This window comes from Phocoena phocoena, chromosome 12 (assembly GCF_963924675.1).
Source record: "Phocoena phocoena chromosome 12, mPhoPho1.1, whole genome shotgun sequence".
Classification (NCBI taxonomy): Eukaryota; Metazoa; Chordata; class Mammalia; order Artiodactyla; family Phocoenidae; genus Phocoena; species Phocoena phocoena.
The window spans coordinates 75550389-75622477 of record NC_089230.1 but is presented as its reverse complement, the minus strand read 5'-3'; the positions used below and the strand labels follow the sequence as shown (position 1 = coordinate 75622477).

The 72089-nt window shown below is 38.6% G+C and overlaps 1 non-coding gene and 1 pseudogene across 1 annotated transcript; one reads left to right on the top strand and one right to left on the bottom strand.

Annotated features, from left to right (window-relative positions):
* The first annotated feature begins 29517 nt into the window (after positions 1-29517).
* On the top strand, positions 29518-31273 carry LOC136132256 (mitochondrial ribonuclease P catalytic subunit-like; annotated as a pseudogene).
* A 7768-nt stretch (positions 31274-39041) lies between these two features.
* TRNAE-UUC (transfer RNA glutamic acid (anticodon UUC)) lies at positions 39042-39113 on the bottom strand. The gene has a single exon. It is a non-coding gene; the product is annotated as a tRNA-Glu (tRNA).
* Positions 39114-72089: the final 32976 nt, after the last annotated feature.

Sequence of the window (72089 nt, the reverse complement as noted above, 5' to 3'; positions counted from 1 at the left end):
TCACTCACTGGGGAGGATATCTGTGATTATGATATTCATCCCACTTGTGGGTCACCGATACAGGGGTGTGGGTCCTGAGCTACACCGTGTCTCCACCCCTCCTACCTATCTCGTTGTGGTTCCTTCTTTATGTCTTTAGCTGTGGAAAAGCTTTTCCGGTAGTCCTCACGTTGTTCTCATACATAGTTGCTCTGTGAGGACTTGTGATTTTGGCGTGCTCAAGGGAAGAGGTGAGTTCTGGGACTTCCTACTCTGCCCTCCTGCCCCTGGATCTGCACCAGGTTACACCTGTATTTTCTCCTTAACTGCCATGTGCTTGTCCACTCCCAGAGGAACCCCCATGCATCATCCCTCCCAAACCTCCAGCTCCTCTGGAAACAGCTGTTCAACTCTTTTCGTCTATACTACTCTGGCTAGGACATCAAGCTCATGTACAACATGCATGTTTTAAAAAGACTTAAAAGGAAGACCAGTTTGCTCTTATACTGTGCTCAGTTCCAACAAGTTTAGGTCTTCATTACACTGCAGATACACTTTCTGGTGGATATTATTATTGTTTTTAATTTTTGAATTTTATTTATTTTTTTATACAGCAGGTTCTTATTAGTCATCAGTTTTATACACGTCAGTGTATACATGTCAATCCCAGTCGCCCAATTCATCACACCCCCTCCCCACCCCACCCCCCGCCGCTTTCCCTGCTTGGTGTCCGTACATTTGTTCTCTACATCTGTGTCTCAATTTCTGCCCTGCAAACCGGTTCATCTGTACCATTTTTCTAGGTTCCACATATACGCGTTAATATACGATATTTGTTTTTCTCTTTCTGACTTACTTCACTCTGTGTGACAGTCTCTAGATCCATCCACGTCTCAACAAATGACCCCATTTTGTTCCTTTTTATGGCTGCGTAATATTCCATTGTATATATGTACCACATCTTCTTTATCCATTCGTCTGTTGATGGGCATTTAGGTTGCTTCCATGACCTGGCTATTGTAAATAGTGCTGCAGTGAATATTGGGATGCATGTGTCTTTTTGAATTAGGGTTTTTTCTGGGTATATGCCCAGTAGTGGGATTGCTGGATCATATGGTAATTCTATTTTTAGTTGTTTAAGGAACCTCCATACTGTTCTCCATCGTGGCTGTATCAATTTATATTCCCACCAGTAGTGCAAGAGGGTTCCCTTTTCTCCACACCATCTCCAGCACTTGTTTGTAGATTTTCTGCTGATGCCCATTCTAACTGGTATGAGGTGATACCTCATTGTACTTTTCATTTGCATTTCTCTAGTAATTAGTGATGTTGAGCAGCTTTTCATGTGCTTCTTGACCATCTGTATGTCTTCTTTGGAGAAATGTCTATTTAGGTCTTCTGCCCATTTTTGGATTGGGTTGTTTCTTGTTTTAATATTGAGCTGCATGAGCTGTTAATATATTTTGGAGATTAATCCTTTGTTGATTCGTTTGCAAATATTTTCTCCCATTCTGAGGGTTGTCTTTTCATCTTGTTTATGGTTTCCTTTGCTGTGCAAAAGCTTTTAAGTTTCATGAGGTCCCATTTGTTTATTTTTGTTTTTATTTCCATTACTCTAGGAGGTGGGTCAAAAAAGATCTTGCTGTTTTATGTCAAAGAGTGTTCTTCCTATGTTTTCCTTTAAGAGTTTTATAGTACCTGGTCTTACATTTAGGTCTGTAATCCATTTTGAGTTTATTTTTGTGTATGGTGTTAGGGAGTGTTCTAATTTCACTCTTTTACATGTAGCTGTCCAGTTTTCCCAGCACTGCTTATTGAAGAGACTGTGTTTTCTCCATTGTATATCCTTGCCTCCTTTGTCATAGGTTAGTTGACCATAGGTGTGTGGGTTTATCTCTGGGCTTTCTATCTTGTTCCATTGATCTATGTTTCTGTTTTTGTGCTAGTACCATATTGTCTTGATTACTATAGCTTTGTAGTATAGTCTGACGTCAGGGAGCCTGATTCCTCCAGCTGTGTTTTTCTCCCTCAAGACTGCTTTGGCTATTCTGGGTCTTATGTGTCTCCATACAAATTTTAAGACTTTTTGTTCTAGTTCCGTAAAAAATGCCATTGGTAATTTGATAGGTATTGCATTGAATCTGTAGATTGCTTTGGGTAGTATAGCCATTTTCACAATATTGATTCTTCCAGTCCAAGAACATGGTATATCTCTCCATCTGTTGGTATCATCTTTAATTTCTTTCATCAGTATCTTACAGTTTTCTGCATACAGGTCTTTTGTCTCCCTAGGTAGGTTTATTCCTAGGTATTTTATTCCTTTTGTTGCAATGGTAAGTGGAAGTGTTTCCTTAACTCCTCTTTCAGATTTTACATCATTAGTGTATAGGGATGCAAGAGATTTCTGTGCATTAATTTTGTATCCTGCAGCTTTACCAAATTCATTGATTAGCTCTAGTAGTTTTCTGGTGGCATCTTTAGGATTCTCTATGTATAGTATCATGTCATCTGCAAACAGTGACAGTTTTACTTCTTCTCTTCCAATTGGGATTCCTTTTATTTCTTTTTCTTCTATGATTGCCGTGGCTAGGACTTCCAAAACTATGTTGAATAATAGTGGTGAGAGTGGACATCCTTTTCTTGTTCCTGATCTTAGAGGAAATGCTTTCAGTTTTTCACCATTGAGAATGATGCTTGCTGTGGGTTTGTTGTATATGGCCTTTATTATGTTGAGGTAGGTTCCCTCTATGCCCAGTTTCTGGAGCGTTTTTATCATAAATGGGTGTTGAATTTTGTCAAAAGCTTTTTCTGCATCTATTGAGATGATTGTATGGTTTTTATTCTTCAGTTTGTTAATACGGTTTATCACATTGATTGATTTGCGTATATTGAAGAATCCTTGCATCCCTGGGATAAATCCCACTTGATCATGATGTATGATCCTTTTAATATGTTGTTGTATTCTGTTTGCTAGTGGTTTGTTGAGGGTTTTTGCATCTATATTCATCAACGTTATTGGTCTGTAAATTTCTCTCTTTGTAGTATCTTTGTCTGGTTTTGGTATCAGGGTGATGGTGGCCTCATAGAATGAGTTTGGGAGTATTCCTTCCTCTGCAATTTTTTGGAAGAGTTTGAGAAGGATGGGTGTTAGCTCTTCTCTAAATGTTTGGTAGAGTTTACCTGTGAAGCCATCTGGTCTTGAACTTTGGTTTGTTGGAAGATTTTTAATCACAGTTTCAATTTCATTACTTGTGATTGGTCTGTTCATATTTTCTATTTCTTCTGGTTCAGTCTTGGAAGGTTGTACCTTTCTAAATATTTGTCCATTTCTTCCAGGTTGTCCATTTTATTGGCATAGAGTGGCTTGTAGTAGTCTCTTAGGATGCTTTGTATTTCTGCAGTGTCTGTTGTAACTTCTCCTTTTACATTTCTAATTTTATTGATTTCATTCCTCTCCCTCTTTTTCTTGATGAGTCTGGCTAATGGCTTATCAATTTTGTTTATCTTCTCAAAGAAGCAGCTTTTAGTTTTAATGATCTTTACTATTGTTTTCTTTGTTTCTACTTCATTTATTTCTGGTCTGATCTTTATGATTTCTTTCCTTCTGTTATCTTTGTGTTTTGTTTGTTCTTCTTTCTCTAGTTCCTTTAGGTGTAACGTTAGATTGTTTATTTGAGATTTTTCTTGTTTCTTGAGGTAGGCTTGTATAGCTATAAACTTCCCTCTTAGAACTACTTTTGCTGCATCCCATAGGTTTTGGATCGTCGTGTTTTCATTGTCATTTTTCTCTAGGTATTTTTTGATTTACTCTTTGATTTCTTCAGTGATCCCTTGGTTATTTAATAATGTATCGTTTAGCCTCCATGTGTTTGTGTTTTTAATGTTTTTTCCCCTGTAATTCATTTCTAATCTCATAGTGTTGTGGTCAGAAAAGATGCTTGATATGATTTCAATTTTCTTAAATTTACTGAGGCTTGATTTGTGACCAATATGTGGTTTATCCTGGAGAATATTCCATGTGCACTTGAGAAGAAAGTGTAATCTGCTGTTTTGGGATGGAATGTCCTATAAATATCAATTAAATCTATCTGGTCTATTGTGTCATGTAAAGCTTCTGTTTCCTTATTAATTTTCTATTTGGATGATATGACGGTTGGTGTAAGTGAGGAGTTATAAAGTCCCCCACTATTATTGTGTTACTGTCAATTTCCTCTTTTATAGCTGTTAGCAGTTGCCTTATGTATTGAGGTGCTTCTATGTTGGGTGCATATATATTTATAATTGTTATATCTTCTTCTTGGATTGATCCCTTGATCATTATGTGGTGTCCTTCCTTGTCTCTTGTAACATTCTTTAAAGTCTGTTTTATCTGATATGAGTATTGCCACTCCAGCTTTCTTTTGATTTCCATTTGCACAGAATATCTTTTTCCATTCCCTCATTTTCAGTCTGAATGTGTCCCTAGGTCTGAAGTGGGTCTCTTGTAGACAGCATATATATGGGTCTTGTTTTTGTAGCCATTCAGCAAGCCTGTGTCTTTTGGTTGGAGCATTTAATCCATTCATGTTTAAGGTTATTATCGATATGTATGTTCCTATGACCATTTTCTTAATTGTTTTGGGTTTGTTTTTGTAGGTCCTTTTCTTCTCTTGTGTTTCCCACTTAGAGAAATTCCTTTAGCGTTTGTCGTAGAGCTGCTTTGGTGGTGCTGAATTCTCTTAGCTTTTGCTTGTCTGTAAAGCTTTTGATCTCTCCATCGAATCTGAATGAGATCCTTGCCGGGTAGCGTACTCTTGGTTGTACGTTCTTCCCTTTCATCACTTTAAGTATATCATGTGACTCCCTTCTGGCGTGTAGAGTTCCTGCTGAGAAATCAGCTGTTAACCTTATGGGAGTTCCCTTGTATGTTGTCATTTTTCCCTTGCTGCTTTCAATAATTTTTCTTTGTCCTTAATTTTCGCCAGTTTGATTACTATGTGTCTCGGCGTGTTTCTCCTTCAGTTTATCCTGTATGGGACTCTCTGTGCTCCCAGGACTTGGATAGCTATTTCCTTTCCCATGTTAGGGAAGTTTTCAACTATAATCTCTTCAGATATTTTCTCGGGTCCTTTCTCTGTCTCTTCTCCTTCTGGGACCCCTGTTATGCGAATGTTGGTACATTTAATGTTGTCCCAGAGTTCTCTTAGGCTGTCTTCATTTCTTTTCATTCTTTTTTCTTTATTCTGTTCTGCAGCAGTGAATTTCACCATTCTGTCTTCCAGGTCAGTTATCCATTTTTCTGCCTCAGTTATTCTGCTATTGATTCCTTCTAGTATAGTTTTCATTTCAGTTATTGTATTGTTCATCTCTGTTTTTTTGTTCTTTAAGTTTTCTAGGTCTCTGTTAAGCATTTCTTGCATCGTCTCGATCTTTGCCTCCATTCTTTTTCTGAGGTCCTGGATCATCTTCACTCTCATTATTCTGAATTCTTTTTCTGGATGGAAGGTTGCTTATTTCCACTTCATTTATTTGTTTTTCTTGGGCTTTATCTTGTTCCTTCATCTGGTACATAGCCCTCTGCCTTTTCATCTTGTCTATCTTTCTGTGAATGTAGTGTTTGTTCCACTGGCTGCAGGATTGTAGTTCTTCTTTCTTCTACTGTCTGATTTCTGCTGGATGGGGCTATCTAAGAGGCTTGTGCAAGTTTCCTGATGGGAGGGACTGGTGGTGGGTAGAGCTGACTGTTGCTCTGGTGGGCAGAGCTCAGTAAAACTTTAATCCACTTGACTGCTGATGGGTGGGGCTGGGTTCCCTCCCTGTTGGTTGTTTGGCCTGAGGCAACCCAACACTGGAGATTACCTGGGCTCTTTGGTGGGGCCAATGGCGGACTCTGGGAGGGCTCATGCCATGGAGTGCTTCCCAGAACTTCTGCTGCCAGTGTCCTTGTCCCCACAGTGAGCCACAGCCACCCCCCGCCTCTGCAGGAGACCCTCCAACACTAGCAGGTAGGTCTGGTTCAGTCTCCCCTGGGGTCACTGCTCCTTCCCCTTGGTCCCGATGCACACACTACTTTGTGTGTGCCCTCCAAGAGTAGAGTCTCTGTTTCCTCCAGTCCTGTCAAAGTCCTGCCGTCTAATCCCACTAGCCTTCAAAGTCTGATTCTGTAGGAATTCCTCCTCCTGTTGCTGGACCCTCAGGTTGGGAAACCTGACATGGGGCTCAGAACCTTCACTCCTGTAGGTGGACTTCTGTGGTATAAGTATTCTCCAGTCTGTGAGTCACCCACCCAGCAGTTATGGGATTTGATTTTACTGTGATTGCGCCCCTCCTACCGTCTCATTTTGGCTTTTCCTTTGTCTCTGAATGTGGGGTATCTTTTTTGGTGAGTTCCAGTGTCTTCCTGTTGATGATTGTCCAGCAGCTAGTTGTGATTCTGGTGTTCTCATAAGATCGAGTGAGAGCACATCCTTCTACTCTGCCATCTTGGTTCCTCTGGTGGATATTCTAATAGATTATACGAAAGGAGCATTGCTCACTTTTGTGCACGAATTTCATGTAATCTGTTTGAAAAGAACAAAGAAATGCAAAACGGATTATGAAAAACAATATATTTCGCGTCTTATGTTAGCAAAGTTTTATTTTCAAATAAAAAGAACCACATGTTGGATTGATAAAAATAATTTACCAAGAGATAATATATGTATGATGGCTTAATATCCCTTCCTGAATATAATTAGGTTTTAGGTCATAAAAAGATGCTAAAACAAACTGTAAACGTTTCAAAGATTCTTTGTACGAAAGTAAATTTCAGAATTGTGTAACTCAAAATGATTTCATTTAAAGTTTAGCTTGCATGTGGTATGCTTACTAAAGGGGAAGGGGATAAATAGGGGTTTGGGATTAAAATATATACACTACCATGTATAAAATAGATAACCAACAAGGACCTACTGTATAGCGCAGGGAACTATACTCAATATCTTGTAATAACCTATAATGGGAGAGAGTATTAAAAAAGAATATATAGTTTTATATATATGTATAACTGAATCACTTTGCTCTGTACCTGAAACTAATAGAACATTGTAAATCAACTATATTTCAGTAAAATTTTTTAAAACAAGAAACAAAGGTTTATTTGGCATATGTTGCTTTCAGTAAGCTAAAGTAAAAAGGATTTGATACCACAGATGTTTTATAATTGGTTTATCCAAATAAATCCCTAAAACGTTTTGCCTTATTCATATAGTACAGAACTGAAATGATTTAGCTTTTAACTTTGCAGATGTTTGGAAAGATTTTCAAAGAAATGGTGGCATCGCAATGAAATTAGGGCACGGTGAGGAAGGATCTTCAGAACTTCAAGACTTCCTTCAAAATAGAAAAAAGCACATTTAAAATTGCTCAGGTTTTCCAGTTCATTTGGCCTGGGCAGCTTCCTGCATGTCTTGTCATAACTACCATGTTAAATTTAGTTGTATGTTCAGAAAACGGAGCAAAATGTTCACCACTGGCAGGTGAAAACAGGAAATAAAAATATTGACTCGGGATGTTCCCAGGACAATTAAACAGCTAATGAAAGGATTGTAGTTCCTAAGGCCACTGTGAATAGGAATGTGGGCATAGGTACCTAATTTGGTATCCAGTTGATTCCAGTTCATGATGCGTATAATTTCTGGCTATGTAAGCAACATTGCAAAATAGTTTGTATTACGGTAAAATAAAAAAAGTGCCTCCTAAAGGACTTATATTTTTAGGATAACAGCAGAATCTTCTCTTCTTTTGGAAACACCTGGAATTTTTGGAAATGCCCAGTCTTTCATTTTTATTCCAGGTCCAAACAAAATGAGTACACACCTAATCACCAAAGGCATTGTTTACCTGGAGGACCAAGCTGCTTTGGATCTAATATGACCTCAAACTAGAATAGTTAGATGTGGTGGTTACACTCTCAGAAATTAATATATCATTTGTTCAGGTTCTGAATAGAACACCATGAGAAATTATTTGGAAGGGATTTCTTTAAGAGAAAGCTATTCATCTAGGAATCTTTTATGGAGGACATCCCATGTCTGAGGCACTATGAAAAGAGAGAAAAATAGTGTTTACATTTTTATGTAGGAAAGTTAAATTTGGTGGAATTTACTGAAGAGCTGATGACTTTAAAAAATTTATTTTATTGAAGTATAGTTGATTTACAGTGTTGTGTTAATTTCTGCTAGAGGTGATGACTTACTTTCATAAATATATAAAGGCAGTTGGCTATTTTTGGTAGCGGTTTTCAAGATTGATGGCAAAATGCATCAGATACTTGCTCAGACTGCATTTTGATTAAGGATTTAATCACTCAGACTGTGTCCATTTTCTTTGCAAGAATTGTTTGTTGAATCCCTTTCTTACGGATGACGTCAGAAAAACAACTTTCATTATAAATCACATCTAATGGGTTAGATTGGAACTCTCAGTGCCAGGAGAAGGGAACGGGAGGAGGAAGTTTCAAAAGCAAGAGTAAGCAAAAGTAAGTCTTAGAAGTTCTCAGAGGCTAGGAGTCTCAGAGGGACAATAAAATCCCCCAACCCCTTATACTCCCACCAGATAAAATGATGTTTGGGAACGTGAAAGGCTGGAAGGCTTCCCTTGCCTCTTTCTTGGGGCCTGGGAAAATGACCGTGAACTCTGCCTGATGACCTCGTCATATAATCACGATACCAGAATATTTAGCCCTTAAATGGAGAGAAGGTTTACTCAGAAGCCAGTGGTCCCTGAAGAGTTCTCTCAGTTGTGATGAGGGGATGCCAGGGAGGAAGTGGGGCGGGGGAGGTGAATGCAGAGCAGGTGAACTCAGCAGACACCTCAGAGGATGCTGGAGTGGAAGGATGATCAAGCCAAGAGGCCGACCACCAACTTAACTCCAGACACCTTCATCTCCTTGCCATGACTAGACACCCCATGTGGCATAAAGTGACTGAGTTTATGCCTCGCTTGACTAAGAAAACTCTGAAGTGGTTGAGAAAAAATCTTGGAATCGAGTTAGCCAAGTTTCAGTCATCTAGCAACTAAGCTCAGAGAGATACGTTATTTTATACATCTGAATTTTGTTAATGAAAAATATTGTACTTACAAAGATTGCCATGACTTCAGTGAATGGGCATGATTTCCTAGGTGGACCTAGAGATGATCATACTAAGTGAAGTAAGTCAGACAGGGAAAGATAAATATCATATGATATCGCATATATGGGGAATCTAAAAATATGATACAGATGAACTTATTTACAAAACAGAAACAGGCTTAGAGAAGGAATTTATGGTTACCAGTGGGGAGGGGAGGGGGGAGGGTTAGATTGGGAGTTTGGGATTGACATGCACACACTACTATATCTAAAATAGATAACCAATAAGGACCTACTCTATAGCACAGGAGGCCCTGCTGAATATTATATAGCAACCTAAATGAGGAAAGGATTTAAAAAAGAATAGATACATATATATGTATAACTGAATCACTTTGCTGTACACCAGAAACTAACACAACATTGCTAATCAACTATACTCCAATATAAAATAAAAATTGAAAAAAATAATAAAGATATTATACTTAACAAAGATTGCCGTGATTTCAGTGAATGTGCTTTATTTCCTATGTGTATGTATGAAATGATTTTGGAAGACTTACTTGACGCTAGAATCAGCTTCATAGCTAGGAATGTAAACTGTTTTTATAAAATCGCCTTAATAGATTAAATGAAGAGAAATTAGTTACCAGATGTTGATATGCTCAGAAATATAACCTATCAATTAATTGGAAATATTTAAAGTGATTAATGTTTTGAGTAAGAAATTACCAAGATCAATAATATCCATCACAGGGGCTTCCCTGGCAGCACAGTGGTTAAGAATCCACCTGCCAATGCAGGGGACACGGGTTTGAGCCCTGGTCTGGGAAGATCCCACATGCCGTGGAGCAACTAAGCCTGTGCGCCACAACTACTGAGCCTGTGCTCTGAGTCTGTGAGCCACGACTACTGAAGCCCACATGCCTAGAGCCCGTGCTGCGCAACAAGAGAAGCCACTGCAATGGGAAGCCCGTGCACCGCAACTAAGAGTAGCCCTGCTTGCCGCAGCTAGAGAAAACCCGCGTGTAGCAACGAAGACCCAACGCAGCCAAGAATAATAAATAAATAAAAAAAAATAATATCCATCACAGAATCTTCAGGACTTTGCTTGTCAATTTCTAGAAATGACCACTTAAGATAATAGATTGTGTTTTGTGGACAGTGTGTGGAGTTGGTTCTGATAGCCTAACTTCATAGGTGTAAGACCAATGAAAGAAATAAAAACTGTGCTTTTGAATTAAATTTTTTTTTTTTTGCTTTTCTGACTTTTTAAAGTAAATTCAAAAATTTTAGTAAGAATTTCATTTAAGCATGCATTTTTCCACGTACCTGGTAATTAACCTTTTCGCAGAAGGCTTTGGAGACATTGAAGTTCAGAATATGTCTAAGACTTGGGTGGTTTTCCCCAGTCACAGAATTACAATGATCACTGTAATGTACATCATAAATCTTAGAGGTTTATGTCTAGACAAGCTGTATGCTCTGAGACCTCAGTGACTCAGGGTACTTTTTGAATTTATATAACCTATAGTAACTAAGGATTATGCTGCAGAATTTTGACTAGAAATTTGCAGTGTGTCCAGTCATTATCTTTCTAACCTTAGTCCCTTTTTAATCTGAGTCAATTTTCAGATACACTTTCTCGGTAGGTGTTATATCACGCTTATTGCTAAAATTCCCAAAGATTCCTTCCTATTGGTTTAAAATTATTGTTTGTAAAGTTGCATATATTATCATAGGAAACCTAGGATGGGTGGTGTTTCTAATAGCCTGTCACTGGAGCCTGAAAGGATTGATTACGTGAATGTTTTTAAAAAAGCTTTATTTATGTACTGCTGACATATAAGTAACTGCACATATTTAAAGGGTAAAATTTGATATGTTTTGTAATATGTGCACACCTGTGAAACCATCACTACAATGAAGATAGTGAGTATATTCATCATGCCCAACGTGCCCTGTGCCCTTCGGTAATACCTCCTTCCTGACTTTCCCTGTTTTCTCTCTTCATCTCCAGGGATTGCACTGAATCTATAGATCAAGTTGGGAAGAACTGATGTCTTGACAATGTTGAGTCTTCCTTTCCATGAACATGGGACCTCTCTCCATTTATTTAGTTCTTTGATTTCTTTCATCAGAGTTTTGCAGTTTTCCACATATGGATCTTGTACATATTTTGTTAGATTTATCCCTTAGACACTACAGGTGCTACTGTAAATGACATTGTGTTTTTAATTTCAGATTCCACTTGTTCATTGCTGGTACTTGACACACTTGGTATGGTCAGTTTTTAAATATTTTAGCCAGTCTGAGAGCTATGTGGTAGTATCTCATTGTGGTGTTAATTTCACTTCCTTAATAACTGATAACATTGAACATCTTTTCCTGTGCTTATTGCCATACATATATCTTCTTTCATGCAGGGTTTGTTACATTCTTTTGCCTATTTTAAAATTTTCATGTATATAACTCAGAGGTCCCAAGACCATCCACATGTTTGGTGATTCACTACAAATACTCACAGGACTCAGAGTCAGCAGTACTCGTGAGTATATTTTATTACAGTGATCAGCAACAGAAAAGGATGCATTAGGCAGTCTGGAGGAGTCCAGTGCAGACTTCCAACATGTTCCCTCAGGAGGGATCACACCTAACACACTCCTTCCTCCAGGAGTGAGGTGCAGCAATGTGTGTGCGGTATTTTGGCCCAGGGAAGCTTGCTTGTGACTCAGAGTCTAGAGTTTCTATTTGGGGCCAGTCTTATAAGTACTCTTTGCTGACATAGCCAGCCATAGTACCAAAATTTCAAAAGGAAAGTAGGTACTCACCATTAACCACATTTTTTTTGTACAGTCCAGGCAGCCTGGTACAACAGGGTACAGTACTCCAGGTGAACAAAACAGCCTTGTTAACATAGGGAACATGCCAAAAGCCAAGTCCCCAGATACCAGCCAAAGGCCAACTGTGCAAGCAGACACTTCCAAAGGTAGCAAACTCAAATATACTGTGTTAACTCTTTCCTGATAGACACACACACACACACACACACACACACACATACACACACACACACACACTCTTTTATTTTCATCAAAACACTTTGATTACTTTGGGACATCTAGGAAGAAGTAAGGAGATGATAAACCAGGAAAAAGCATTAGATAAAGTTACAAGTATAATGTACAGGGCAATAAAAGTTCTAGGAATGTGGTATTTGCCTTGGGGCCATAGACACTGGCATTTAAGTCAGAAATATGTTGATAATATTACAGTAAGAAATCCACTTTCATCTAAAAATAGAACCTGCTTTAATTAATGAGAGTGGGATTTGCAAAAGCAGAAAACTTCCTTCAGAAAATTCTTTGGGATGGCCGAAAGCCCAGGGAGCAAATTGGAGGCTTGGTAGAGAATGAATCCAGTAGAGGCGGGAAGTCCAGTCTGGTAGCACCTTAAGACCAGGTAGAAATCTGGGATGGACATGCTTTTCTCCCACAGGAAAGCTAGAAGGGCTAACTTTGGCAACATGAACCCTTCTATATCAAGCACTGTTGCCATCTTGAATTTGCTCTGCTTATGGTTTATTGAGCAGCTTGCCTCAAATCCTCTGCCCTGCCCTTCTCCCCATGAGGGCTTACTGTCATGTATTAAACAGTGACCTCTTCAACATTCTGATGGTAAAAAAATCCTTCTTATAAGGTTGTTTCTTAAACTATCCCTCAATACAAGCCAATGAGTTAGGAAGGAGAACAGAGAATATGTGCAAATTAATAATTCAGTCTAAGTGGGCAATGTACTACTTACTGGTTTATCTCAATCCAAGGACAGATTTTAGAGTATCTGGTAGCACTGACTCCTGGCATCCCTCAAACACCATTAATAAATATTGCTTTTCTTGGCTTTTGATGGTTATTGTAAGATACCATGTCCAAGATTAGGCTTCTTGAAAAGTACCTGGAGAGTAAGCATCAGAGGCATTCATGTTAATAGAAAGAGGCACTGGTTTTGGATTTACATTGTCACATGAAGATAAAAACAGTGAAGAAAGACAGGTGTCCAAAGACAGGATCACTTCTCCTCAGCTGAAAGGATGTGTGTTTCCCTACCTAAATTAAGGAGGCAATTTTCAAAAGAATATTGCTAGATGCAGACAAAATCTTGATATATCTGGCCTTGAGATTATAATCACAACTTAAATAATTTATAAAGGTAGTTGGTTAAGAATGGAAAAGGTGCTAATACCAGAAATGTGTCTTTGATGAACATAATAGGTGTTTAGATTATGGGCCATTACCTGTAGCTTGATTGAATGAATTTTCCCTAGGTCATATTATCAAATATGTACTCTCTAACCTGACCGTCATAAGAGATATGTATTTTGGTACCTGTATCTTTTGTAAATGTGTTGAACATCAAAAAATCAAGCAAACAATTCCTATAAAGTCTTTCAAGCCTGATGCGAAACATTGGTTGATACAGTTTTATTTTTGGAATCCTAACTTTGTTAAATGAAGACAATTTCTATTGGTACCATTAGTATTGTAGAGCTAATTGTGAGTTATTCATATGAGTTTACTGTCCAAGGGTCATAAACCTTAGTGAAGTTTTTAATTGTTTTTGGGTCCAATTACTTGAAGCCTTAAAACAAATATATTACACATTCTAGGATGAAAGACTAGTATGAAAGAGCATATATAAAGGCTATTACAGCTAAGAATAAAAGCCCAAATATAAGGACACTTAGAAATTTTGGGATGTTCTGTAACACTAAGTTATAGTCCTGAAATATTTTAATATTTAATTCCAGGTAGAGAGAAAGTCTTCATGCACCTTTTCAACATGCTCCCACTTCAAATATTACCTTCCTCTTTATTTTTTATTTTTGGCTGTGTTGGGTCTTCGTTTCTGTACGAGGGCTTTCTCTAGTTGCGTCGAGTGGGGGCCACTCTTCATCGCGGTGCGCGGGCCTCTCACTGTCGCGGCTTCTCTTGTTGCGGAGCACAGGCTCCAGACGCGCAGGCTCAGTAGTTGTGGCTCACGGGCCCAGTTGCTCTGCGGCATGTGGGATCTTCCCAGACCAGGGCTCGAACCCGTGTCCCCTGCATCGGCAGGCAGATTCTAAACCACTGCGCCACCAGGGAAGCCTCAAATCTGATATTCTTAACTCTCCAGCTATCTCACATGACTGTCTTCAGAGACAAACAAGTTGGTGAGTGGGAAGCACTTTGAAAACTGGGACTGTAATAAGCAATGTAAGGTTGGCTTATTTAACCAAAACCTTTTATCCAAAGTTTAAAAAATATATTTAAAGTAATGGTGAACTGGCTTGCTTTTACAGATACATTTTTATATCCAGGGCTAAAGATATTGCTGTCTGCTTTCTCAGAGAAGGCTAATGTATGAGTCAAGAAGCCGATGGCCTGGAGGGAATGTTTAATGCTACTGGAAAGGATTTCTTGCTTCAAAACTATCCCTAACACACCTCTCCTGGTGCTGAGAACTCCTCCATGGGAGGCAGGGTAGTCCAAGAAGGACTAATTCAGCCAGCATCAGCACCAGCATGGCTGGGGGTAGGATGCCAGCGAGGTGGAGAGGGAGGAAGATGGATTTGGCTTCAGTTCTTTGTAAATTAAGGTCTTTCCCACCTCCTAAAACCTTTTGAGGGAAGGTAATGCCTGTTAAAATGTACAACCTCTTAGGATTGGCAATCAAATTAACCAGTAATACGTAGTGAGAATTCACTAATTAGATTCTTCCCCAGTTGGATATATTAGAGAAGGGCATGTACTAGAATGAACGGCAGTTGGAAGAGAACAAGTGAATAGTCACTGGCAGGAAGTCCTGTGGAGCTGGGAAGAGTGACAAGAGGTTGCTGTAGAGCCTCAGGAGGGCGCTGTGGATTCTGAAGAGGGTTCACTGATAAGAGCAGTCATGTTTTATTTCATATCATTGCTTCATCTGTCATTATCATAGTTTCATTGCCCACCCCCCTTCCTCATTGTACCCTGCAGTCTTCTGCTTATCTCATCAAAGTTCTAAGGGTTCCCTATCACGCCCTCCTCCGAATTAATTCCCTTCCTTCCTCATTTCATTAACTGCTGCACATATTAATCCTACAACTTGTGGGTTTTTTTTTTTTTTTTTTTTTTTTTTTTGCGGTACGCGGGCCTCTCACCGTTGTGGCCTCTCCCGTTCCGGAACACAGGCTCCGGACGCGCAGGCTCAGCGGCCATGGCTCACGGGCCCAGCCGCTCTGCGGCATGCGGGATCTTCCCGGACTGGGGCACGAACCTGCGTCCCCTGCATCGGCAGGTGGATTCTCAACCACTGCGCCACCAGGGAAGCCCTAACTTGCGTTTTGATCAGACTCTCCAAATACATGAAAGGAAAGGACCTGGGAAGAAACTGAGTGGTGGAAAGAGAAGTATGTCTGAGACTATTGATCTTTACCTTATTGTTTGCTCCTTTCTTAGTGTACAAGACTGTCTTCTGCACCCTGTAGGTAAAGTTCAGGAGTTGGAGCTTTGGGTTTTGCCTAGGGAAACATGGAGTCAAAGTTTTAGAGCTGAATATGACTGTGGTTCAGAACTTTTTTTTAAAGGAATGAGCTCATGCAAACCCCACAATTTGAGACTTCTCTAAGATGTGGCAGGTCTTCTGGTTTCCAGTACCATGACATTTCCATTTCACCATATCTAAATATTAGATGCCCACCAGTTTGCGTACCAGCCTCCCAACACACCTCGACAAGCTTCCACACTTCCATTGGCCCTAAAACTAGTCCATGTGCCTGAGCTTTTGGTAATGGAAACAGCTTTCCTGTTATTTTCACGCACAGTGGAGTAGAAAAAAATATGTTAATTGGGTCTGTGATTTGTGAATGGTTTAAAAAGGTGGTTACTATGTTGGGTGTATCTAGTTTGTTTGTGTATCTAAGCACTGATCTAAAAAGATTTATTCCTCTTCATTATGTCAAGATTCCTAAGTGGCACCAGATGAAATGTCAGACTGAGACATGGTTACATTCCATGATGCGTTGCGAGATGTTAAAGAGAGAAGGATTTGTGTTTGTGTTCTATAAAAATCAGAATTAAAATCTCCTTAAGGGCAGGGATTTTTGTGTGTCTTGTTTACTGGTGTATGTCAGCACCCAGAACACTGTGGGCTCTGAGTCAATAATTATTGACTGAAAAACAGCTTTGCCATATGTCTTGATCTTTGCAGTAGAATTAGGTGCTAGAAATATTGTGCCCTGTTTCTATACTTATCAAACTGAGTCTCCTCGCCCCAACCTCCAACTTATTTTCTACCATAACATGATCAGAATGCACCAGGATATAATTGTCACTATTATTTCATTGATTACTTAGCAAAATCTACCTAGCTATTTTTTTTTTTTTTTTTTTTGCGGTTCACGGGCCTCTCACCGCCGTGGCCTCTCTCGCTGCGGAGCACAGGCTCCGGACGCGCAGGCCCAGCGGCCATGGCCCACGGGCCCAGCCGCTCCGCGGCACGCGGGATCCTCCCGGACCGGGGCATGAACCCGCGTCCCCCGCACCGGCAGGCGGACTCTCAACCACTGCGCCACCAGGGAAGCCCCTACCTAACTATTTTTAATACCAGTCAGTTCTGGGTGGAAAGCAAAATTAATGTTGGCACTGAATGCTTTAATATTTGGACTTGAATGAAAGTGTATAATATACATGATCTCTGATCAACATATCAACAGGTGATAATTTTGTCAGTTTATTTGGCTGATAGGATATTATTTCCTAGAAAGTTCTGCTTCCATTTTATCGTTTGTCTAATCAAAGAACAAAAAAGATTTTCTCTTGTTTATGACTTCTTAAGCTTTAGAAAAGGGGATGGATGCAGGAAGTCAGACTTGTCCCTCTATGAAGATAATTTTAAAAATCATCAATAAGCTGGGAGTTTAGGATCAGAAATTATGGGATATATTGCTGTTCTAAATAGTAGAAATTGATAAACTAATTGGGTTTCTTTGGAGGTGAAAGGGACCCTGCTTCCCACTGCTCTTTTTGAGATAAAATAGACTAGTGATATCATGATGCTAGATTTGAAAAAATATTCACTAATATATGTTTTCTTTTTAAAAAATAATTTAAACTTCAAGTGAGCAAACTTCTTATTTTGGTCTGATTTTATTTTAAAGGTTGGAAATAGCCTGAAAATTTCTAACAGCTATCAATGTGTACCTTATTATATTTTGGACATCTGACTATTAGATGAGATTTTTAGCCTATACTGAGTCTGAATATAACTTTTATCATTTTAATTTTTGTTCATAGGATTGTATACTTACTGTAGGAAAGACAAAAGAATTAAGAGTTCTGGAAGTGGTAAAATGTTGGTAAATACAAAAGATATTTTTCTTATTTAAAAAAATCTTTTAAAATAACATATTGTTTAAAGTCAAAATAACAACAATGAATTGTGGGGTTTATGACACATGTAGAAGTAAAATGCATGACAATAACAACATAAAAGCTAGGAGGGAGAAATGCAAGTGTATGGCTGTAAGCTTTTTTACAGTATGTGTAATGATAAATGACATTAGGTTAGTGTGTGATAGGTTTCAGAGGCATGTTGTAAGCCCTGATCAACCACTACAAAGGATAAAACAAAGAGGTATAGCTAATAAGCCAATAGAAAAGATAAAAGGGAATAAAAAATATTTAAGAGGAACAAGTACAAAGGACAGATAGGACATAGAAAACTATTAGAAAGATGGGTGATTTTTTTAACCAAATCATAGTGATATTTGTATGTCAATACATAAATTATGTCATTTTATCACATATAAAAAGCAGATTGACTAAAAAGCAAGACCCAACTATATCCTGTTTATGAGTTCCACTTGAAATATAAAGTCACAGATGAATTAAAGGAAAAGGATAGGAAAAGATATATCATGAAAACACTCATCAAAAGAAACCAGAAGACTTAATTTTGATGTCAAAGTAGACTTTAGAACAAGAAATATTACCAGGAATAAAGAGAGAGATTACATATTGATAATGAGATTGATCTACCAAAAGAACAGAACAACCCTCAGTGTTTATGCAACTGGCAACTCAGCTTCAAAACACAGCAAAAACAGAACTGAACGCTTTTTTTGTTGTAAGTTTCTAAGTTCCTCAACAGGGATTCTCTTACTACTGGAATTTTCATGGATGAGAAGGATTTACTGTATAATATTTAAACCATTAACACAGGTACTGTTTTTGTGAAAACTCTAATCTCCAACGTTAATGCATTAAAGAGTGTTAATTAAAATATTTACTCAAGAAATACCAACTACATACCAAACACTTCATATATGTCATTTAATTAGCATAGTAATCCATGCTGCATGTAAGAAAACCTGGACTCAATAGGATTACATACTTGTCCCAGGTCACACAGTAAGGAGCATAGCCAAGATCTGAGCTCAGATCTGTTTGCCCCTAAGCCCGTGATGTTTCCACCACATGGGGGCTTGAAATATATACATGTTTTTCATAACTATTATTTTGGTCTCCATGTAAGTGATAGTCATCCTCTGAGTCAGCAAGGACAGGAATGCCATGTGTTGGTTAACTGCTCTTGCCTTAGAGAACTACTAAAAATGACCCCATTTATTTTTGGTGGGGACCCCATTCAGTGGGAGGTACAGAGACTAGCAGAATCTAATGACCTACAAGAAATGGAAAAATGTTCAGTAAAGCATACTCTGTAATTTCAAAAAATCTGTATTCAATACTGCCAGATTAATAGTTGTTAAATGAATGGCTAGATGATATTTCTGCAGCCAAACGATAATATTATGAGGATTTAGTGTGATTCATTTATGTGTTTAAAAAGCTAAAGTGGTGAGATTTGTGGAAACTGTTGGTTTCTGGAATTGATAAAATCTGCCTACTGTAATATTTCCGTGACCTTATTAATTAACCAAGTTTTAAAATCTTGCTCTAGTAAAGGAAGTAGAAAAGAACCAAAGAAACACAGGAATCACATTGGTTGAAAAAAGTGGAGTTGAAATAAAAGGTATATGTTCTGATCGCAGCCATAATTTAAAAACTATTTTAAGGACCATCAAAACATCAAAACCTATGAAAGTCGTCTTCATATTCATATCTCAGACATGTTCACTCTTTAAATTTCATGGAACAGAGCTGGCAGAATTGAGGTGTTGCTAAGGAAACATATCAAGCACAAACATAAAAAGCATAACAGGTTCAAAGGATTCTGGGGAGTTATTATAAAGACATAAAACCTGCCAAATCATTGGAACAATAAAAGTGGAAAATTAATTTCAAGCAAGACTAAACGTTTCAACCAACTGCTGAAAGACTTTTGAAGAGTATATACGTACTGGGAAAAAGAGGTGAGGACTTTTAAATATCCAAGTGGTTAATTAATGGAGACTGAAGCCAAATGCAAGCGTTAGGAGTAAAGCAGAAAAATTTGGTTTCTGGTTTCACAAAGGGGAATTTGCTTTAATCAAATGTATTAGTAAGAAGGATGAGGGTTCAGAGAACTGGCTCCTTGAAGCGGTTGAAAAATGGACCAATATTCTAAGCTTTGAGATTTGATGCATTTCTTGGTCCAAGTAAAACAAAACCAGGGTGTTAAAGGAAGTAGAGACAGAAATAAGAGACCCTTTTATGAACAGTTTTACAAGCACACTTAGTTCTGGAGAGACCCCCTAGGATTAGCCAATATGATGGAATTATTTTAAAGGGTCTGGGAATGTACCAAGTGGCTTGCATACCAGTTGACATCACTCACAAGTAAAGTGTTAAAAAGTGTTTTGAGGGTCAAATGAAGAAACACTTGGAAGCTTACTTGATGAAGGAATGCCAACTGACTTTTTCAGATGGGAAAGAGATGCTTCACTTACTTGTCAAAATGACAGAAAGGTATTATTTCTGAGGCAGGAAAGAGGTGTCATAACACATCCTTTGGCTTTTGATGGTGGGCAATTTATTGAAATGCTTTACTGGGGTTAAAATGATCCTTTTTCTTAAAAGTGGCATAATGGGAAAATCGGTAGATTGAACTGAAACTTGCTAAATTGGAAGAAACAGAAGCCCTTTGTCAATTGAAGCATTGCTAGTTCAGAAAATCACTGTCTATCTCTAGAGGACTTTATTTTGGCAGCCGTGGGAACAGCCTCTCCTTTTTAGGCATTTATGTAGAATTCCTCCGTAAGCGCTGTGGGTATAGGCTGACTCATATATACATGATATGAGACTGTAAGTTTCAAAAACTTATTTTTGAATAAAATTTCAAAGCTAAGGGAAAGTTAGTCCCATCCAAGACATCACCTTGGCAGGCTCCATACTCGTTTCAGGGATGCTGCCTTTGGACAAGTCATTCTTGGAATTTCTCTTGTGGAATCGTTCCGCAAGACCGTGGCAAACTTTAAAAATTATGTTTAACAGTGAAAAATTTTCATACTTTGAGTGAAAATATTGTATTTGGGAAAGATCCAAAGAAATCAGAGTCTCATCCGGTAAAGAAAGTTAGTGATTAAAATGTTACTAATTTAAAAAATAATTGAGGTGTAACTATTAAGTAAAGAAAGTGATATTCTTTTGTGGCTTGTAACCTGGTTTTCAAAGTAATTCCCAAAGATTTTAAACATATTTTGATCAGTGAGGTGTGTCTGTAACAGGACAAAAGATTCTCAAGGTGACTGCCTTGAAAGCTAATTTTAGAATGAGTTCCAGTATGCTGGCTAGAAAGCCAGTATCATGGTGTTTATAGTTTTAACTTATAAAGAGAGAGAAGTAGAGGGTAGTAAGGTCTAGTGAAAATTTCTTGGTGATTTTAAGACATGGGAGCAATGCACAGTTAAATTTTTATAGAAAAATAAAGAGTCAAGTTTTTGCTGTGGTGTGCTGTATGGGAAAGAGTATGATACCTACCAGAAGGCCAGAGTTGAGGCCATGTGACCTTGGATCAGTCACTTTGACAAACGGGAAAGGTGGGGAGAGAGGAATAAATTAGGAGTTTGGGATTAATATGTACACACTACTATATATAAAACAGATAATCAACGAGGACCTACTGTATAGCACAGGGAACTCTACTGAATATTCTGTAATAACCTATATGGGAAAGGAATCTGAGGAAAGAATGGATATATGTATATGTATAACTGAATCACGTTGCTGTACACCTGAAACTAACACAGCATTGTAAATCAACTATACTCCACTATAAAATAAAAATTAAATTTAATGTCAAAGTAAAAAAAATTTTTTTTAATTAAAAACAAAAGAAAGAAGAATGGGAGAGGGAGGAAAGTAAAGAGAGGGAAAAGTAAAAAGAAAGAAAAGGAAGAAAAACGGAAGGAAGGAAAGGTAGGTGGAAGAAAAGGCCAACTCTTTCTTCATCCAATATAACATAAACTTGAAATTAGTGGAGTCATAATTAATGATGTTATGTCATATCTAACAAAACCATCAAATATAAGAAAAACAGAGAAGGAAGTGTCAATAAATAGCAGATTCTCAAGAGTGACAGTTTTCAAGAACACCTGCTTATCTGCATATGTGCCTGTAAATATCATTTATCAAGACAAAGCTCATTTTCCCAGTCTGTGCTATTGTCCTCTATATGATGGACCATGGGAGTTCAGGATGCCCTTGAAATGTGTTTGTTCTAAGTAAGTATGAAAACTACAGCTTACCCGGGCCTTAAAAAGACTGTTTCACACAACTGGATTAAAAAGTTTAACACACACAAAAAATGGGGTTATGCTTACTTTTGGAAGAAGGGCCAAAATATTACTGTCCAAAGTGGAAAACATGCAAGCACACACATGAAGCGAGCAATTGTGAGGTTCACATGAGATATTGTATGGAAAAGCACTTGAGAAGTCTAATGCTTGGCAAATATAATTTCATAGAAAATATTTCATGAGGAAAAATTAGAAGCATATAAAGACACTGGACTTCCTTCTGCCTCCTGACTTCCTTGAAACATTAAGCTGTTGCTTTAATTTTTGCATAAACAAAACATGAACGTTGTCACCATTTTTCTACATGTAAATGAAAGCAAAATAATACTTGCCTTCCAGTTATCACATGGAAATAGAAATGAAGCGAATATTTGCGGCCACGCCTGGAAATAAAGGCCCTGTGTAAAGTGTATGTTTATTTCATGTGAAGTGGCCTGGCAAGTGTCGGGCACGTATCCAGGTTATAATGCGTACTATTTATGATTGGCGTGGTTAGTATTTGTGTACCACGGTTTGTCATTCAATCTAATACTTTCAAATATGCATACTTAGAACTTGGATTCAAGCATATTTTCTAGTAAAAACTCTGATATTTTATTTCCTTAATACATTAATTGTAGACCAGAAGATCCTAGAAAAGGGAAAAATAACCTGCCTTTAGCAACAGAAACATCCACCAAGTCATGGCAAATATGACTTCAGTAACATGAATTATTCTGAACACAAAAGAGTCAGAACAAAAGACCCTAGCCTGATTTTCATATTTCTGAATTACATATTGAAATTGAGCGCATAAAAAATAGAAACATCATGCAAAATGCCCTGAACTTAAGAGATATTTTGCATTTGGCATGGAAAAATCCTCAGACGGCCGAAAGAATGAAATTTTGTCTTTACTCTTTCTTCTCTATTACTGGACCAGGCTAGTATGTCTTATAAATTAGCCCGTTATGCCCAGGGTAGGATATTGAATCGTCTCTATTCAATAGTTAGAAAAATGTCAGTAATACATTTTAGAAGAAGTCAGACCCTTTCTTGGTCTCTCTAATATTCTCCAATGTGCAACCAATGATTCCATGGGCTGGACTTTGCCATGTGAAAATTCAAGCTCTGAGATGCAGTGGGAAGGAAAGAGGACCCTGCGGACACTGGCACACAAGGCTGATGCCACAGAAAAGCCAGCTCGTTTCATCTGACAGAGTCCAGAACCTATTTTTATTTACTTATTTATTTTTTAAATCTTTATTAAGGCTTCAGTGTACCAAGGAGGTAGACACACTGCAGGCTAGACCATCACATGTTAGCAGTTCTCTCTCTCTATCACATGGAATGTTTCCAAAATGTCTTGTCCATTTTTTTTCTGAAGCCAGTGGTAAAGGGCTAGAACTACAGTTTGATGGGATGAGAGCAGGAGCTCACTCTTCACTTCACAGACATTTCATGAAGTGTCCAACTAATTATTGTGAGAATTATTTGCTTCTTGGTCCCGGTAGAAGTATTCTCAGTGGATGTATGTAAGAGAAATAGCCTTATTTATATATTTTAAATCTATTTTCAATATAGATATGTATTTAATATTTATGAGTTAATTTGAGTAGAGGGAGGGTATTTGCTACGTTCGGCAAAACTTGGGCAATCTCTGTTAGGTGGAATCCAATCCATGCCAAGAATGACTGGCTAGAAGGGTTGGAAGAAGTTCAGATGAGATGTTAGGCTGATTGAAGCCCAAACTCTTTTATAGATAAGGGGGTAATAAAACATGTTCATGGGGCAGTGTGTTTATAGATATTTACTTGCCTAGCTCAAAGGGTTAGGAGTTATATAAGATGAAGAAGAGCTTAATGATTTTAAAGACAAAGCTGCATGTTACTATTCTGTTTAAAATTTAAGGAATGTAGGGGAATTTGTGAGGGTAAGTATATGTAATCCAGGAAGTTGCTTTTGAGTTAACTAATGGAGTATGCTTTGTGTAATGTATGGAGAAAAAGCATCAAGGATAAGGCATAAATACTATATTAATGTTGCAGGTTTGAATTTTAAAGGCTTTAAATTTCATTTTGACACTTTAAAACATTTTTAGAAAAAAGGCAACATAAAAATAATAATGGTGACTTAAAAAACGGCATCGAGTGTATACTTTTGTCCCTGAGAGACTAATGAGAGGAGGTGAAAAGAAGATACTTATCTTCGTACTGTTTATTCATATATTTATGAATTCCCACTATGGGTCAGGAACTATTCAAGGAGATGAAGACATAGGAATGAACAAAACAGACAAGGCCTCCATACATCTTATATTTTTGTAGGGGAAACAGACAGTAAACAAATGGCAAGTCAACATGTAGTATGTCAGAGGGTGTTAGAAAATACTTGTGGAGAAAAATAGCAGACATTTCAGTTTTAGGTTGGTGGGTGAGTAGGGATTGTTACATTTTATATAAGGTGATCAGGGAAAACCTCAGGTCAGAGGTCTGAACACCTGTTAGGTGCCTCACAGATGAGGGCCCTGAAGGAGCTGAGAGCACAAGCCATATGCACATGTGGGAGAAGCCATTCCACACGAAGGGAAGTGAGTATGAAGACTTTAAAAAAAAGTTGATACATTTATATGTTGTAAGATGATTGTCATTTTAGGGTACAATTAGGACCTCTATCACATTGCATAAGTTCTTTTCAGTGGTTGTAATAATTAAGTTCTAGTCTCTTAGCAACTTGGTGATTATAATACAATTCTTGTCCATATTCACTATATTGTGGACTAGATATCTAGGACTTATTTACTACTTGTTGCAAGTTTGTGCCCTTAAACAACATCTGTCCCATATCCCACCTTCCCTCTCCTGCTGACCACCATTTTACTCTCTGTTTCTAAGAGTTTGGCTTTTTTAGAATCCACATCTAAGCGATATCACATAGTATTTGTCTTTCTCTGTCTGACTTATCTTACTTAGCATAATGTTCTCAAGGTCCATCCACGGTGTCACTGGAGTATGAAGACTTTAAGTCAAGAAAAAACTTGGCCTGTTTTAGGAGCACATAGCTGTTTAAAAAAATTTGCTGGAGTGTTACATAAATTAGTGCACATGTATAAATAGTACCTAGGCATGCCGGCCTCTAGGTCTGTTGTTGAGTGTGCATTCTTCTTTATTAAGGCACCTGAGAAATGGGCTTTCATAGAGAAATTTTGTCCTAGTTCTATTTAGGGCTTTTTCTTTATTCATGGACCTAGTTCTTTGCTACACACTGATTTTCTTACCATAATACAAACTGTTTCTGAGTACTTAGTATGTGCTGAATATAGTGCTAAATTATGTACACACATATCTTAATGATTTTCTCAGTCTTTTTTTGCCAAGAAATCAAGATTTCTGTTTTTAAAATCTTTTTAAAAATTTAATTTGTATTTTATATTGGAGTATAGTTGATTTACAATGCTGTGTTAGTTTCAGGTGCATATCAAAGTGATTCATTTATACATATACCCATTTTTTTCCAGATTCTTTTCCCATATAGGTTATTACAGAATATTGAGTAGAGTTCCCTGTGCTGTATACTAGGTCCTTGTGGATTATCTGTTTTATATATAGTAGTGTGTATATGTTAATCCTCAACTCCCAATCTATTCCTCCCCCCACCTTTCCCCTTTGGTAACCATAAGTTTATTCCTGAAGTCTGTGAATCTTTCTGTTTTGTAAATAAGTTCATTTGTATCATTTTTTAGATTCCACATATAAGTGATGTCATATGATATTTGTCTTTCTCTGTCTGACTTACTCCACTTAGTATGATAATCTCTAGGTCCATCCGTGTTGCTGCAAATGGCATTATTTCATTCTTTTTTATGGCTGAGGAATAGTCCATTGTATATATGTACCACATCTTCTTTATCCATTCCTCTGTTGATGGACATTTAGGTTGCTTCCATGTCTTGGCTATTGTAAACAGTACTGTAGTGAATATTGGGGTGAATGCATTTTTTTTTTTTTTTTTTGCGGTACGCGGGCCTCTCACTGTTGTGGCCTCTCCCATTGTGGAGCACAGGCTCCGGACGCGCAGGCTCAGCGGCCGTGGCTCACGGGCCCAGCCGCTCTGCGGCATGTGGGATCTTCCCGGACCGGGGCACAAACCCGTGTCCCCTGCATCGGCCGGCGGACTCTCAACCACTGTGCCACCAGGGAAGCCCCCCTCACTGTAGTTTTGATTTGCATTTCTCTAGTAATTAGCAACGTTGAGCATCTGATTTTCTCAGTCTTGAAGGCTGAAAGTCATCAAGGTTAAGTTGTCCAATATCAAAGCCCGCGAGCGGCTGAAACAGAATTAGAACTTTGTTTCTCAACTGATGCCACATTGCAAACAAATTCACTGAAGCTCAGATTGAACTTGTAATTTTCTTGTATTTAGTATCATGTACAAACTGAAAAAGAGATCTCCTTGCCTACAGTTGTTAAAAATTTAGCTTTTACATAAACTCCATTAATTTCTGTAGGTGTATCTTTTCTAAATTATATTCTTTGGAAAACTATTCCAGAAGATTTAAAAATAATTTTTATATGAAAAATGGTCCCATGGCCAAATAATTTTTAGAAACACTAGTTTATATGAAGATAAATAAGCTATTTGAATGCAGAGCTTCTTAGTCTTTAAAATGCTAATGTGCATTGAACATGTGCAGGAAGCGAATGTTTTCAAATTATTTTATCGTGGAGGGGCTGTTGTGAAGCACCTAGTAATATCTCAATGAACTAATTTATATAGAGCACAGTTTTGGAAATGTTGCTTAACTATTTCGTTCCTGTGAGCTACTACCCAGGTGCATTCAATGCAACGGGTTTACGATGCTTCCGTGAGAATGCACTCTGGTTATTGCTTACAGCAAAATATTTTCTTTCCTGTGCTGCCCCAATTTGAAGGAACTCCTATAACTCGAATTCAGGTGGTCAAATATAATATACAGGGTGAGTGACATTTAGCTTTCCCTCCAATATTTAGAAATCCCTTAGTTTTGATGTGTAGGTTGTACTTACAAATATATCTATCTCTTTTATTCCTTCTTTCTCATTTTCAGTAGCTGGGAATAAAGAAGAGACAAAGATATGTCCATTTTCTTCTTCTTTGTTTTTGGCTGTTTAACTGTTTCTCATCTCTCTTTGTGCAGCTTGGTCTTTGCTACCTGATTCGAGAGTCATTCAAGTAGGACTCTCCTGGTCTCATAGGTAACATCACAGTTTACTTCGAGAACAAACACTTATATCTTTGGCTTGTAAATGAGCCTTCTGTTCATCGGTGGTACCTAGCTTGGGCTTTGGTGTAATTTAACAACAGAAGAGAGGAATGTACAGGAGACATTTCCAAAATGTACTACATCCTTTTCTTGGGTTCCTACTCTCTGGGGATCCCAGTTAGCCTGGAAAGCCTTAGTTTCAAAAAACATTTTTTCACTCTGCAGAGTTTCTCCAGCCACGAGGTTAGCAGAACCTAAGATGGTGCCCTGAATTACCGTTCGTTTATTTCCATTCTGTTACACGTTTTCTACAAGTTAAGAGTTCCTTGGGGCTAATACTATTTGTTAGAGCAAGTTGGCTCATTGTTTCTGGGCAGACTTCATTTTCCATTTCTCCAGGCTCTTCTTCAGGAAGCGTGACAGCTTCTGCCCCCCCTGGTTTTTCCTCCTGTGCTCCCGTGTCATGGTGTCCTGTGGTTGTGCGTTGTGTGCCACCTGAGAAGCGACACCTGGGCACAGCATACTGGGACCCTAGGGCCTGGGGAGATTTCCGCAGGTCCGTGTGCTTTCCCTTGCACGCATCTTCCGGGAATCAAACCCACAATGTATTACTGGTAGGAAACTTCTGTTCATCCTCCTCAAGAAATATATGCAAAAGCTGGCAGTCTCTTCTCTCCCTCACATTTTAAGAGTGATTCACGCTAAGGTGGTGAGGGCTGGATATGGTCACCACGGGCTGACACCTTTCTAGAAATGGTAACTGTTGGCAAGACCCCAGCAAGGTTTCGATGAAGCAGCCCCTTATTGGCAGGAACTTCAGGCAGCATGGATGTGGCCTCGGACTCGCTCAGCTGGTCCTGTTGGCAAAGCTCCCACCAGCAGCAGCTTTCAGCCGACTAGCTCATAGCCAAGTCCTCTCGGTGGTAGAGGGCGACAATGCTGAGAGTCACCACAATTCCTTCAGAAAAGTTCCTCCAAGTCCTGTGAAGTCATATTGGCAAAGCAAGTCTATGCTAGCCTACTCTCCTGTCCTACTCAGTTTCCCTTCATTCATAAAACTGTCCAGTTTTTGAGCTGGAAAAAAAAGAAGTCTCTAAGCTCAACTCCTTATTTAGTAGCTGTGAGACATGGGCCTCAGAGAAGTGTCCTGATTGCTCAGTGTTACGTAAGGAATCAGGGCTCAACCAAGACTGGGAGCCTTTTACCTGCCCCTCCCCCTGCAACTCCAACCAAGTCCAAGGCCATTTCTACCAGTTGCACTGCCTCAGAACGCCCTGAATGTGAGCCCTGCCGCATCAGTTAGGGTTCTTTGCAGTAAGCAAAGGAAAATGACTTTGACTAAGTCAAACAAGGGAGAAGACATAGCCTGGAGATATAATGGATTGCTTAGAGAATTAAACGAAGATTTGAAAAATCAGGCCTTAGGACAGACAAAACTTGAGAAGCTACAGGGCCTTCAGCCTCAGAAGTCTGAGGCCCAAACCTCTGGGTGCTGCTTTTGGACCCTGTGGGTGCCCTCTTGAGAGTGGAAATGTCTGGAGAGCATCTGATTAGCTGATCTGAGCTCCTGTACCCACCTCTACATGTGTGTTTGTATCTGAGAGAAAGAGAATTTGTATTTTTATTTTGTGAGGGCGAGGAGGGTGACTTACTGTGGTTGACAACCCCAGCAGAACCATATATACAATGGAATATTAGCCATAAAAAGGAATGAAATGGGGTCCTTTGTAGAGTGTGGATGGACCTAGAGACTGTCATACAGAGTGAAGTAAGTCAGAAAGAGAAAAATGAATATCGTATATTAATGCCTATATGTGGAATCTAGAAAAATGGTACAGATGAACTGGTTTGCAAGGCAGAAATAGAGACACAGATGTAGAGAACAAATGTATGGACACCAAGGGTGGAAAGCAGTGGGGGGTTGGTGGTGGGATGGACTGGGAGATTGAGATTGACAGATATACACTAATATGTATAAAATAGGTAACTAGTAAGAACATGCTGTATAGAAAAATAAAATAAAATTCAAAAAAATAGTATATTCAGTAACCCTAAGATAATGTTTTAATGCTTAATTTTTTGTCTTAGTAAGATTTAGAAAATCTAATAATAAAATTCTTTAAACAAATTGTTTTGGGAATTTCCGCCGCGTTTATGGTTGCATGGTACGTGGGTGTTGCTGTTTACGGACTGGAATGTAACAGGCACCAGAGGGTTCCTGCTCTGTCCCCTGGTCCTGGAACTTGCGACCAAGGTTGCATGTCCCCATATCCTTGTTGAATGGAGAGAACTCAACCAAGCTTCATTGCTGCTAGCCCCAAAAGCATTTGATTTGTCTGTGAGAAGCTGAAAATCATCTTTTAGAAAGTTGCGCTTCGATTCTCTGCCCCCTACCCGCAAATCCCTTAATTACGCTGTAGAAGTTGGGGCTTTTTGAACATCTCTCTCACAGTCTGGTGCTGACTTAACTGCATAATGACTTTCTATTTCACTGGTATTCAAAGCTTTCCTGAATTTTGGAAGAGCAACCCATACCTTGGGCTAGGCCCAGGTCACTCCTCTCTCTCTCTCTCTTTCTCAAAGACTGTTATGGCCTCAGGAACCAAGAGAAGTGGTTTTCTCTTAAAACAGTGTCTCCACAAAATACCAAAGCAATGAATCTGCTGATTGCCAAAGCCAGATATGTCAGGAAAAAAGATGAGGGCAGTAATAAGCAAGTTTCTGCCGATTCTGCTCACATGTTTGCAGCTGGAACGGCTAAGAAGAGATAACAGATGAATCCTCTGAGTAAAGAGCACATCTTGCCACCTGTGAAGAACATTATTCAAGTCCCGACAAAACCTTTGAATTCAGAAGAGTGGGATAAACTTAAGGAAGATTTCAAAGAAAAGGCTAACTTTGAAAATTGGATCATTTCACAGATGGTTAAATGCCATATTTCTGTAGATGTGGCCAAATCTGTGCTGGCATAGATAGCTGCAAAAAACAATGGTATTGTAGGCTATGATTTGCTGGTCAAGTATTTGTATCTCTGTGTTTTTCATAAGCAGACATCGAAATTATTGATGTCTATGAAATCATGAAAGCCAGATACAAGCGTTTAGAAGCTGGAGCGTACACTCTTCTCATCCAGGGATTAAACCATACAGACAGATGGAGAGAGGTCTTGCTGCTGTTAGAGGACATCAAACAAGTCATGATTCCTTAAAAAAAGAACTATAGTGACTGTATCCAGGGAGCCCTCTTTCATCAAGATCTAAGTGTAGTTTGGAATTTGTATCAAGAGTTGTTAGGTCATGATATTTTTCCTATGTTGGAAACATTAAAAGCCTTCTTTGATTTTGGAAAAGACATGAAAGATGATCGCATTCAAACAAACTACATGACATTCTGTTGTATCTAAGAAATAATCAGCTATATCCTGGGGAGTCGTTGGCACACAGTATAAAAGCATGGTTTGAAAGTGTTCCTGGAGAACAATGGAAAGGACAGTTCACCACAGTCCAGCAAAGTCGTCAGTGTTTGGGCTGTGGAAAAACTGTAGAGTCTATTCACCTGAGTTCAGAAGAGTATGAATTTCTCAAGGAAAAAATCATGAGGGATGTGATAGATGGAGGTGACCAATACAAAAAGACAGCACCTCAGGAACTTGAGATTTCAGAACTTTGTAAAATACTGTCCTCCTTTTGATATTGTCATTGATGAGCTCAATGTTGCCAAAATGTTTCCTAAAGCTCGTGAATCTCAAGTTCTCTTGGATGTGGTCTCTCAACTAGCCAAGCAGAATCTTCAAGTGCTGGTCCTGGGCTGGAAGCATATGTTAATGCAGAATTCCTGGTGGAGGAAGAATGATATGGAAAATGTGCAAAAGCAAGCCAGCTTTTTTTTTTTTTTGCTGACAACATCTCAGAGGATGTCGTTCCTTCTGTATGCCACACTGCACTCAGGGAACCACTGCAAGTTTATCACAAAAGATTTGATGCGGGACCACAAGGCCTGTGTTCCTGATGCCAAGACCCAACACCTGTTCTTTAAGTGGCAGCAAGGACATCAGCTAGCAATTGTTTGTAGGCATCCGGGATCAAAAATAACTTTTCAGCATATTCTCATCTTTGACACCATGGTGCAAACAACTGGAGACTCATGGCACATACCTTACAATGACGACCTGGTGGAAAGATATTCCTATGAAGTGCCAACCAAATGGCTCTGCCTTCACCAGAAGACATAGACTCGTACCCCCATGCTAAACTGTGTTTGGGTGTCCTCCTGGCTGGCATCAGAGCTCTTAAGTTGACGCTTGTTTAGAGTATTGCTTCTATCCTGTTTGTCCTGTTTGGTCCAGTTGGTTTGCATATCAATAAATTGATTTTTAATAAAAAAAAAATTTTGTGGGGAGGACTTCCCTGGTGGCACAGTGGCTAAGAATACGCCTACCAATGCAGGGGACACAGATTCAAGCCCTAGTCTGGGAAGATCCTACATGCCATGGAGCAACTAAGCCCATGCACCACAACTACTGAGCCTGCACTCTAGAGCCTGCGAGCCACAACTGCTGAGCCTGTGTGCCACAACTACTGAAGCCCACATGCCTAGAGCCCGTGCTCCACAACAAGAGAAGCCACTGCAACGAGAAGCCCACACACTGAAATGAAGAGTAGCCTCCGCTCGCTGCAACTAGAGAAAGCCTGTGCACAGCAACGAAGACACAATGCAGCCAAAAATAAATAAATAAATAAATAAATATATAAATTTTTTTTTGAAGACAATTTAAAATTTAAAGGAAACGAAGTGCCTGTCTAAAGAAGAATTGGAGTGGGCTGCTTAGAAGATCCTCAGCTATTCTGAATTGCTCTCCTTTAAAGTATATCCCATAGAAGAGATAATACTGACCAACGCTATTAGACCTATCTGAAAATAGGCCATAATTTTTACCTTTTTTCCCTCTTTTTCTAAGACTATATGGAATATTTGAGGAGAAGATTGCCCTCTGCCAAGAGGAATATGAATGGCATGGTAGAGTATTATGTAGGTAACACATTCTATATTAAAGTCTTATATCCCTTTAAATATTTTATAAGGTTCAGTAAAGTGTATTCTTTTGGGAACTGAAACGTTATGAAGTACCTAGAAGCAATCCTGCTTGTCAGATCAGAGAGTTGAGCTTCAGCTTTTTGAATGCATTTAATTATCTGTGGAAGCATTTAAACACAGTGGACTTAGAAAATGATAACATGGAGACAAAATGTACATATTTTGATTTCTTCATTTTTGTATTGAGATAAAATTCACATAACATAAAATTCATCATTTTAACCATTGTAAAGTACACACTCCTGTGGTTTTTAATATATTCACACTATTGTGCAACTATTGCCACTAATCCTCAAACACTTCTACCACCCCCCAAAATAAACTCTATTCCCAATGCTTCCCACCCCCATCCCCTGGCAACCACAAATTTACTTTCTGTCTCTATGGATTTGCCGAATCTGGACATTTCATATCAGCTGAATCATACAATATGTACCCTTTTGTGTCTGGCGTCTTTAACTTAATATAATATTTTCAAGATTTATCCAAGTTGTAGCATGTATCACTACTTCATTACTTTTAATGACTGAGCAATATTCTGTTGTATGTACATTTCATTCATTCATTCATCAGTTGACGAACATTTGAGTTGTTTCCACTTGTTGCTATTATGGTTAATATTGCTGTGAACATTCATGTACAAGTTTTTGTGTGGACATATGTTTTCAGTTCTCTTGGGTATATACCTAGGAGTAGAATTGCTGGGTCATATGGTAACTCTATCTTTAACTTCTGGAGGAAATGTCAAATTCCACAGTGGCCAAACCATTTTACATCCTCACCAGCAATGTATGAGGATGAGGTTCCAATTTCTCCATAATCTCCCCAACATTTATTTCTGTTTTATTTTATTTTAGTTAAATTATAGCCATCCTGGAGAATATCTCATTGTAGTTTCGATTTGCACTTCCCTAATAACTAACTAATGATGTTGAGTACATGCAAATGAAGCAACAAATATAATTGAACAGAAAACTCAAGCAGTGTATATAAATTAACATTATGATGCAAACATGTCAACATGCTGCAATTTCTAGTCTGTAACATTTATGTGTGTATCTCCTGTAGACCTCCAATTACATATATGAAGATAGTCTCATTAAAGCGGGCCTTAGTGTCTGGGATTTTCAGCTGACTGTGACACAGACCTGAGTGACTTTCTGAAAAGAGATGGATCTTTCGGGAATTGTTAGAAGCCATCTCAATACTGAACACAGGAAATGTCCCAGACATAAAAAGTGGACTGGATGGATGACTGCATTCAATAACTCTTGATGCTCTCTTTATAGTTTTTCCCCTTCTTCTCTTCCTGACTGGGTGTCGGCTGTCACCTGACTTTTCTTTCTGTTCTGAGTGTAGCTGTCCACTTTCAAATATGGGCCCTGAAGCTCTATTCTAACAATCTGTTGAAAAGTTGTTTAAAATAATAGCAAATAGAGGCCGAGTGGTTTCCTTGATAAGATTACATTAGGGCTTTAGAAGATGGATTATGCAATGACTGTTTTGACTGTTGAGTTATTTCTCCCTTTCTGTTACTAGTTTATTTTTGGAGACCTGACACTGGGTATTTCATTGCAAATATTCCAGTGAACTTAGTGTTTAAAAACACCTACTAGTGTGGACTTTTGACACCTCACGCTTTTATGAAGCAGGCTTTTTAGACTATAAACCAGGAGTATTTAACTAGGGAAATTTTCAGACAAGGCTAAGATGGTCTGATGTCCCAGCAAACATTTACTGTGGTGCTACCTAGATGATCTGATGTCTGTCTTGAGTTCCATGAGCCTTATGGTGTTAATTACCACTTTTAGCAGATGTTTGTTGACAGTTAATATACTCAGTTGTTACTTGTTCTTTTCAGAAGTAATTATAGATCCTGGTTGCACTCTTAAATTAACAGCACATACAAGAGCTATTCTCACCTTTTAACCACCTGCACCCCCCAGACCCCCCTAAGATGGATCTGAGTTGTGATAAATGTTACTTTGGGGTTTAGGGTAATACATTTTCCTATCCATGCATATTTGTAACTACTACACTAAAATAGGATACAAACACTTTTATTTTTCCTTACTCAGGTGTAAACAAGTCACTTATGTAAGTACTACTGTTTATGTTGGTTGTTTTGTTCTACTGCCTCTTTGCTATGGATAGTCTGTGATGTCTATATAGTCAGTTTTGGGAAGGTTCATTTTCTTCTCTGAAGAAAAATGGTGCTAATGAATGATTTAAGAAAACTGTATTTAAGTAACATTATTTATAGTAAAGCTACTTTGTTTTATCCTACATCATGGTCAGGCTAATACTACCTGATATTTTGTTCCTACACTCCACCCCCTTATCCAGAAAACTACCAGCTCTTATTGTGATGATGGTGGAAAGAAATGATAATGATGCTTTGACTCATTAGTTCTTCATTTAATGAAGTCAGATAAAAATGGTAAGTAGCGTAAATCATGTCTAAACAATTTAGAAAGTGTTATCTCCAAGGGAAATAAAGTCCTTTGGCAATAATTTACAAGTTGTGTGGAGAAGATGCTATGAATAACAGATTGGCACATGAAAATTTTATTTTCCAAAGGGTTACACCTCCTCCCAGATTTCTATGCATCTGTTTCTTTCTAAAGTTCACCTGATCACATGCACAGGTTTCAAAGTATGTATGATTACTAATCTCGTTTGATCTAGAGATTGCCAAACACAAGGATTGACGGACATCTCAAAGATCGAAGGTCTGAACAAGGAGTGAGTATGACTTGGAAGAGACTTAGGAAATTATAAAGTCATGCAAAAATAGTGAACTTGAAGAATGGGTAAGAGGGAAAGCCATCGGATTGAAGAAATATTGTTACCATGCACAGAGAGAAAGAGAGAGAGAATTGCAAGAAGGGTGAGATGCAAAAGCATTATTGTGTCTGAGTAGACGTAGGTGAAAGATAAGGAGAGAAAACAAGTCTCTCTTACCTGAGTTGTCCGTCATTGGCCTAAACTGGTTCTTGGTGTTATTAATAGTGAAGGCTGACTTCTTAAGGAGTTTTTCCCCGCTGATATTTGACCGAAGTTTTTTTTTTTTTGATTTATCTTCCATTTGCATGGAAAATTCATATCATCTAGTTATGTTTTATTTATAAAAGCTTGAAATCTTTGGGAACAACATTTCCTTTAAAGAGTTTAGTTATTAATAAAAAGTAAATAATGAAACAAATTGTTGCTGTTTCTTAGACAGTTCGATAGCTTTTTCCAAGTTAAAAATGTGATCTAATATTGTAAAGCCAGTGTAAATACATGTACCAGACATCGGCAGGATCTTTGCTTTTACTGAAATGATATTGTGTGTAACATTGCCCTCTAAATCTACACCACTGATTGTAACTGCTAGAGCTAAGGGTGTCTATAAGGATTCATTAGAGTTTTAGGAAGGCAGTATATCACACTGGTAAAAGTATATACTTTGGCATCAGACAGCCTTCAGTTCAAATTCTGATTCAGTCATTCTCTATCTGTAACTTTGAGCACATTACTTAGTTTCCTTAAACCTTCATTGCCTACTTTGTAAAAAAAAAAAAAATATATATATATATATATATTTATATATATATAAAATATATATATATGATGCTTGTAAAGCATACACAGTTCCCTCTGTATGGTGACTGTTCATAAGTGTTTGTATTATGATGACTATTATGATGACTGTTATCATCCTTTGTCTTTCCTCCTCTGTTACTTAAAAATAATTAGTAATTCTCATCTTTCACTTTTCTCATCTGCTTCTCTTGACACCTCTTCTCATTCATATTTTCATCATTATTTTTAGAACATTTTTATTGGAGTTATAAAACATTTTCATTGGAATTATAAAACATTTTTATAATTGCTTTACAATGGTGTGTTAGTTTCTGCTTTACAACAAAGTGAATCAGTTATACATATACATATATCCCCGTATCTCTTCCCTCTTGCGTCTCCCTCCCACCCTCCGTATCCCACCCCTCTAGGTGGTCACAAAGCACTGAGCTGATCTCCCTGTGCTATGCGGCTGCTTCCCACTAGCTGTCTATTTTACATTTGGTAGTGTATATATGTCCATGCCACTCTCTCACTTTCTCCCAGCTTACCCTTCCCCCTCCCCGTGTCCTCAAGTCCATTCTCTAATAGGTCTGCATCTTTATTCCCGTATATCATTTAGCAGGACTTTGAATGAAATAGATTTATCAATTTTAGAACCACAGGACTTTACTCTAGATGTCTGGCAAAGAAAGGGGAGCTGTTTCTATGGAAAATATCACCAAATTTCAGTCCCAACTGTTGTTTCAGTCACAGTGGCTGATATAAAATCAAAACTGAGACATGAAAAGAAGTAGAAAAATATTCATAATAAAAATAAAAAATATGAGTACACTCACAAAGATGTTGGAATTAGTAGTTTTTATACTGCACATATATTATGAATTAAGAATTTGCTAATTAAAGTGGACCTTTTAAAAATAATTAACCATATAAATATTATTTGGAAGCTGCTTACCTAAAAATTACATAAACAAAATATCTAAATGACAGGTCTAACTTTTAATAATAATATTGATAGTAATAATAATAATACTCAAAGACTAAGAAACAATAGTCTTTTTAGGAATAGCACTAGTTGTAATATAATTAATAATACAGTGATATAGAAGCGCAAGAAAATTGTATAGAATCTTGTAGGTATTTGTTGTAGCCAAAACATTAATTTAATATTTCATGATAGTTTGTATATGAACATATATACATGAATATTTTCTTCAGTATTTAAAGGAAAAGATTGCTTTCCACAGACCTGTATGAATCTGTGTATGCTTCATGTTCTGTTAAAAGCAAACACAACCATGAAGAAAATTTCGCTGTTTAAATCTCAAGACTGCTTGCTTGTTTGGTTGTTAAATTCCTTGCTATAATATAGACCAATTTAGTGTTTGCAACGTTCCAGGATAGTTTTCTGCAATGACTAGGATTTCTTAACAAAGAGTAACCTGGAAAAAAATGTAGGAAATGTTATAGGAAGATGATAAGTGATAGTTCGATAAAGGCATTACAGGAAATGCTCCTGATTCCAGGAGGCAAGAGGGAATGACAGGGCCAGCTGGGGTGTGGTAAAGTAGCATCAGAAGTTCTGCCACTTTCTCTATGTATGATCTTGGGAAGGTCCACCTACCCTGGAGCCTCAATTTCCTTATGTGTAAAATGGGGATAATAATACCTGACCCCCAAAACTGTTATGATGATGGCATCAGATTGCATTTGTAAGTAATTTAATAACAGGGACAGGTACACACACTAGATTCAACCAATAAAGTGAAAATTAACCTTTCCACTGAAATGGGGTTATAAGAAGTTCTATTGTTTCCATCCTGATTTACTTAATCTCTCTATACAGATGAGCAGTCCTAAGTGAGCAGTTTACTTAAGGAAAACTTCCATGGAAAAGTCATTTCTCTGTAACGTCATCCATTAACATGAGGTTGCAGCTCTGGCTTTTCAATGAGGCTTTGCTATTGGTTTTATTGATTATTAGTACACGCTTTTTCCATATTAAAACCTATTTATTATTTTCCCAACATGTAATCTGTTTTGATAACTGAGGTGAATCACAAAATTTTTGAATAAGAAATGAGCTTCTACATTCAATTTCTTAAACAAACCAGGCATTCAGCACACAACTTTAATGAAGTTATTTGCCTAGAGGCAAATCAATAATTAATTTCCCCACTCAAAAGATATGACTTGGGTGTTTCCCTGAAAGCATGCCAATTAAAAATAGAAAAGCCAGACTATAAAAAGTATATATTTATTGACAAGTTGGAAGATGCTGTCAGGCTCTTTTATAAGCTCTCTGAAGATTATTGCTTTATTTGAAAAGAACTTTTAATGACCCTTGATCAGGATGCTGAAGTCTTAGCGTTATATTCCTACTTTGTAATACACACCCAGCTCACACTGATAATTCCCCCGTAGTTGTGGTGATTAGGGAGAATCACAACAGACGATTGATAAACTTGCTGTGAGATGACTATGGTGGAAAGAACGGCTCTGAATTATTCTAGTTAATTTAACCCCACACCTGAGAGAACCAGTGACACTGGTGGCTATGAAGTATTTGCTAATATAAAATGATAAGTTTTAGCGCATGTTCTTAACAAACCTGAAACTGAGTTGGGAGAGTGAGGAAAATTCGACTTGGATTCAGTTTAATTTCCAAAACTATGAGTTTATCTGAAGTATTATGCTAACAATTATTTTCCATCTGCTCACTCTGTTCTGGCACCACTGGCCTCCTTTCTGTTCTTAAATAAGCCTCGGAGCCTTTGCACTTGCTATGGCCTCTGCCTGGCCTGCTCTCCTCCCGTATATTTGCACTGGCCCCTTTCTTTACATCCTTCAAGACTTTGTTCAAGGTCATTTTCTCAGAGTTGCCTCCTCTGATCCCTATACTTAAAATTGCACACCCCACTGCTCCCAATCTCCCTTAGTCTGCTCTGTTTCTTTCTAGAGCACCAATCTGATTATCTCCCGAAGCACTATGTATTTAGAAATACTTATTTGTTTATTGTTTTCTCCTCTCTCCCATCAAATGTAGACTCTAGGAAGCCAGGGAATTTTATTTGTTTTATCCAATGCTGTCTTTCCAGCACATGGAATATTGTCAGATACCTAATGAAAACTGAATAAACATTTGTTGAATAAATGGATAAATAAAGAGATAGATTCAATGTACTAGCTTGAGCACCTGGAAATGGCTCTAATTGATTATTTGGCTGCTTGCCTCAAACCTGGACTCATCAATGGAACGTGCCTGATGAAGTTAAAATACCAGAAATTAATTGGTACCGTTTTTTTTTTCGGCCTTGTGGTGTGGATTGCGGGAGTTCCCTGGCCAGGGATTGAACCCGGGCCATGGCAGTGAAAGCACCAAGTCCTAACCACTGGACCACCAGGGAACTCCCAATAAATTGGTACCTTGTAGAAAGATAAATCCAAAGAATTTAGGGAGATTTGATATTTTGCAACTTTGTTCCTTCAGGGGATAATAGAAAGCACTTCTAGACATTAAGAAATTCATTGGTGAGGGGAGTGCAGCATTCGTGAAAAAGACTGCAGTGGTTCGCATCTCTAGGAGGGGATGATACCACCATGTACATTGGTAGCCTTGGTCAACTGAGGGCAAATTAGCAGCACTTAATAAGCCAAGGAAGGTGGTGTGGTTCTGTAATAATCACCAGGGTGAGATTGTTAATAATAAAGTTTGACACACAGAAGACTTTGGAAGTGGCTAACTGATCATGGGGGATTCTAGGACTGAAATTGATGATATCCTACTAAGGTCCTACTTAAAAAAATCTCTAGGTTTGGCAGTGTCCTGAGTGACTCACTACAATGGAAATTCACAGTCCCTCCCACACTTGTCTGACCTGAATCAGATCACAGACTCAGAGCTCCTTAAATGAAGGGAAAGATCTGTCTCAGTGAGGAAGAACCCTGCGGCAGTCTCAAGTATATCTTCCTTCTGGTTGTTTTCTAGCATTTTATAAAGTGTGTATTACTGGTGATGAACTTTCTTATTTGATCCATAGGTAGCAGACCAAAGTTGTGACTGACTTGATAGAGAAGGACTGACTGTCTCTCAGAGATAGCGATGGTGACTGAATGATTGTGGGTATGCACTTTTGGGGAGAAGAGGCACATGCTTTACTTTGGAACATAGATATTTTCTTTATGTCAGGTATGGACATGCTATTGCTGCTATTGCTATTGTTGCAATTATATGTATAGGAAGAAGGTTGTGTTTGGGTGGAAAAGTCCAAAGATTGGGTTATTGATGGTAGTTCATTACTACTGATGCTCTGTCAGCAACGACTCCTATCACGCTCCAGCCTGTGTTCTATATCAATCATTTTTGAGTCTCACTGCAACTCCTGTCTCTTGTTTATGAAATTTTTCCACTCTCTGAAGTCTACAGCATATAGTCAATACTACACAATTTAGTCCTTAATTATATACTGTCTTTTTCTTTTTTTTTTTAACGTCTTTATTGGAGTATAATTGCTTTACAATGGTATGTTAGTTTCTGCTTTACAACAAAATGAATCAGTTATATATATATACATATGTTCCCATATCTCTTCCCTCTTGCGTCTCCCTCCCTCCCACCCTCCCTATCCCACCCCTCCAGGCTATCACAAAGCACTGAGCTGATCTCCCTGTGCTATGCGGCTGCTTCCCACTAGCTATCTATTTTATGTTTGGTAGTGTATATATGTCCATGCCACTCTCTCACTTTCTCCCAGCTTACACTTTCCCCTCCCGATATCCTCAAGTCCATTCTGTAGTAGGTCTGTGTCTTTATTCCCGTCTTACCCCTAGGTTCTTCATGACGTTTTTTTTCCCTTAAATTCCATATATATGTGTTAGCATATGGTATTTGTCTTTCTCTTTCTGACTTACTTCACTCTGTATGACAGACTCTAGGTCTATCCACCTCACTACAAATAGCTCACTTTCATTACTTTTAATGGCTGACTAATATTCCATTGTATATATGTGCCACATCTTCTTTATCCATTCATCCGATGATGGACATTTAGGTTGTTTCCATCTCCGGGCTATTGTAAATAGAGCTGCAATGAACATTTTGGTACCTGACTCTATTTGAATTATGGTTTTCTCAGGGTATATGCCTAGTAGTGGGATTGCTGGGTCATATGGTAGTTGTATTTGTAGTTTTTTAAGGAACCTCCATACTGTTCTCCACAGTGGCTATATCAATTTACATTCCCACCAACAGTGCAAGAGGGTTCCCTTTTCTCCACACCCTCTCCAGCATTTATTCTTTCTAGAATTTTTGATGATGGCCATTCTGACTGGTGTGAGATGATATCTCATTGTAGTTTTGATTTGCATTTCTCTAATGATTAGTGATGTTGAGCATTCTTTCATGTGTTTGTTGGCAGTCTGTATATCTTCTTGGAGAAATGTCTCTTTAGGTCTTCTGACCATTTTTGGATTGGGTTGTTTGTTTTATTGTTATTTAGCTGCCTGAGCTGCTTATAAATTTTGGAGATTAATCCTTTGTCAGTTGCTTCATTTGCAAACATTCTCTCCCATTATGAGGGTTGTCTTTTGGTCTTGTTTATGGTTTCCGTTGCTGTGCAAAAGCTTTGAAGTTTCATTAGGTCTCATTTGTTTATTTTTGTTTTTATTTCCATTTCTCTAGGAGGTGGGTCAAAAAGGATCTTGCTGTGATTTATGTCATAGAGTGTCCTGCCTATGTTTTCCTCTAAGGGTTTGATAGTTTCTGGCCTTACAATTAGGTCTTTAATCCATTTTGAGCTTATTTTTGTGTATGGTGTTAGGAAGTGATCTAATCTCATACTTTTACATGTACCTGTCCAGTTTTCCCAGCACCACTTATTGAAGAGGCTGTCCTTTCTCCACTGTACATTCCTGCCTCCTTTATGAAAGATAAGGTGACCATATGTGCGTGGGTTTATCTCTGGGCTTTCTATCTTGTTCCATTGATCTATCTTTCTGTTTTTGTGCCAGTACCATACTGTCTTGATTACTGTAGCTTTGTAGTATAGTCTGAAGTCAGGGAGCCTGATTCCTCCAGCTCCGTTTTTTGTTCTCAAGATTGCTTTGGCTATTCGGGGTCTTTTGTGTTTCCATATAAATTGTGAAATTTTTTTGTTCTAGTTCTGTGAAAAATACCAGTGGTAGTTTGATAGGGATTGCATTGAATCTGTAGATTACTTTGGGTAATAGAGTCATTTTCACAATGTTGATTCTTCCAATCCAAGAACATGGTATATCTCTCCATCTATTTGTATCATCTTTAATTTCTTTCATCAGTGTCTTATAATTTTCTGCATACAGGTCTTTCGTCTCCTTAGGTACGTTTATTCCTAGATATTTTATTCTTTTTGTTGCAATGGTAAATGGGAGTGTTTTCTTGATTTCACTTTCAGATTTTTCATCATTAGTATATAGGAATGCCAGAGATTTCTGTGCATTAATTTTGTATCCTGCTACTTTACCAAATTCATTGATTAGCTCTAGTAGTTTTCTGGTAGCATCTTTAGGATTCTCTATGTATAGTATGTCATCTGCAAAGAGTGACAGCTTTACTTCTTCTTTTCCGATTTGGATTCCTTTTATTTCCTTTTCTTCTCTGATTGCTGTGGCTAAAACTTCCAAAACTATGTTGAATAAGAGTGGTGAGAGTGGGCAACCTTGTCTTGTTCCTGATCTTCGTGGAAATGCTTTCAGTTTTTCACCATTGAGAATGATGTTGGCTGTGCGTTTGTCATATATGGCCTTTATTATGTTGAGGTAAGTTACCTCTATGCCTAATTTCTGAGGGTTTTTATCATAAATGGGTTTTGGATTTTGTCAAAAGCTTTCTCTGCATCTATTGAGATGATCATATGGTTTTTCTCCTTCAATTTGTTAATATGGTGTATCACGTTGATTGATTTGTGTATATTGAGGAATACTTGCATTACTGGAATAAACCCCACTTGATCATGGTGTATGATCCGTTTAATGTGCTGTTGGATTCTGTTTGCTAGTATTTTGTTGAGGATTTTTGCATGTATGTTCATCAGTGATATTGGCCTGTAGTTTTCTTTCTTTGTGACATCCTTTTCTGGTTTTGGTATCAGGGTGATGGTGGCCTCGTAGAATGAGTTTGGCAGTGTTCCTCCCTCTGCTATATTTTGGAAGAGTTTGAGAAGCATAGGTGTTAGCTCTTCTCTAAATGTTTGATAGAATTCGCCTGTGAAGCCTTCTGGTCCTGGGGTTTTGTTTGTTGGAAGATTTTTAATCACAGTTTCCATTTCAGTGCTTGTGATTGGTCTGTTCATGTTTTCTATTTCTTCCTGATTCAGTCTTGGCAGGTTGTGCATTTCTAAGGATTTGTCCATTTCTTCCAGGTTGTCCATTTGATTGGGATAGAGTTGCTTGTAGTAATCTCTCATGATCTTTTGTATTTCTGCAGTGTCAGTTGTTACTTCTCCTTTTTTCATTTCTAATTCTGTTGATTTGAGTCTTCTCCCTTTTTTTCTTGATGAGTCTGGCTAATGGTTTATCAATTTGTTTATCTTCTGAAAGAACCAGCTTTTAGTTTTATTGATCTTTGCTATTGTTTCCTTCATTTCTTTTTCATTTATTTCTGATCTGATTTTTATGATTTCTTTCCTTCTGCTAACTTTGGGGTTATTTTGTTCTTCTTTCTCTAATTGCTTTAGGTGCAAGGTTAGGTTGTTTATTCGAGATGTTTCCTGTTTCTTAACGCAGGATTGTATTGCTATAAACTTCCCTCTTAGAAGTGCTTTTGCTGCATCCCATAGATTTTGGGTCGTCGTGTCTCCATTCTCATTTGTTTCTAGGTACTTTTTGATTTCCTCTTTGATCTCTTCAGTGATCACTTCGTTATTAAGTAGTGTATTGTTTAGCCTCCATGTGTTTGTATTTTTTACAGATCTTTTCCTGTAATTGATATGTAGTTTTATAGCGTTGTGGTTGGAAAGGATGCTTGATACAATTTCAGTTTTCTTAAATTTACCAAGGCTTTATTTGTGACCCAAGATATGATCTATCCTGGAGAATGTTCCATGAGCACTAGAGAAAAATGTGTTTTCTGTTGTTTTTGGATGGAATGTCCTATAAATATCAATTAAGTCCATCTTGTTTAATGTATCATGTAAAGCTTGTATTTCCTTATTTATTTTCATTTTGGATGATCTGTCTATTGGTGAAAGTGGGGTGTTAAAATCCCTTACTATGAATGTGTTACTGTCGATTTCCCCTCTTATGGCTGGTAGTATTTGCCTTATGTATTGAGGTGTTCCTATGTTGAGTGCATAAATATTTACAATTGTTATGTCTTCTTCTTGGATTGATCCCTTGATCATTATGTAGTGTCCTTCTTTGTCTCTTCTAATAGTCTTCATTTTAAAGTCTATTTTGTCTGATATGAGAATTGCTACTCCAGCTTTCTTCTGATTTCCATTTGAATGGAATATATTTTTCCATCCCCTTACTTTCAGTCTGTATGTGTCTCTAGGTCTGAAGTGGGTCTCTTGTAGACAGCAAATATATGGGTTTCGTTTTTGTATCCATTCAGCCAATCTGTGTCTTTTGGTGGGAGCATTTAGTCCATTTACATTTAAGGTAATTATCGATACGTATGTTCCTATTCCCATTTTCTTAATTGTTTTGGGTTCGTTATTGTAGGTCTTTTCCTTCTCTTGTGTTTCTTGCCTAGAGACGTTCCTTTAGCAGTTGTTGTAGAGCTGGTTTGGTGGTGCTGAACTCTCTCAGCTTTTGCTTGTCTGTAAAGTTTTTAATTTCTCCATCAAATCTGAATGAGATCCTTGCTGGGTAATCTTGGTTGCAGGTTTTTCTCCTTCATCACTTTAAATATGTCCTGCCAGTCCCTTCTGGCTTGCAGAGTTTCTGCTGAAAGATCAGCTGTTAACCTTATGGGGATTCCCTTGTGTGTTATTTGTTGTTTTTCCCTTGCTGCTTTTAATATGTTTTCTTTGTATTTAATTTTTGACAGTTTGATTAATATGTGTCTTGGTGTATTTCTCCTTGGATTTATCCTGTATGGGGCTCTGTGTGCTTCCTGGACTTGATTAACCATTTCCTTTCCCATCTTAGGGAAGTTTTCAACTATAATGTCTTCAGATATTTTCTCATTCCTTTCTTTTTCTCTTCTTCTTCTGGATCCCCTATAATTCGAATGTTGGTGCATTTAATGTTGTCCCAGAGGTCTCTGAGACTGTCCTCAGTTCTTTTCATTCTTTTTTCTTTATTCTGCTCTGCATTAGTTATTTCTACTATTTTATCTTCCAGGTAATTTATCCATTCTTCTGCCTCAGTTATTCTCTTGATTCCATCTAGAGTATTTTTAATTTCATTTATTGTGTTGTTCATCATTGTTTGTTTAATCTTTAGTTCTTCTAGGTCCTTGTTAAATATGTCTTGCATTTTGTCTATTCTATTTCCAAGATTTTGGATCATCTTTACTATCATCATTCTGAATTCTTTTTCAGGTAGACTGCCTATTTCCTCTTCATTTGTTAGGTCTGGTGGGTTTTTATCTTGCTGCTTCATCTGCTGTGTGGTTTTCTGTCTTCACATTTTTCTTATCTTACTGTGTTTGGGGTCTCCTTTTTGCAGGCTGCAGGTTCTTAGTTCCCGTTGTGCTTGGTGTCTGTCCCCAGTGGCTAAATTTGGTTCAGTGGGTTGTGTAGGCTTCCTGGTGGAGGGGACTAGTGCCTGTGTTCTGGTGGATGAGGCTGGATCTTGTCTTTCTGGTGGGCAGGTCCACGTCTGGTGGTGTGTTTTGGGGTGTCTGTGGACTTATTATGATTTTAGGCAGCCTCTCTGCTAATGGGTGGGGTTGTGTTCCTGTCTTGCTAGTTGTTTGGCATAGGGTGTCCAGCACTGTAGCCTGCTGGTCGTTGAGTTAAGCTGTGTGTGTAGGTGTTGAGATGGAGATCTCTGGGAGATTTTCGCCGTTTGATATTATGTGGAGTTGGGAGGTCTCTTGTGGACCAGTGTCCTGCAGTTGGCTCTCCCACCTCAGAGGCACAGCACTGACTCCTGGCTGTAGCACCATGAGCCTTTCATCTACTCGGCTCAGAATAAAAGGGAGAAAAAGTAGAAAGAAAGAATTAGTAGAAGAAGGAAGGAAGGAAGAAAGAAAGGACGGAAGAAGGGAGGGAGGGGGTAAGGAAGGAAGGAAGGAAAAAAGAAAGAAGATAAAGTAAAATAAAGTAAGATAAAATATAAAGTTATTAAAGTAAAAAAATAATTATTAAGAGTAAAAAAAACAGAAAAACAAAAAAAAATGGACGGGTAGAGCCCTAGGACAAATGGTGGAAGCAAAGCTATACAGACAAAATCTCACACAGAAGCATACACATACACACTCACAAAGAGAGAAAAAGGGGAAAAAATCATATATCTTGCTCTCGAAGCCCACCTCCTCAATTTGGGATGATCCGTTGTCTATTCATGTATTCCACAGATGCAGGTACATCAAGTTGATTGTGGAGCTTTAATCCGCTGCTTCAGAGGCTTCTGGGAGAGATTTCCCTTTCTCTTCTTTGTTCCCACAGCTCCCAGGGGCTCAGCTTTGGATTTGGCCCTGCCCCTGCGTGTAGGTCGCCGGAGGGCGCCTGTTTTTCGCTCAGACAGGACGGGGTTAAAGGAGCAACTGATTCGGGGGCTCTGGCTCACTCAGGCCTGGGGGAGGGAGGGGCACGGCGTGCGGGGCGGGCCTGCGGCGGCAGAGGCCGGCGTGACGTTGCAGCAGCCTGAGGCGCGCCGTGCGTTCTCCCGGGGAAGTTGTCTCCTGATCCCGGGACCCTGGCAGTGGCGGGCTGCACAGGCTCCGAGAGGGGAGGTGTGGACAGTGACCTGTGCTCGCACACAGGCTTCTTGGCGGCGGCAGCAGCAGCCTTAGCGTCTCATGCCCGTCTCTGGGGTCCGCGCTTTTAGCCGCGGCTCGCGCCCGTCTCTGGAGCTCCTTTAAGCAGCGTTCTTAATCCCCTCTCCTTGTGCACCAGGTACGTGGGGGGTTTCTTGCCTTTTGGGAGTTCTGAGGTCTTCTGCCAGCGTTCAGTAGGTGTTCTGTAGGAGTTGTTCCACGTGTAGATGTATTTCTGGTGTATCTGTGGGGAGGAAGGTGATCTCCGCATCTTACTCTTCCGCCATCTTCCCAGAAGTACTGTCTTTTTCTTAACTAATTTTATATATAAGTGCTTATACCCTGCTTGATATATTATTTTATTAAAAAAATTTTTTAGGTATATCATTTTAAAATGAGAATGTCTTATATTCTCTTTTGTACCATGCTCAATAACCTCTGAACTGTTAATCTAATGGAAGTTCCATTTTCATAGGATATCTTTTTTTCTAATATTTCACACTCGTTTATAATTTAGACAAGCAAAGCCTCAACTGAGTCATAGCAACTCAGTCACAAAAGCTTAGTTATAACAAACCAAATAGATAAGTCTTGACACTCAAATTCTGAAAGTCTGGGAAAATTAAAATGCATCAGCCTTTCTGGAAAGAGATCCAAGTACCCATTCGTTATTTTATGAAAGGAACCAGCAGAGGGAGCAAAAGAGATAGTTTAAGTGTCCTTGTTTCTGCTTGCAGACCTTCCTGGATGGTTGCTCTCTAGAGCTAGGCTATGTTTTTAATATATATTCCCCGTCATCCCAAGGCAGAAATTCCTCTTTATAATTACCATGCACCTGTGAAGTCAGTTCTAAGAGATTCTACCTACAGGATTTCTTCCTACAATCTTTAGTCCCATGAAAACCTCTAAAGCTACTAGGTGAAAACTCAGGACTAAAATTTTAGACCTTCAGAACCCTAGGTAGCTTATGAACTACATCAAAGGGATTTTGAATGTGTAAAAAAAAGTAGCTTTCGAGCTATTACTTAGGATAAATGATAATAAATTTTTTCTATTATCTGTGTTGTCTAAAACTTTTGAAGAGACTTTCACACATACTCTACATTGGAGATTTTACTACATTCACAATAAAATTGTATTTTATATTTGATCAAGAAAATAAATAGAGAAGGTCCTTCTGAAAAGAATCTTTCAAATATATGTGTTTATGTATATATGTATACACATACAGTACCTATACTATACATAATGTGTCTACATTCCCATTTAAAATGTCTATCAAAACATTATAGGCCAAAAGAGCTTCTCATTACCCTGAGCATTTTGCTTTACCTTATTCTGTCAAGTATAATCATGAAGAAGGCCAAAGAGTTGTGTGCGGCTTACAACATCCCTTGCAAAATTTTAGGAATGTCATTTCTTGAATTCTTTGGATGAGCTCAATATGAGGGCTCCTTGGATGTATAAGGTCTAGTTTCCCAAACTGTTCCTTGAATTTAAGAAAGTTATATTAAAGTACAGCCACAGGGGAAGTGAAGAAGCAAAAAAGAAGAAAAATCTGTGATAATGCAGAGCTAATGTGAGTTTAATGTAAATCATTTTATTCATCTGCTGAAGGATATCAGGAAAAGGAAGCATTTCATTTTTAAAGAGAAGATAATGATAAATAATGTCTGTGTAGTTTCTTTTGTGTTCGGGATGTATAAACTCTTATATCAACAAAATACAACACGAACTTGGGACTTTCCAGATATCCTGGCGTGCTGGACATCTTCATCATTTTAATAACTTTTTACTTTAGGTAGGATTATGTTAGATTTAGTTATTTGAGTTGATCTTCAAAAAACAAGTCATACAGAGATTCCCCTGACTGAGACTAATGAGATTATTTTTATGAGGGCGCAGATTGGATAAGTGTGTGTGCGTGCACCCACGTGTTTGTGTGACTGATCAACAACAGAAGTAACTTCAATATTTGCTTCTTCAAGGAAGAAACAAACTTTCTTATTGCTGTGAAAGTCTTTTTTTTCCCCTGTTGTCTCTTTCTATCCTGTAGTGAATTAGTTTGTATTAGAATGTGGTCATTCCTTGTGCTGGAGGTATAAAATCACAGGGTAACCTGACCTCTATAGGGGATACCTTGTCTGTCTTCTGGCTGGGTAGCTGGGTTGTGCAACTCATGGAAAGAACAACGTTAAGGCTTGAGAAGAACACTCCACAGAGAGTTTTGTAAGAACACCCAGAACAGAAACAAATAAACTAATGATGGCATTCTTTTCATGAAAGACACTAATAAAGCAAAGTTTGAAAATTCACAGTCAAAAAGCATCTTTTACTTGAAAAGAATTTAAAGCCCTAGGGAGATTTAACTGCTTGGTACTTCTTGGTTAAGGTAGGTTAAAGAAGCTCATCGTTTTAAGTTTTTTGGTGGAGTTGGCATGGATAATATTTGAACTTGTTGAAGTGATGCAAAGATTGGGAGAAGGTACCAGAAAAAAGGTGGTCTGGTGTGGTTCAGTGAGTTGGCTTGGATTAGCAGTCCAGAGATGTCAGTTCTAGACCTAACTTTATCACTTAGTGATTGACCGTCCTTGGCCAGTTCAGCACATTTGTTTCCTTACCTGCTAAATCTCTTTCCTCTTCTTAGAGGATAACATGATCAGATGGAGGAACTTTGAAAATACCTATAGAAATATGAGCTATCTTTATAAAAATTACTTGTTGATATTAAAAATACTCAAGTAGATGAGCATTATGGCTTTTTAAAATGCTTTTTTTTTTTTTTTTTTTTTTTTTGTGGTATGCGGGCATCTCACTGTTGTGGCCTCTCCCGTTGCGGAGTACAGGCTCCGGACGCGCAGGCTCGGCGGCCACGGCTCGCAGGCCCAGCCGCTCCGCGGCATGTGGGATCTTCCCAGACCGGGGCACGAACCCTTGTCGTCCTGCATCGGCAGGCGGACTCTCAACCACTGCGCCACCAGGGAAGCCCCAAAAATGCATTTTTATTATACTCTAGAATCTATAGTTTGAAAATAATAAAACTTGACTAAGACTATGCCAAAGTGCTCTGATCTTTGGGAATAAGATGGAAAAAAATGCAATATTCATTAGAACCTTTATAGTGGTTAGGGAGATGACCTTAAGAGGTTATCAAATTCATAACCTCGCACAATGGACCAAGTTTAAGCCAATTCAATTAAACGAGATTTTCCATTGTTTACCAAGACGACCACAGCCAGCCAGGACTCCATTCCAATACAAGCAGTTTCAATATTATGCAGTCCTTTCTTATGTAATTCTTGATTCTCAGGCCAGACTCACGTGGGGATAAAAATAGAATATTATGATTGTTGCCAGTTGGTATTTGTCTGGCACTGTTCCTATTCCCTACGTGAGAACTCTAGACCACACTTATACGTCTACTAAATAGTTGTATGACATTCTTCAGATGTATGTCATCTACCATCAGCAAATTTATCCTTTTAACCACCCAGTGGCATCCTGTGTTCTACTTACTTTCTCTCTTACCCTGACTCCTTATTCTATGCTCACTGCCTTCTAGTATTAAAAACAGCAGCTTTATTGCCAATGCTGCCCTATGGGGATGATTCTAGAAGCAATAGCGTCTGTGCCCAGGCTGCCAGTGCCTATCGCTGAGTGTCTTGATGAATCTGTCACAGCATCAGCCACCAGTGTCTCCTACTATGGGGAGTGAGACTGGCCCTGGTGCTGCTGGTGCTTGAGTGATGAAAGTCTGTCTCAGCTGTTCTTGTTTTCACTTGTTTCTCAGTGGATGCTTCCACATTCTGGTACTTGGTCGTGAGCCTGCAAGCTCTGGGATGAGGGGAATAAGAGTGATTGACATCGAGGTGTCCCCCTAGTTATCTCTTCCCTTTGATTCTGGCACATCATTCGTGAACCAAACATGTGTGCTCAGTTCCTTTTCTCTGTAAGTTTTACCCAAGGAAGGGTTTTAATCTCCCATGTAATACTCCCTACTAGGCACCCCGTAGCACCCTACTAGACACAGGTGAATATTGTTTAGGCTTAAACTGATATACTTACTGTAACCCAAATACCCCAATAAAATCTCTAGATCATGCCAACTTTGAGCCTTTTCCCTTAGTTTGATTCTTAGAGAAGACTCTCATGTTTATATTAGTACTTCATATGCTTATGGGTCATGGACAGCCCTCTCATCCATTATTGCTGCAAAAAATATCCATCTCAGTGTTTTTAAGTAAGGGTGTTGTTTTATAGACTTTTATTTATCTTTGTGGTTGTAGGCTTGAAGGCTTCTTCAACGTATTCACAAAGTAGGACGCCTTATTCTAAAATGTAACCTCTCCCTTCCACAAGGTTTCTTTGTTCGTCGAGCCTAAAAGACGAGATGAAGCATTATTTATGGGGTCCTAACATAACCCCTGCTCTCCGTATGCCTAGTGTTATTGGATTCACATGAAGCATGCATGCCTTTTAAATGATGCATAAGAATGAAGTGTTATAGCAGGCTCCTGGTTTACCCTGGCTTGTAGTTTCCCGAGAGTTGCCAGAATTGGCCAAGGAACTCCTTTTTAAAAAGATGGAAAAAATTCCATGGAAGACAAACATAGATCACTTCAGAAGTCATTTTTCTCCCATTTCTCTTTGGCTCTTCAGTCCATAAATATCAAAGACCACTTTCAAAAGGTACACATACCATATTTATATTGGAATATAATAGCAGGGGTTCTGAGAACCATTCAGACATTTAACAAATGTCAGTTTGAAACAAACGATTTTATTCCTGGCTGGATAAAATCTCCAGTAGACATCAAATTTGGAGGCATCTTTTAAAGATGATATGTCAATTCATTAATATATGTCAGAAAGCAGATTGACATGTTTTGTCAATATATTTTAGTTTCCCTAATTTATCTTAGTATATTCTAAAGGGTCTTTCTTTCATAGAGGTCCCATGAGGTATTCCTGGCAAGAAGGGTTCCATGGTCGGTAAGTTTGGGAAAGGCTTCAAACCAGTCTCAGAGGTCCTGCAGCAAAAATAAATTTGCTCAACTCATTTAACCCATCTAGTCCCAAACTAATTTGACCATAATAACCAAACTCTCTTTAAAAAAAAAAAAAAAGGAACGTATTTAACACCTTGTGGAACACAATTTGGTAATTATTGCTCTGTTCTTTTTTTTTTAAATAAAGATTTTTTTTTGATGTTGACCATTTTTAAAATCTTTACTGAATTTATTACAATATTGCTTCTGTTTTATGTTTTGGTTTTTTGGCTTCAAAGCATGTGGGATCTTAGCTCCCAGACCAGGGATCAAACCTGCATCCCCTGTATTGCAAGGCAAAGCCTTAACCACTGGACTGGACTGCCAGGGAAGTCCCTATTGCTCTGTTTTTTTTTTTTTTTTGCTGTACACAGGCCTCTCACCGCTGTGGCCCCTCCCGTCGCGGAGCACGGGCTCCGGACGCGCAGGCTCAGCGGCCATGGCTCACGGGCCCAGCCGCTCTGCGGCATGTGGAATCCTCCCGGACCGGGGCACGAACCCACGTCCCCTGCATCGGCAGGCGGACCCCCAACCACTGCACCACCAGGGAAGCCCCCTATTGCTCTGTTTTAACCTCTCTGACTAACTCTTTGGACTGAATGGGTCATTTATTCCAATTTTCCCTTCCATACATGTTTCAGGTATTTCACTGGTTCTATTTAGTCAACAGGAGTCCTCACATGGCCTACACTTTTAACCTCATTCTACTCACATTTTCATATGTATTTTTCACACATCCTTCTTTGACAGAATAGAATTGGGTTTTCATCATAGGGTAAGACAAATGTAGAAATAATTTAAACTTGTGTTCTGTAGGTGAGGCTTAGGCATTCTCTTAGGATCAGGATGGTGCTGAGCCTGGTTGTCTCTTCTCTGGTAAAATATAAAATATGCGGGCTTCCCTGGTGGCGCAGTGGTTGAGAGTCTGCCTGCCGATGCAGGGGACACAGGTTCGTGCCCCGGTCCGGGAAGGTCCCACATGCCGCGGAGCGGCTGGGCCCGTGAGCCATGGCCGCTGAGCCTGCGTGTCCGGAGCCTGTGCTCCGCAATGGGAGAGGCCACAGCAGTGAGAGACCCACGTACCGCAAAAAAAAAAAAAAAAAAAAATATATATATATATATATGTATACATATATATATATATATATATATAAAATATGCAAGACAGGCCTCTCAGAGAAACAATGTACTCAACAGCTGCAAGAAACTAGATACCATCTAGGCTGAGTCTTCCATTTGTGCCAGGAATCAGAGGCCCAGGTGATCAAGGTGACTGGCCTCAGCTTGGGCCACAGTTGTAGCTGAGCTGGATTTAAGCCTAGTTTCCTGACTCTTAGTCCTTTAACTTTTCTGCTAAATTTGAGGCCTCATAGACCTCTGGTGGAGTAGTTGGATCTTATTGCAAATTCACCTCTGCTATTTTCACCAAGAACAAAAGTCCACAGCTGTTGTCCTTGGTTTTGAAAAGCACAGCTATAGAGCTGACAATGCATACCATGTAGTAAACATGCTCTCCAAATATTAAATTCCATCAAAATATTTCTAAACCAAAAAGTGTGTGTTTTGCCTGTGTGTGTGTTGTCTCTGAGTATGTGTAGGTGGTGGTGGTGGTGATGGGGTGGGTAGGATAGGGGAACGCACACTCTAATTGACTTAACTAGACTAATAATATATTTGTTCTGAGCTTCCAGGAACAAAATAAAATAAGTAAAACTGTCATCCTATTCGAATAATTGTTGAGTATTTTTTCCTAGTCAATTTCTTTTTTAGGGAGCTATTAAATAGGCTATGAAATAGGTTGGTGGTGAAAGATGAGCTGGTAGCAATTATTTCCCCATGTCCTCACTGACTTGGATAATGCTAACTTTTCTTGGTTGTATACAACCTAACTAAAAATGCAGATCCAGTGACTAATGTCCCGGGTGTGTCAAAATGGCAGGAAGGCGGTGTTTGCAACTCATCTCTCTATTTCACATTTCCCTCTCTTTCTAGATTAGTTTCCTCTCAACTCATCAGTCTAAGTCCTTTCACAGACAGATACAGATTCTCTTGCAATTATCTGGAGGGATCTCCACTCAAGTATTTGTTGGAGGTCCGTTGGGTTGAGTAGAGATTTTAACAGGGAAATAAACACTGCAGAATTATGTATATCTGTGTACAAGTATTTATGGGAACAGTCACAGTGACTGAAATAATTGATGCAAAGAAAAACAATTATGAAACAAATATAACACTGTTTGGATACAGCAGAAGATTCGATGACTTCCCTCTTAATTCCTCTCCATTATGATTGTGTTTATCAAATCTCAAATAATCAGAAAAAAATTCTGAAATTGAAAAGTGGTTCCCAAGGACTGGCTATACATAGTTACCATTATTTTCAAGGCAAGGACTCTTATTAAAGAAAATAAGAGAATTATATTCTGGCCCATTTACCAAAACATGACATGATATTTGAGAATTAAAAAGTATAAATAAGAATAAAAGTTACTTTTTAAGAATGTCTCCGTAAGAAATTGTAGTTATTAATCACTACAGCATTGACATGAATTAGAAAAATAATAGTAAAACACATGAAGGGAATAGTATTCAATTTATTTACAAGGATAGCTTGGAGTTCTTATAGATTTATAGTATATCTCTTATGATGAATCTAGCTGCCAAGAGCCTGGGAAGACTGGATTTTGGCATAAAGACAATACTTCATGCAACTTTTGCTGGTGTTATCACCTCTTCTTCTTCCAGAACTCTGTAGAATACCCTTTTCATGAAATCCCTTTTAGACTCTTCTTTCTTCGGCACCCCTTCCCTGAATTTCACTGTTTCAACCACTCCCGACCACCACATGCCAGACAATGACTGATTCTGTCGGTTCAGTGTCTCTAAAATCTGTTTTGGGGACCAGAAGTGCTGCAACCACACCTTGTTAGTTCCCCTTCCTCCGTTCTTGATTTACTGAATCTGTTCTTGAAACAGCTACCAGAGTAAATGTGTCTATAATAATAAAATGCACTGACTGCTTACTCTATTCCAGGCACTTAACATACATCAGGCCTTTTGATTCTCATAGTAATATCATTACTCCATTTTCTTAGATAAGGAAAATTATGGCTGAGAGAAACCAAGTTGCCAATGGTCACACAACAGGAAGAGGCAGAGCCAGAGCTGAACCTTCAACATCTGAAACCCCATTTGCATCTCTAACTACTACACCACACTGCTTCTTCAAGCCAATCAGACAGCATTACAATTTGTGTTCATTTTGATGTTTCTGTCACTCATGAAATTGTCAGTTTGGGAAGGCAGTAATTTTCTCAGTAAGCTCTTTTTCCACTAAGTAGAAGAGTAAAGGAAAACTATGTGACATGGTTTTTTATGGCTGTTTTCTGGTATTGACTGTTAATTAAGCCTATCCCAAAACCAAGCGTTTCAATGGTGCAGAGAGACAGCGCATGGATTGACGTGTAGGTCAGAGGTGTGTGAGTGGTAGAGAGGATTAGATCTTTAATGAACTGTGGTTGCTTAATTCAGTTGATTAAAGCACCATAGGAATGAAGTCACGTTTATGGATTCAGTGCCTGTGTGGGTCCGTTTGTTTAGTCACGCTGCACCCTTGACCTCAGCCCACCTCCTTGCTAATGCATACTATTAGCCGAAAGCAAAGTGCAATGTGAATGGAAAAGAGCAAATCCCTCCTCACACTTGGAAAAAATTACTCAACAAGCATGTCCTATTGACACTGGCAAGGAAGCCGGGCAAGTCATTAAATCTTTGTTTTCAGTTCTTCTGAAAAATTCATTATTTGACAAAATGCCATGAATCATATACAAATTTGAATCCCCTTTATAAAATTGCTTTAACTGCATTTTAACAAATGAAACATTAAGAGATAGATTTAGGTGAAAATAGAGTAGAAACTATACTGATAACCTCAGTTTTACAAAGAAAAATTTATTAACGTATCTAGATAGGAATGGTTAATATTCAGCTATTGGAGCCTTTTTACTTGAGGTGTTCACATCTTCCTGGTTCTTAAATTCTTTTCATCAGAGGCGAATGATGGTAACCTGTGATACTAGGTTTTCATATTCTTGAAGTAGAGCTGTCATAATTGGAGAAAAATAAAGGAAACTCAGGTTAATATTTTTCAGACTGTTTTCTTCCTTTCCAACCAAAATAATAAACAGTCCACATAAATGAACCACCACCATCTTTGAGGTGCCATAACTGAAAGCCGGTTTAATTCCTGTTTACCACCTGTTGCCTTTTTTTGGTCATTCTGTCTACCTGTCATGGAAGAATTATTGTTTTCTTTGTAATATTATCTAATATAGGAGAATGAGTGTATTTATTTGTTTAATACATATTTATTGAATTTCTACAAAATAAATACATATTTATAGGGCACTAGTCCCTGGAGATAGAATTGTGAGCAAAAGAGGGTATGGTCCTCTCCCCATGGATGCTTAGAATGTAGTGGGATGATAGACATTGGTGAAATCTTAACTTATTAAACAAATATTTATTGAGTACATCTATGTGCCAGGTAATTTTGCAGGCACTGAGGATGTAGAGATAAAAAAGACCTATGAAAAAAATTCCTTGCCTCATTGAGCTCATATTCTTATGAGAAGCAAGAGTCTATAAACAAATAAAAAACAGTAAAAAAAAAAAAAAAAAGATAAGATAGATGATAATGAGAAAATGGGGAAAAACAAAGCAGGAGGGTGATACGGAAAGTGGTGGGATATATGGGTGCAGTTTTAAATGAAGGGGTTGCTAAGCTTCCACAGAAAATATGACATTTGAGCAAAGAACAGAAGGAAGTGAGGGCAAGAGTCATATCTCAGCAAAGAGAGAGGAACGGGGTAAAGTCTTGAGGCAGGAGGATGCCTGGTATATTCTCAGAACATCAGGAAGGCCAGAAAGGCCAAGGAAGAGAGAGCAAGGTGGCAACTAATATGAGATGAAGTCATGAACATAACAGGAGGCCAAGGCAGGTAGGGAGGGATATGGGGAGCCATTGAAGGTTTTAGGATCTCACTTAGGTTTTAATAAGATCACTCTGGCTCCCGAGTTGGGAATAGACAGAAGAGGGTAAGAGAGAAGCAGGGAGGAAAGTCTCTGATCCAGACCAGACATGATGGTGGGTAGATTGGACCAGAATGGCAGTGGTGGGGGAGGTGAGAACTGGTTGGTTTCTATATATATTCTATTATTTCCAATAAGTGGTAGAGTATCATTGACTATATTTTGGGCTGAAAACATTAGGTTCATATACCATACCAAAATATTTTCTAACGTTTTTTACTGTGTTTGAATAAAAGAACCCATAAATTACCAGCGGATAGTTCACATATTATCTTTTCATTGAAAAACCATCCATTGGGTTCTCATTCAATTTAGACTAAATTCCGAACCGTACAATGATTTAGAAGGCCAGCCTGATCTCCTGTGCTGTCCAGTATGGTAGCTACTAGCCATAGGTGGCTCCTGAGGACTTCGAATAAGGCTAGTCCAAAATGAGACATGTCGCTTATAGAAAATCTACAGAAGATTTAAAATCTTGATAAGAAAATAAGTATAAAATATGTTAATAATTTTTCAAATAGTGGTTACAGACTGAAAGGATAATATCTTGGAATTATAGTGGAAATACAGTATTAATATATACATATATTTTTAATACATATTTATTGGGGTATAATTGCTTCACAATACTGTGTTAGCTTCTGTTGTACAACAAAGTGAATCAGCCATATACATACATATCCCCTCATATCCCCTCCCTCTAGAGCCTCCGTCCCACCCTCCTTATCCCACCGCTGTAGGTCGTCATAAAGCAGTGAGCTGATCTCCCTGTGCTATGCTGCTACTTCCCACTAGCTGTTTTACATTTGGTAGTGTATATATTGTCGATGCTACTCTTACTTTACCTCAGCTTCCCCCTCCCACCCCGTGTCCTCAAGTCCATTCTCTATGTCTACGTCTTTATTCTTGCCCTGCCACTAGGTTCATCAGTACCAATTTTTTTTTTTTTTTAAGATTCCATATGTTAGTATACAGTATTTGTTTTTCTCTTTTGGACTTACTTCACTCTGTATGACAGACTCTGGGTCCATCCACCTCACTGCAAATAACTCAATTTTGTTTATTTTTATGGCTGAGTAATAGTCCATGATATATATGTGCCACATCTTCTTTATCCATTCATCTGTTGATGGACATTTAGGTTGCTTCCAGGTCCTGGCTATTGTAAATAGTGCTTCAGTGAACACAGTGGTACATGTCTCTTTTTGAATTATGGTTTTCTCTGGGTATATGCCCAGTAGTGGGATTGCTGGGTCATATGGTAGTTCTATTTTTAGTTTGTTAAGGAACCTCCATACTGTTCTCCATAGTGGTTGTATCAATTTACATTTCCACCAACAGTGCAAGAGGGTTCCCTTTTCACCACACCCTCTCCAGCATTTATTGTTTCTAGATTTTTTGATAATGGCCATTCTGACCAGTGTGAGGTGATACCTCATTGTAGTTTTGATTTGCATTTCTCTAATAATTAGTGATGCTGACCATCTTTTCATGTGCCTCTTGGCCATCTGTATGTCTTCTTTGGTGAAATGTCTATTTAGGTCTTCTGCCCATTTTTTAATTGGGATGTTTGTTTTTTTGATACTGAGCTGCATGAGCTGTTTGTAAATTTTGGAGATTAATCCTTTGTCCGTTGTTTCATTTGCAAATATTTTCTCCCATTCCGAGGGTTGTCTTTTTGTCTTGTTTACAGTTTCCTTTGCTGTGCAAAAGCTTTTAAGTTTAATTAGCTCCCATTTGGGTTTTTTTTGTTGTTGCTTTTATTTTCATTACTCTAGGAGGTGGGTCAAAAAAGATCTTGCTGTGATTTATGTCAAAGAGTGTTCGTCCTGTGTTTTCCTCTAAGAGTTTTATAGTGTCTGGTCTTACATTTAGGTCTTTAATCCATTTGGAGTTTATTTTTGTGTATGCTGTTAAGTAGTATTCTAATTTCACTCTTTTACATGTAGCTGTCCAGTTTTCCCAGCACCACTTATTGAAGAGGCTGTCTTCTCTCCATTGTATGTTCTTGCCTCCTTTGTAATAAATTAGGTGACTATATGTGTGTGGGTTTATCTCTGGGCTTTCTGTCCTGTACCACTGATCTGTATTTCTTTTTTAGTGCCAGTACCATACTGTCTTGATTACTGTAGCTTTGTAGTGTAGTTTGAAGTCAGGGAACCTGATTCCTCCAGCTCTGTATTTCTTTCTATTAATTTCACTTGTTTCTCTTTACTTTTTAAAAACATGACTGCTATGACATTTAAAATTACAAATATAGCTGGAATTTTTGACTCCCATTATATTTCTGTTAGACAGTAGTGTTTCACATTCTCTCTATCTGACTTTATCTCAAACTGTTCTCCATGTTCACTATGTTCCAGTCACACTGGGTTTCCTTGAGATGCTTGAACTTCTCAGGTTCATTCCTGCCTCAGGGTCTTTATATATTTTATTCCCCTTTCCTGAAGAGTTATTCCCTTAGAACTTCCCTCATCTCTCTATTCTTTATGTCTGGGCTCAAAAGTTACTTCTAAGATAAGCCTGTGCTGACTATACCAGCTAAAGATCTGTTCACTCGTAATCTCATCTCTTTCTAAATGTATTTATATCATTTATTCCTGGATGAAATTTATTTACTTACTTATGGCCAGTCACCCTCTAGAATGTGTGATATATGGAAGCTGAGATCGTAATTACTTTTTGTTGACCTGTGCACCTCCAGAATAGTGTTTGGCATGTATTAGGTACTTGTTAAATGAAGAATAATCAAGATCTATGCTTAAGAGGACTTACTGCTATAAGTTAATATACAAATAGATAGATTTGACCTGGTCTGGGAAAAATCAGGAAGTCTTCCTAAGAAGCAAACATTGAGCTAAGAGTAGAGAGTGAGTAAACATTAACCAGGGGATAAAGTGAGGGAAGACCAGTCTGGGTAGAAGGAAGAGAATGAAGAAGAAACTCACTAATTGGTAAGTGATCTGATGAAAAGTAAAGGATAAAGATTGTAAGCAACAGAAATTTCTGTCTAAATAGATAAAAAGGAATTTTGTTGTAAGGAAATTGGGTAGCTCATGAAGGCAATGGGACATGGGAACACCAAGCTTAGAAAACGGACAGGCACCAAGGGAGGCTAGTAGCATTCAACATCATTCCACAGCAATGGTCAGGGTACCACCACGTGTGCTCTTGCATTGGAGAGCAACTGCCATGAGTCGGCTCTGTTATTCCTGTATACTTGCTGCTCTGTGGATGTACATTCAACTCTGCCAAACTCGTAATGAGTAAGCTATGACTTTTTCTGAGGTTTTAGGTCATGACTTCCATACTCCACGTCCTAGCTGGAAGTACTTGAATGGCTGAGGCTATGTACTGATTATCTGGAATCTGAAAGAAGTCTCTCTGACTTCCCTATTGTGGGCTGAGGCCTTGATTCCCATTTGTTTTGGTATTGACACCAGATAGAAAGGGTGTTACTTGGTGGGCTTCCAAAATGACAAATATTCACCACAGTCCACTGCCTTGGCTTCCCCAATCATCATATACATTTTTCGCTTATAACCTCTTTCACTCCATCCAAAGTTTTTTTGCCTAACTAAATAAAATTTGGGTTATATGGTCCTGTACAGCTCATGGTTAAGTATTTAGTCTTGACTGGGCCAGTTAAAATGCATGAGCATTTTCTTAAAAGGAGAATAATATTTGTTGAGTAGTTCACAAAATTTATTGTGAACTAGACTTGGAAAATGGCAGGAACCAATAGACACAAAGCCAGCCAAGGATGTGGCCATAGGAGTGGCTGTGTCTGATGCCAATACTGGTGCCATTAGCAATAACCACTTAATGAAGCCTCTGGACCCTGCTCCTTGGAGAAACTCACCATCAAGGCACAGGATTTTGAATTCAGCATCAGGCACTACAAATAATGCAGACTGTGTCAAGGCTGTGAGTCATTTACAGCAGAGTAACGGACTGAGTGTCTGATTTGTCAAGCCTAGGAGTTGAAAAAGGGACTATTTTACCTTCTTTAGCTTCTTTAGTTGGTTTGAGATTCCCTCAAGTAGGATACCTAAATGATCCATCCAAATGTCAATCCAAATCCTAAATGATCCATCCAAATGTCAATCCAAAATGACAAATGTCTACTGTAACATATTTTTCCTTGCATCAATATTTAAATAGTTTTAAAAAGTTTGTTATTGTCTTTTTTTATATTTAATGCCACTTCCTTGAAAATAAAATATTTCTGAATCTGTGAATCTATGAATTGAATGTTATTTTTTGTATGTAAATAGTATTTGCACTGACATTCACCTAGTTATTTATTTTCTCAGTAGTGAACATCTTCCAAGATAAACATTGAAACTGTTTATACGAAAAGATTTCTTTCAATATTTTGAGACATAATTCCTTTTAGGATATGCTGTGATCACTTCCTCCCCAACATTAGGCTAGAGATTTTAAGTTCAAATGCTCTTTTCTAAAACAAACAACTACCAGTAAATGATTTTAATACTTAATAAATTACATCAATGATAGTTTATTTTAAGTGAGAGTAGGTGGCTTATTAAATTTGGGTGTGGCATATAGATGTTCAAATGTAACATAGGGTTGTAATTTAGCTCACAGTCTTGGAAAATTAAGCAAGATAGTAATGATCTGATTTTTAAATAAAGCATCTTTTACTGCATCCGATACATTTTTCAATCCTTATAGAAAATGGTGGTGAACAAGTATACTAAAACTCATTGTTGAATGGTTTTACTGGGATATCTTATGCATTGGTTCATTGTGAGAATTAAATTGATATTTAATGTGAAAATATATTTAAAAGCCCCAAGTTTTGTTTGTCCATTTGTGTTGTACTATAGTACCATACAGTCATCAAATGGATTTTAAAATGTTTTCATTCACTTTCTTATTATAAATGTAGTATATATTCAGTGTAGAAATTGAAAAATATAGAAAAGCAAATGAGGTATATTAAGAAATCAGTCATGACTCTACTTTCCAGAAATAACCACTATTGACATTTTGATGTATTGCTTTTTTTTTTCCTGTGTTTACCTCTATGTACGTGCATGCATACATGCATGTGTTTGTGTACTATTATGTACACTACTTAACAACCTGCTTTTTTATTCACAGGATATGTATAGTGATATGATTGTGAAGCAAGAAAAGGGCCTGGGACTATGGACATATTCAAAAGATACAGCTTAAATGCTGAATTTTTAAATTTTAGAAGCTAATTTTTGTTTGGCCTTGCCTGCGTAAGAGTATACAAGTGAAATTCTTCACAGGGCTTTCCTGGCAAGACCCATCCTGGGTCATTCAGAGGCTGTGCTCCTCAGTTACAGCTTTTTTGTTTCCTGGAAATCCTCAGATCCTCCTCTGTGATACCAAAATATCTGCTTTTTGCAACACCACACCTCACCACTGCCAACACAATCTGTTGTAATGAACTTGCATTTTTTTCTTTTCTTGTGTTTTCAGGGTTCTTAATCTCACTCACTTTTTCCTGAATCAAAGATGTTTGATTTTGGCTTCCAGTTAATTTTCCATTTGTTTTATCTTAATGATTTCTGAGTATATTCAGTGATGATGCACTGGATTGTTCTATGTCATTCTTATTTATTTATTATTTTTTTTAACATCTTTATTGGAGTATAATTGCTTTACAATGGTGTGTTAGTTTCTGCTTTATAACAAAGTGAATTAGTTTTACATATGTTCCCATATCTCCTCCCTCTTGCGTCTCCCTCCCTCCCATCCTCCCTATCCCACCCCTCTAGGTGGTCACAAAGCACCGAGCTGATCTCCCTGTGCTACGTGGCTGCTTCCCACTAGCTATCTTTTTTTATGTTTGGTATTTCATTCTTGATCACACTTTAGAAGGACAGATCATTTAACTGTTCTGGACCTCAAGTTCCTTATGATTAAAATGATGATTCTGGTCTTTTCTGGAGCTAACGTGGAATGTCTGTATGTCCATAAAAGCAGTATGGAAGAATAGAAAGAGCATGGGCTTTGCATCAAAGAAAGCTGAGTGCAAATCTTGGAGCTCTGTGACTTTGCCGCTTACTGTTTTCAGACATGCATTTTCTTTTTCATTTATTTTCCTTTTTGCTCCTCTGATTGAATGAGAGGAGCAAACTGCCTTGTTTTCGAGTTTGCAGATCCTTTCTTTGCTTCATCTAGTCTGCTGTTGAATGCCTCTTTGGAATTTTTAGTTCAGTTCTTGTTTTCTTCAGTTTTGTGTTTTCTCTTTGGTGCTCCTTTATATTTTTTATGTCTTTGTTGAAATTCTCAATTTGTTTATACATTTTTCTCCTGACCTTGTTGAACATCATTATGACCATTATGTTGAACACTTTATCAGGTAAATCATTTATCTCCATTTCATTAAGATCTGTTTTGGGGTTTTATCTTCTTCGTTTGGAACATATTCTTCTGTTTCTTCTTTTTTTAACTCTCTTTGTTGGGCTCTGTGTCTTAGATAAAACAGCCACCTCTCCCAGTCTTGATGGAGAGGTCTTGTGTAGAAGAAGAACCTTATCTTTCAGCCTCACCTTAGTTTTTGGTTGTCTCTCAAACCTTTGTGATTGTCTAAGTGACCTTCTTTGTTCTTGTTGGTTCCCAGTAGTTGAGGGTGTGCCTAAGACTGTCATTATCCCAAAGGGAAGGATCTCAGTCAGCACCTAGATGCAGGCTGGTTGGAAGCTGGACCTTCAGGCAACAGCTTCAAAAATATGCACATAGACTTTTTTTTTTTTTTTTTTTTGCGGTACGCGGGCCTCTCACTGTTGTGGCCTCTCCCGTTGCAGAGCACAGGCTCTGGACGCACAGGCTCAGTGGCCATGGCTCACGGGCCCAGCCGCTCCGCGGCATGTGGGATCTTCCCGGACCGGGGCACGAACCCGTGTCCCCTGCATCGGGCGGACTGTCAACCACTGCGCCACCAGGGAAGCCCCAGGCAACGACTTTTAATGTAAACAAATAGACCCTTTTCAGGGAAAGACTGGGAGGTGGGCATTTATTTTTCTGTTCCTTCTGTGCTGAGCCCCAGGGGGATAGCCATGATAAGTCCTCTATAATCGTTAAGAACTGTTTGTTTATGGTAGTCTTCTGGGTCTTCTGGATGCAAACCCTGCTGGCTTTCAGAGCTAGGTGTTTTGGGATCCTGTCCCTGAGGTGGAAGTCTTAAAAGTTGGGATGCTAGATGTCAGGCAGGTCCACATCCTTCAGTCCTCAGGAAGAAACTGGGAATTGTGGGTTTCCTCTCAATTGTATGTTGCTGTGCCAGGAGTGAGGTTTATGGCAAGACTGTGTCTTGGCTTTTCCTACCCATTTCCATGTGGGTTTTTTCTTGTTCACCCAATGTGTAGGAATCACTCAGCTAGTTTCTGGACTTCTTTCAGAGAGAATTTTTCCATGTGTTGCTGTAGATTCGGTGTGTCTGTAGCGGGAGGTGAGTTCAGGAGACTCTGAGGTTGCCATCTTGGACTGGAACTCCCAAGCTTGTATTTTCTTATGCATAAAAAGGGGGTATAGATGTTTTTGTGTTTGGCTACATATAACAGAACTGACTACAATGGCTTGAACAAACAAGGGGTTTACTTTTCTTACTTATCAAGGTGTCTGGACATAGGTGGTCCAGAGCTGGTGAGCCGTTTCCTACATGTAATCATTACCTTGGGCTGCTTCTACTGGTCTGCTCCACCATCCTTCGTGTGTGGTTTTCACCTTTATGAGTGCACCGCCAAGCACAGTATCTGTATTCTAGGCAAGAAGAAGGGAAGGGTGTGCACCGCCAAGCACAGTGTCTGTATTCTAGGCAAGAAGAAGGGAAGGGTGGAGTTCAAAAGGGACATGCCAGGTGAATTTTCACGGGGAAAACAAACCTCACAACCCAAGAATTTTCCACTTCTTCATTAGCCAGAGCTGTGACACAAGTTTATCCCCAGAAATGAGGGAATCTAGGGCATTATAGTTTTGCTGAATATATTGACATCCTGAATAAAATCCTAGTTTGGCTAGTCAGAAAGAAGGTGGGAATAGATAATGTGTAGGCAATATCAGTGTCTGCAGTCAGGAAAAGCTAACTTCCATTGGTTGTTGAGATGTCATGAAATGACACATGTGAGATACAGAATACATATTGGGCCCTCAAAGAATGACCTCTCCTTATTTTGTGGTTATTCCTATTTTATGCTGTAGTGACTATTTGCAATGATCGTGGTGCTTGAATGATTTAATTATGTTACATTTAAAAATCCATATGTCTAAAAAATGTAAGAAATGTCTGTTTAAATGTCCATATGTCTAAAAAAATGTAACAAGTGTCTATATCCCAGCTTTTTTCCATCAGTTCTGGTTGTTATCCAATGTGGCTCAAGAATCAGATATCTCATTTTCATCTGATGTGTTAGATATTAAAAATAAAAAGAACTAAATAAATTGCAGAGATATGTATTCAATAATCATAAATGTGAACAATCTAAATGAACAATAAAACCAAATTAACTTGGGGAAATGTTTAATACTTTGGGGAGTCTTAATATGGGAGAAAATCCTGTCAGTTAGAGTAAGTTATCCCTTGTGTAGTGTGGTTTCAGAGGAAACTGGAGAGCATATTTTCTTTGGAAATGCATCCTTACCCAAAATGATTTCCTTGAGTTCTTTTGTTAGTCTGCCATACACCTGATATGCCCATGGTTAGATTATGAGAATATATTTCCACAGTGTCCTTTGAAAATGTGTTAGCTGGAAGGAAATTCTGAGACATTAGTTATATATGTATACTAACTCAGCCTCTGTGCACCAGTGCTGAATCAAATCTTGGCGACAGTTTTGGGTGAGGTAGAAAAGAATAGCTTTATTGCTTTGCCAGACAAAGGTGGGCACAGCGGGCTCCTGCCCTCGAAAACTGTGTGTCCCAACCCGGGAAGATTTGGTGAGGAGTTTTATAGCAATGATTCAATGATGGTGTTGCTGATAAGGATCAGGGTGTGTGCAGGGCCTGCGCTCTTTTAATCTGGTTTGGGTAATCTTTTGCTGAGCTTCTCTGGTTCCTTTAATCTGGCCTCAGGTGCTTTTCTCTGGTATGAAGAATGCTGACATCTTCCATTTGTTGGGTTTTAGTTCTCTGAAGAGCTTAAGGATATTGTCGTGTGTATCCCTTGAGGAGGAACCAGGACCCTGCCCCAAGGCTGCACTCTTGTTTCCTGACTGCTCCTCCCCTGTCTCTTCAACTGTTTGAATCTGCCCTTTGGAACTCAGGGAAGGTCATGGAGGCTGAACAGAAAGGCTCTCACGCCCAGGAGCCCCACAGGGTCCTGCTTAGTTTCACAGTGAATAGTCTGCTATGAAACATGGTGGACACAAAGTCCATTTTTTTGGTTGGGGAAAGGAAGATTTGAAACTTAGGGGGAGGTCAGCAGTATGAAGAGATTAGGAGGAACCACAAGAGGGCAGGTGAGAATTAAAGTCAAACATCTAGAAGACATAAGCTTGTCTCTTCTTTCAACGCATCCACGTGCAGTACTAACACTGAAGCACTTTGTTATTATCACCTAGGTTCATGGAGTAGAAAGAATACTTGACTTAAATCTAACTCAAGGACTCTGATATTTGACAGGAACTATGAATCATTGCTCCATGAAATACTTTGAGGGCCATTCCAGATATGACCAGCGATACCTCAGAACTCCTTAGAGCCTTATACCTGCCCTCCCCTACCCCCACCACTGCCATTACACACTGTGGAGAAGGGAATATTTCATGGTTCCATGAATGTCTTTGTGATCATCAGAATGGTACCCTGGGGACTTCCCTGGTGGCATAGTGGTTAAGAATCCGCCTGCCAATGCAGGGGACACGGGTTCGAGCCCTGGTCCGGGGGGATCCCACATACCGTGGAGCCACTAAGCCTGTGCACCACAACTACTGAGCCTGCACTCTAGAGCCCATGAGCCACAACTACTGAGCCTGTGCGCCACAACTACTGAAGCCCGCGTGCCTAGAGCCCGTGCTTTGCAACAAGAGAAGCCATCACAATGAGAAGCCCGTGCACTGAAACGAAGAGTAGTCCCCACTTGCCACAACTAGAGAAAGCCCGCATGCAGCAACAAAGACACAACACGGACAAAAAAAAAAAAAAAAAAAAAAGAATGGTACCCTGTAGACTGCCTGAATGTTGACATTTAAGACATTTCTCCAGGTTGATCGGAAGAGAGAGGAAACTTCTTTCATCTAGACTACTAAAAACTTGCAACCCAGAGTGCATCATTAGCATTAATTTGCATAGTCAGGAGAGTGGGGGCAATATTGAGTGGTCATGTAATTCATTAGACTAAAGTGCACTTTCTTCTATAAATCAGCTCCCTTGAAAGATTTAAATTAGATCTCAAATCCATTTGTTTTTTGTAGTCCTTGAAAATTCGTGTTTATGTTTATTTAGCGAACATTCTGTGGCATTTATAAAATGCCTTAAATGTAGGCATTTAAAATATTGACACATTTAATCCTCATTAGAGTCCAGTGAGTTGGGTTTTTTTATGATCATCACTTAACAGTGGAGGAAACCGAGGCACAGAGAGGATGAGCAACTCGTTCAGATCACACAGCTAGCAGGCAAGAGAGCCGGCATTCAGACCATGCAGTCTGGCTCCAGGGCCCAAGCTCTAAGCCATTATTCTAGGCCTTGAGGAACATGCTTTCAGACTGATTCACAATCCTTCTTCTTAGTTGTCTTTTGTCTTAAGATCCTTGGTGTTCTGGAATTTTAACATAGAACATTTTGATAGTATTTTACCTACAGCTCATCTTGATTTCTGCACAATAGATCCACAACCATGATGTCAAACTGATCAGGTGTTAGAGTTTATTTATTTGAGTAGCAGTATTTTCACTTCATTTTCCAAAGGCAAATGAAGATATAGAGTTTCTACATATTCCCAGAATTATATCACATCCTCTTATAACTTGCATGAAAATAATCACCACCCAAAAGCATTAAACATTTGGATATAAAAGCAAAAATCTAAGAAAAGCTTGCAATGGCAGGCAATAAACTACTCTATATGGTTAGTGTGTCAATGGTTCTGTGTCGTGATAAGTTTTATTGTGCAAGAAAACACATTGTTTTAAAAACCTTCCTCATAGCAGAGGACACAGTTTTTATCTTCAGTGAATTGACCATTTCTATAACCTTTCGAATATTACTCATAGGGCAACTAGAGGAACCCAAGAGAGCTGAATGAGTCAGGAATGAGAATAAAAAATATAGACTTGAAAAATTACGTGTGTGTGTGTGTGTGTGTGTGTGTGTGTCTTTATCTTTTACCCAAGGAGAATCATAGTTTGATTTTCTGGGTACCTGTGAAAAAGGGTAGTGATCTTTTATTCTACATGAAGATGCGCCCCCATTTGCATTTAGAGGGCTAGTACTGTTGGAGCTGACACCAGCTCACAAGAGTGCTGAATGTTTGCAATTTTTCCCATTCTACATTCAGTGACTCGTGCTGTAGCTTGAAATTGGCCATGATGAGAGTATTTATACCATGGAAATCAGGGAACAGTGGAAATCAGGGCCTTTTCTTTTTCCCCAGAGACAGTTGTCAAACATTTAGGAACACACCACTGGGTGCTTGAATACATAATGAATGCACAGTAGTTAAAATTTTCCCTCTAATAATTTTGAACAAAACAAACAGACAATTGAGAGAAACACACCCTCTTTGACTTAGCTTTACTTATTTTTCATACAATTTATTTTGTGATTCAAAGCCTATCTCAGGAGGAAGACAGTCCTAAGAACACAAAATTCACCTGTGAACTTTGTAACCAGACTTCCCCAAACGCACTCCCTATCAGCCTTGGAAAGCTTTGTCAGGAACAGAACCCTCATTGGGTTTTCATTTCCACTTTTCGCCAAACATTTTCAGAGAAAAATGACTTCCTCCTGAGTATCCATTAGCCCCCAGCACTGATGCTAATGAGCAAACTACAAGCAAGCTGACGCGCAAATGGATGTGAGTCACCCGTACACTTAGCCTGCCCGGCCTCCTGCGTCACCACTGACACTGGTTCCTTCCCAGCCAGGCAAAAATCATGGTCTGTGTTTGTCCATTGCTGGGAGACAGCTGATCTGAAGGTGCCCCTTTAAAAGGATGCGCTGATTTGTTCTCGTGAAATCATTCGTGCATCTACCTCCCCATATTGAGATTTGCATCCAGGTTGAAATGTACTTCAATGAATAAGATTAAGCTAAGAGAACAGACCTTTTAAAAGGTATTGCTTAATCAAGAACAGAAAGCCAAACAAATAGAATTGAGAGCAAGCCTGCTTTTTCTATACAAATATAAAGAAACATTCCATGAAGACGCAGGTAAGACCAAGAGCCACTAGGCAGCTAAGAGTAGAGAAACAGTAAATGCTACCCCATAAGAGCCTTGCTCTGTGGGATTTGTTTTGTGCCTTCCTAACTGCAGATGCTGCCAATGGAAGAAAGGAAGGAGAAGTCTGTGGCTCTAGGGCTTTCCTAGGAAAGCTTCACAGCACTGAATAGTCAACAAACAGCAGATGGTACAAAGATTTCTAATTAGCCTCTGGGAAGGCAGTGAAGCATTTTATGTCCATGGGATACTAATGGAAACAAATTGTGATTTCAAGTTTCTGTTACTGAACGAACGATGCTGAAGCCTTGAGGAGTGGCTAAGCGTTCACTGAGGGACATTTTTATTTTTAAGAGTTATATTTATCAACCAGGAGGAGGTGGGCATCATAAGGAAAAACTTTGATTCAGTGGGAGATCTTGCAACGCTCAAGTCTAATTTATTTGTTTATATTCTTCTTGGTTCCCCAAATTATTTAAGTCACTCTTTGAAAGATGTGGAGGGAGCTTCAAGATGGCGGAGGAGTAAGACGCAGAGATCACCTTCCTCTCCACAAATACATCAGAAATATATCTACATGTGGAACAACCCCTACGGAACACCTACTGAATGCTCACCCAGCATAGGAGCACCTCAATACATAAGGCAAATGCTAACAGCCATAAAAAGGGATATTGACAGTAACACAATAATAGCGGGGGACTTTAACACCCCACTTTCACCAATGGACAGATCATCCAAAATGAAAATAAATAAGGAAACACAGGCTTTAAATGACACATTAAACAAGATGGACTAATTCATATTTATAGGACATTCCATCCAAAAACAACAGAATACACTTTCTTCTCAAGTGCTCATGGAACATTCTCCAGGATAGATCATATCTTGGGACACAAATCAAGCCTTGGTAAATTTAAGAATATTGAAATTGTATCAAGTTTCTTTTCTGACCACAACGCTATGAGACTAGATATCAATTACAAGAAAAAAACTGTAAAAAGTAGAAACACAATACACTGCTAAATAACCAAGAGATCACTGAAGAAATCAAGGAGGAAATCAAAATACACCTAGAAACAAATGACAATGAAAACATGACGATCCAAAACCTATGGGATGCAGCAAAAGCAGTTCTAGATGGAAGTTTATAGCAATACAATCCTACCTCAAGAACCAGGAAAAATCTCAAATAACCTAACCTTACACCTAAAGCAATTAGAGAAAGAAGAACAAAGAAACCCCAAAGTGAGCAGAAGGAAAGAAACCAAAGATCAGATGAGAAATAAATGAAAAAGAAATGAAGAAAACAATAGCAAAGATCAATAAAACTAAGAGCTAGTTCTTTGAGAAGATAAACAAAATTGATAAACCATTAGCCAGACTAATCAAGAAAAAGAGGGAGAAGACTCAAATCAGTAGAATTAGAAATGAAAAAGGAGAAGTAACAACTGACACTGCAGAAACACAAAGGATCATGAGAGACTAGTACACACAGCTCTATGCCAATAAAATGGACAACCTGGAAGAAATGGACAAATTCTTAGAAAAGTACAACCTTCCAAGACTGAACCAGGAAGAAATAGAAAATATGAACAGACCAATCACAAGCACTAAAGCTGAAACTGTGATTAAAAATCTTCCAACAAAGAAAAGCCCAGGACCAGATGGCTTCACAGGCAGATTCTATCAATCATTTGGGAAAGAGCTAACACCTATCCTTCTCAAACTCTACCAAAATATAGCAGAGGGAGGAACACTCCCAAACTCGTTCTACGAGGCCACCATCACCCTGATACCAAAACCAGACAAGGATACTACAAAAAAAAGAAAATTACAGACCAGTATCACTCATGATTATAGATAAAAAACTCTGCAGCAAGATACTAGCAAACAGAATCCAACAGCACATTAAAAGGATCATATGCCATGATCGAGTGGGGTTCATCCCAGGAGTGCAAGGATTCTTAAATATACGCAAATCAATCAATGTGATACACCATACTAACAAACTGAAGAATGAAAACCATATGATCATCTCAATAGATGCAGAGAAAGCTTTGGACAAAATTCAACACCCATTTATTATAAAAACTCTCCAGAAAGTGGGCCTAGAGGGAACCTACCTCAGTATAATAAAGGCCGTATACAACAAACCCGCAGCATACATCGTTCTCAACGGTGAAAAACTGAAAACATTTCCTCTAAGATCAGGAACATAGTTTTGCAAGTCCTAGCCACGGTAATCAGAGAAGAAAAAGAAATAAAAGGAATACAAATTGGAAAAGAAGAAGAAAACTTGCACTGTTTACAGATGACATGATACTATACATAGAGAATCCTAAAGATGCCACCAGAAAACTACTAGAGCTAATCAATGAATTTGGTAAAGTTTCAGGATACAAAATTAATGCACAGAAATCTCTTGCATTCCTCTACACTAACAAAGATCAGAAAGAGAAAGGAAGGAAACAATCCCATTCACCACTGCAACTAAAAGAATAAAATACCTAGGAATAAACCTACCTAAGGCGGTAAAAGACCTGTACTCAGAAACTATAAGACGCTGAACAGGAAAAAAAAAAAAAAAAAGATGTGACACAAGCAAGTGAGCTAATTGAGCAAAAGAGAAAACAAAGATGAAAAAGTAATAAATATGGGAAGAAGCTAGTTCACAGTTTGTATGGTTGAGGCGGCCCTTACATGCACTAGAGGTGGGGCATGGTGTCTGCTTGAGCTTTTAGGAAATCAAGGTAGGAGGAAAATATGATGAATTATTCCCCCATGTATCTTTTAGTTGATTTTGGACCTAATAGTTTGTATGTCTTATTCCTTTACCCCTATATTGCCCCTCCCCCCGCCACTGGTAACCACTGGTTTGTTCTCTATATCTGCGAGTCCCCTTTCTTTTTGTTATATTCACTAGTTTGCTGTATTTTTTAGATTCCACATATAACT